The 72,089-nt window shown below is 43.9% G+C and overlaps 1 protein-coding gene and 1 long non-coding RNA gene across 2 annotated transcripts; both read left to right on the top strand.

Moving 5' to 3' along the window:
* Positions 1 to 12,910: 12,910 nt before the first annotated feature.
* LOC141182671 (uncharacterized) lies at positions 12,911 to 22,965 on the top strand. The gene is made up of 3 exons (XR_012257938.1): positions 12,911 to 12,992; positions 16,556 to 16,631; positions 22,866 to 22,965. It is a non-coding gene; the product is annotated as an uncharacterized lncRNA (long non-coding RNA).
* A 19,247-nt stretch (positions 22,966 to 42,212) lies between these two features.
* On the top strand, positions 42,213 to 56,955 carry LOC141182700 (uncharacterized). The gene is made up of 5 exons (XM_073660845.1): positions 42,213 to 42,467; positions 42,558 to 42,681; positions 42,765 to 42,862; positions 50,736 to 50,826; positions 54,528 to 56,955. Exons 1-5 carry the CDS (start codon positions 42,213 to 42,215, stop codon positions 56,135 to 56,137), a joined length of 2,178 nt encoding a protein of 725 aa, XP_073516946.1. The 3' UTR covers positions 56,138 to 56,955.
* The last annotated feature ends 15,134 nt before the right edge of the window (positions 56,956 to 72,089 follow it).

Raw genomic sequence — 72,089 nt, 5'->3', positions numbered from 1 at the left:
CTCTCTCATCTCAGTCTATTGTCCTACACGTGCCCTCCATTCCACAAACGACCTAAGACTAACATCCTCCATAATCTGAACCTCGCACCTCCGTCTCCAAGACTTCTCTCGTGCTGCGCCAATTCTCTGGAATGCTCTACCCCAGATGATCCGATTGATGCCTAGCCCCCATATCTTCAAGCACGCTTTAAAAACCCATTTCTTTAAACAGGCCTACCACCTCAAATACCCAGTAAATGAACTTCCCTGTTCCCTCCTAAATACTATTCAGAATCTGCTCCCTACTGTTTCTGTCTCTACACCCTCCATGCACACAATAACTGCACCCGATACTTGATTATTGCACTTAAACATATGGGTTGATGACCTGATCATGCAGCTATATATGAAAATCCCGATTTACTATAATTGCCAGATCTGAAAGAACAAGCACTTTTCACCTATTGTGTCCCCCCTTTTCCTTGTAGAATGTAAGCTTGCGAGCAGGGACCTCACTCCTGATGTAACTGTTTTAACTGTCTCACCTTGTATTGAATTTATTGTCTGTACATGTCCCCGCTTAATTGTGAAGCGCTGCGGAATATGTTGGCGCTATATAAATAAAAAATATTATAATTATTATTATTATTATTATTATTATTATTAAAAACCACCATGTACTTTGTGTTTAAAGTTATTGTGCGGTTTTTCTTACCCTGACAAAATATGTTTTGTACCAGGTAGAAAATGCTGAGATTTCTGTGGTGTTCATACTTGGTAAATGCTTTTTCTATCTCGCAGTTTTCGCTAGCGCTCTCCATGAGATCATCAACAATAGTCAAATTTACCTTGTCAGGAGGGAATAAACCATCATCGACAAATGTATGTGGCAGACCCTCTACAAATCTGATGTGGGGAAAAGAGAGAGAGATTTCATCATATAGTTTTTGCCAGCACGAATAAAACCAAACAATATTATTGGGTTTGTGAGAAAAATGAGTTTCAATATTATCTAACAGCTGTTTTACAAAATGGCTCTTTCCAGAATTAGACGGGCCTGCTAGAATACAGGAGAATGGGTGTTGTAGCCGTGGATCCATCACAATCCTCAACTAATAGCCAAATGACAGGGTTGTGAAATCGTCTAATAGGCGTCGCTTTGTGTAAACGCACTCTTGTGTTTTGCGCAATGGTCTTGTTTCAATGTTCCAGTACTTTTTATTTTTCACAATGCCGGGCTGTTCTACGACAATACGCTTCTGTGTTTCTGTGTCAGAATTACGCGGGTAGTCCAGAATTAAATCTTTCAGACTGCTAAAATTAATAGATTGAGTGTTACCGACATTTAGTGTTATGCCCTTAACTTTTAAGACTGTTTTACCAGTGTTGAGTTTGTATCCGTAAGTTTTGGGACCCGCAGATACAAACTCTGTGATGTGAGTGTCATCGAGTATATCACTGGTCAGTTCCCCCAGGTAATCGCCTAAAGTCGGCTGCCACTCACCTTCTCTATGCACAAAAATAACTGAATCTGTGTCGTTATAAAGGCACCTCTCCTGCAGCCGGTCCAGCAGAGAATAGAGCTCTAGCCGGGCATACGCGGTTGTAAAACACGCTATAAAAATGTTTGTGTTTTTGTTGACGGTGTGATGGCCTTTTGCATATTTCCAGTTAATGGTCGCAGTTTCATCATCAATGTAATGTAACATTGAAATGTCGTAGTAAGGTAGAAACACATACTTAAAAAGCTCATCGGGGTCACTAACAATGCTGGTACATGATAAATTAGATCGCTGACCAAACTTTCCCCATAAAGAATTTAAGAAAAGTTTAGAGATCTGTCTCTTAGCCGGATTCACACCTATATTTTCAGGTTGTAATTGTACACCTTCTTTTTCAAGAAAGACGTCAATGTATAGCTTTTTCTTGACTTCATCAGTGCACCAGCTAGGATAACCTGAGGCCTCCTGCTTATCATAAAGATGTAATTTAATGTAGAGAGCATACAGATCATCAGTTGTGTTAGGAAAATGCATATTTCATAGATGTGGGCAATCCTGTACCCCTTTTCTACAGCCATCTCAAGTTCTATAGTGCACCATGTACCGGTCAGGGCGTGTTCTTCATCACTATGAGTGCAAACCTCAGTCTGCGAACTTACAGCGCATGTGTAGCAAAGGGGAAACAATAATTTTTTGTTGAGTTTTACAGGCAGCACAGGAAAAAACAAATATATTGGCGGGTAGACCTTGACTTTAGCAATACCAAAGTATTTTTTAATGAAGCCGAAATTGTCATAGATGATATCTGGGTGGCCTACAGGGTATGTTTTAGTTTTGTTTACAAAGGGATACAGACTGGTGAAATCGTAGTAATGTAATGTCTCTTCATCCTCCAAGCGGTGATAGAGTTTAGTGGCGTTGGTTCGGCCGTCATAAAGAGCATCTCGTGGGTCTAAAGGTGTTGGGAATTCCATTTGGAGAAGAAATGTTTGAAGGTTAGAATCTTTTTCAACCATTTCATTCCAGTCATGCTTCCACATCACTCTTACTGTGTACCCGCAGCACTGTAAGTAAAGCTTTTTAGCTAAAAATGCAGAATATAACTGCCCATAGGAAGTATTTGTTACCTTGTTTGTGTCATTTTCATTATAACACACGGGGCAGCCATGGTAAAAACACCCCTGAAATTCAAATGCTACGTGTTGTTTGTTAACATAGGCGTACCCGTCTAGAAAATATTTCCCAACTTGTTTTTCGCCACCTCTCAAAGCATGCCGAATGACAATGTTCTCGGGGAGTGCTACATACATGAGCCACTGTATAGCGGGTGATGAGTAGCGCTTTTTTGTCTTGTGATAATTATCACCGGGTAAAATGGTGTCCAGTCCGCCAGCCTGAACACTAGTCTAGCCCGACAGTCTGCTTGCTGCCCAATCCGCTAATGGGCCTGGCCCGTCCGCTTATCCGGAGCCTCTACCTGCTACCTGTCTTCGCCAGCCAGTATACTCTCCAGCCCGACGGTCTGCCTACGGTCTTCCCCGCCAGTCTGTCTATGGGCTAGGCTAAATCTGCCTACCCGGAGAACTTGCCTGTAACCTGCCTGTTAACTGCCGTGCTTACCAGCCAATCTACCTGGAGGCTCCTGTATGTCACCTGCCAGCTACCCGTGGGGTCTGCCAGTCCGTCTACCTGGATCACCCATCAGCCTGCCTGCCATGCTCATCTGCTGTACCAGTCAGTCCCTGCCATCTGACCTGTGGGAGTCACCTGCTCTTATACAAGGTCGGTCCCAGAGTGGCACCTGGTCCCTCTGCTCGGTCCTTCCCTGGTTCACCGAGTCGATTGAGCCGCTGTGTGACCTTGGTCGGTCCGAGTTGATATTTAGTTACGCCCCTCTGGCCCCTCCTTGCTTGCACCATAGCACAGAGGTTCCACCACCCGGATCCGTAACAGTTTGCACGGGCCATGGAACCCGGTGACCCCCAGGCTCCTTTGCTTGCTGACCTGTACCAGGAGGTTTCTCGTCAGAGATCCCAACAGGAAACCATCCTGACCTACCTGCGGAATGTCAACTCCCGCCTGGACTCCCTGTCCATCCCCCCTGTGTCCGCTTTAAGCCGAGCGACACCCACTCAGGCGGCGTCTCAGCCTACCAGTGCCATGGCATCCAGCTCTGGACCCTGGCTTTCTGCACCTCCTCATTTCGGGGGTGACTCCGTTTTATGTCGGCGTTTTCTGAACCAGTGCACACTGCACTTTGAACTTTTGGCGCATCAGTTTCCCTCCGACCGGGCCAAGGTGGCGTTTATCATGTCTCACCTCACCAGGGAAGCATTGGCATGGCTAAACCCTCTATCGGAGAGAGGGGATCCCCTGATGTCTGATCTTCCGGCTTTCCTCACTGCCTTCCTAAAGATCTTCGATGAGCCCGGACATAGGACGTCTACTGCCTCCTCACTGCTCCGTCTCCGCCAAGGGAGTCTCATCGTGGGCCACTATGCCATACAGTTCCGTACCCTCGCCTCTGAGCTCGCCTGGAACGAAGAGGCCCTGGTGTCCACCTTCTGGGAGGGTCTTTCCGGACGAATCAAGGACGAGCTAGCCGACCGGGACATTCCTACCACCCTGGATGACCTGGTGTCACTAGCTACCCAGATTGACATCCGTTTCCTGGAACGAGTTAAGGAGACTAGGAGACTACCCGGGAGAAAAGATTTCCTCTTCTTGCTCCCATTTTCCAGAAACCGGCCTCCCAACCAGCAACTCCCCGGGCACGCTCGCCCGAACCCATGCAGATTTACCAGACCAAGATGGTTAAGTCCCGCCAAGAGACATGCCGAGCCGAGGGGAGCTGTTTCTACTGTGGTAGTAAGGAGCACCTGATCCGCTCCTGTCTGGTGAAGCCGGGAAACTCCAGTGTCTAGGACGGCTTGGAGGGGTCGTCCTAGACAAGAGTAAAACCTCTCCGTCATTGACTCTATCTGTTTGTACATTTCCAGTGGCAAGATATACTTCTTTGAGACAGCCTTCCTGGATTCTGGATCCGCCGGGAATCTCATCTCACAGGCGGTAGTGGAGCAGTATCAGATTCCTACTATACGTGTGGCTGAACCATTGTCGGTCGCCGCTGTGGACGGGAGACTTCTTCCAGTAAACATCCTACTCGTCACAGAGCCTGTAATCCTTCAGGTGGGAATGCTGCACTCAGAGAAGATCTCCTTTCACGTGCTGTCCAGTCTCTCTCACGCTCTCCAGCTCGGTCTGCCTTGGCTTCAGAAACATGGGCCCGTCCTGAATTGGAGATCCGGTGAAGTGCTTCGTTGGGGTCAGAAATGCCATGAGTCCTGCCTGGTTCCGGTTCGTCCAGCTCTACCTCTGTCTACCCCGGCTAATGTACCTGGTCTACCGTCACCTTACTGGTCCTATGCAGACGTCTTCGACAAGTAGGAAGCAGAGACACTGCCACCTCATAGACCATATGACTGCCCTATTGACCTGGTACCCAGCACCTCTCCACCCCGTGGGCGTGTCTACCCCTTGTCGCTGGCCAAAACTCAGGCCATGTCGGAGTACATCGAAGAAAATCTTACTAGAGGATTCATCCAGAAATCTACCTTCCCGGCTGGAGCAGGATTTTTCTTCGTAAAGAAAAAGGATGGCTCTGTGCGTCCCTGTATTGATCATAGGGGACTCAACCAGATTACCATTAAAAATAAGTACCCCCTGCCGCTCATCTCTGAACTGTTCGATCGCCTTAAAGGTGCGAAGATCTTCACCAAGCTCGATCTTCGCGGGGCGTACAACTTGGTTCGGATCCGCCAGGGAGACGAGTGGAAGACGGCATTCAATACCCGGGACGGCCACTACGAGTACCGTGTGATGCCCTTCGGTCTCTGTAACGCTCCAGCTGTCTTCCAAGAGCTAGTTAATGACATCTTCCGTGATCTCTTATACTCATGCATGGTGGTATACTTGGACGACATCTTGGTCTTCTCTCCGGACCTATCCACACACCGGAGGGATGTTCGTCAGGTTCTGCTTAGGCTCAGGCAGAACCACTTATACGCAAAATTTGAGAAATGCCTCTTCGAGCAAACCTCTCTTCCGTTCCTGGGCTATATTACCCCTAAGACTGGTCTACGGATGGACCCCGAGAAGGTCTCTGCCGTCTTAAAGTGGCCCCGGCCGGAGGGGTTGAAGGCGATTCAGCGATTCCTGGGCTTCGCTAACTATTACCGCCTCTTCATCCCACATTTCTCCTCCCGGACTGCTCCCATCTCAGCGCTCACCCATAACGGAGCAAATCCTAAGGAATGGACGTCCGAAGCGGAGGAGGCCTTCCTCTCTTTAAAACAAGCCTTCTCTTCTGCCCCAGTGCTGCACCGTCCGGATTGCAACAAAGTTCTTTCTGGAGGTTGATGCTTCCTCTTCCGGAGCAGGAGCGGTGCTCACCCAGAAGTCTCCATCCGGCAGAATGGTAACCTGCGGCTTCTTCTCCAAGCTCTTCTCCTCGTCCGAGCGCAACTACTGCATGGGAGACCGAGAACTGCTGGCCATCAAATTGGCACTGGAGGAGTGGCGTCACCAGCTAGAGGGGGCTCTGCCCCTGGTGGTCATCTACACTGACCACAAAAACCTGGCATATCTACAAAATGCGCAGACTCAATCCGCGTCAGGCTCGATGGTCTTTGGTCCCGTTTCAACTTCACTCTACATTACCGCCCTGCTGACAAGAACATTAAAGCCGATGCTTTGTCCCGATCCTTCCTGTCCTCCAACCAAGAGGAGGAGCATATGCATATTATCGATCCCTCCAAAGTGATGAATGTGGCTCCGTTGGGCTTCTGAACTCTCTCGTCCATTGAATTTGTCAGGTTTTGGATGGTTTCTGCTTCAATTGTTTTGCATGAGGACAGAATACCCTCCCGGAGCTGTTGCTTAGATGTGAACTGCCTCCCGCCATCATAGACACTCCTTTTAATGATGCTCCAAAGGTTCTGAATGGGGTACAGGTCAGGGGAGCATGGGGGTCACACCATAAGTTTGTCCCCTTTTATGCCCATATCAGCCAGAGATGCAGATGTTTTATGTGCAGCATGAGATGGTGCATTATCATGCAGAAAAATGATCTTGCTGTGAAATACACGGTTCTTCTTCTTGAACCATGGCAGGAAGTGCTGTTTGAGAAAATCCACATACATTATGGAGTTCATCTTTAGCGCCTTCAGGGATCCTAAAGGGGCCGACAATCTCTCTCCCCATGATTCCAGCCCAAAACATTACTCCACCTCCTCCTTGTTGGCGCTGTAGCCGTGTTTGCGTGGGGTGTCCATCAACCAGCCATCCTCCACTCCATCCATCTGGACCATCGAGCGCTGCACGGCACTCATCCGTGAACAAAACAGTTTTGAAATCAGTCTTCATGTAATGTTTGGCCCACTGGAGCCGTTTCTGCTTGTGTGAAGTGGATAGAGGAGGTCGACAGGATGGCGTATGCACAGCTGCAAACCTCTGAAGGACCCTGCATCTTGTTGTTCGGGGGACGTTGGAGGCACAAGCAGCTTCAAAAACTTGTCTGCTGCTATGACAAGGCTTTTTTGCCGCTGCTCTTTCAACCTGACGTAATTGCCTGTAGGAAAGAGTCCTCAATTTGCCCTTATCAGCACGCACACGTGTGTACTGTGAATCAGCTACATACTTCTTGATTGCCAAGACACTTCATCCTGATCATCGCACAATGTTGATTGTAGTCATGCCTTGACCTAAACACTCCACAATTTGTTGCTTCTCAGCAGCCGACACATCCTTTTTCTTTCCCATTTTGGCAGAAAATGTAGGCTGCTTAATAATGTGAGACAGCCTTCTTAAGTAGTCTTGCCTTTCATTGGACACACCTGCCAAACTAATTAGCACAGGTGTCTGCAATTGCTTACAGTGATATAAAGAGCCCTGACACACATCACCATCAATGAGTTTAACTGACAAACAAACAAATTCTTCCCTTATCACTCCTAAACACTTTTTGCATAATAATTTGGAACGCAGTGTACATGTGCTTTTCCACAAAACACCAGTGGTTCACGTAGTGAATCTTACAGTTCTAACTTGCCAACCGTGGTCTGTATGGAGTTGTGCAATAAAGGGCCCAAAATTAAGATAACATAGATGGGAGAGGTCTCTATGAATAGGAATTCCTAAGTATTTGATACCCTGTGAGGGCCAGGCAAAGGGAAAGTTGGACTGGATGGAATCCTATATGGATTTGGGGAGGGAGACATCGAGGGCCTCAGACTTCGCTGCATTGATTTTAAAATTTGACCACGTAACAAAGTGATCTATTTCAGCCATAACAACATGGATGGATATATGTGATTGAGTGATATATACTAGGACATCATCAGCAAATAGAGAGCACTTGTACTCGGTGCCTCCCACCTCAATCCACCTAATATTGGGGTTATGGCGAATTGATGAGAGCAGGTGCTCCGTCACTAGGATGTATAAGAGAGGGGACAGAGGACATCCCTGCCTTGTCCCATTGGTGATTGTGAAAGGTGATGAAAATATTCTGATGCACCCCCTGGGCCTTGGGACACCCGGAGCCGGACCCTTTTTGGTGGATGCTGGTGGTTGTAGTCTTTGTGGCGGCGACCCGGTTCCGTGGCTCAGGGCGGTCAAACCAGTGGCGGAACTATTTATGTGGTTTTGATGTTTAAATGTCCGACTACGCCACCCGTGGATTGCGGTCAGAGTGAACCGCCGCTGCAGGGCAGACCGCTGAGGCTGGTGTTGTGGGTGCAGCAGAGCGTAGCATAACTCCCCACGGGAGGAGTATAGCCTCAGGGCAGTGTATGCGGAGGATGGGGGTGATGGTGCAGGGCAGCAGCAGTAACGACACGGAGTCAGTGATGCAGTCCAGGGCCTTTACTCACAGTTCTTATTATCCAGACCACGTCTGCAGGTAACGGCTGCCCACGTCGTACTGTGCTCACCAGGTGAGGGGCTCAGACAACTCCCAGATAACTTTGGAGCGCTTCACAGGACCCCCTTTGTGTGTCCTTTGTCTGGCCTTTCTTACCAACCCTTCTGTCCGGCTGCCTCGGGCCTCCTCTTGGTAAACTTGGCGCCAGTTTCCCTGACCCTATGTGGTGCCTTCCTAGCGGGTGTAGCGAGGGGCTGCGCCACATAAAATGTCACAGCCTCCGGTTTCTAGCTGAGGGTCGTTTCCTGCCTCCACTAGTTTCGGGGACCGGTCTCCCCCTTTGGCCTGACCCCTCCACGCAGGTGGATTCGGGCGTGCGGTGGCGACTCGCCCGTCCGCACCCCTGGGATCCCTTCGTTCCTCGTTCCTGGAGCCTTCTCCGCTCCTCTTCCTTCCTTCTCCCTCTTCCAGGCCTGGGCCTCTGTTACTAGGCCCGCCTCCGGAGCAGAGCTCATGCAGAGCCCCTGCTCCCTGCCACTTCTGCTCAGACTTCTCTGCACTGAACTAAGATGGTGCCCACCTTTTATACTCCCTTCTCAATGCACCCAGGAACTGCTTCCTCCCTGCTCCTGCACTACAGGGTTCCCCTTCCTCAGTGTTCCCTCCCCCCACTCCAGCCAGGGACAGGGACTGTCGTGCCCATCTCAGAGGCATATTGGTCGCCCTGCCCCACGGCAATGTGGTGTAATGCATGCAGGTGTCGGGTCCTGATCCACACTCCATCCTTACCTGAGAGTGAGATATCACACCTCTGGGTGAGGTGCAATACCTCTGTAGCAACCGAGCCCTCAGGGTGCTACAGTTCCATTTATCTTCAGCCTAGGTGACGTATTGTGATACAGGGCCGTGATTTTGGCTATAAAAGGGTCCCCTAGACCCCTACCCCAAGCTTTTTAAGAGAATCATATATGGCGTGCCAGGAGACTCTATGGAATGCTTTCTCAGCATCCAACGAGAGTATCTAATTACAAATTTTTAACTGCATCTAGCCCAGGAAATACTTTGTGCCTAGTAGCAGTGTCTGCTAGTCAGCGGATTATCCCGGCTGTTAAGCAAGCTACACCACCTGTAGTTTAGACACTTAATTTTTTCAAAGGAAATGCTTCGGGACCATGGGATACTCAGTGAAGAGCATCAGGAGGCACCCCAAGGCATAGGGGCTGGGACTGGCAGTAGGATGCCTTGCGGTGGACAGCCGAGCTCGATCCTTATAAAAGCTTTTTAACTGCAGCAGCTTTAGTGGACACTACTGGAGCTGGAATTACGCGGCTGCTGGCATGAGACTTGCCCTCCAGTAGATCCTTGTAAATGGATTTAAAGTGTATTCATTCAAATTAGAGAGACAATTTAAATTAAAAAGCTTAGAGCTGCCTCCACCACAGGGGGGCTCGCTCGACCCACCAGCGGACAGGCACCAGTATTGGGAGAGGGGGGCTTGCCATCAGGGTTCACCGCGGCTCTGGCACAAACCCGGCGACACGGAGGTGGCACGGGCAGGAGCGGACTGGCCGTGTCGGCTTCTCACTTTTTGGATTTTAGAAGGGCATGACATGCCTATATCTGTGTCCCCCCCTCCTTTTACTCCTCCACCTCTTTTATTTTCGCATGACTATATGTACTTGTCACTTTTCCATGTGTTAGTTATGTCTTCTGAGCAGTTTGTCAGCTTTTGGACACCTTTGAAGGTGTTTTCTATGTGTTTCTATGTGTTTTTGTTTGCCTGCCATTGGTTTTAACGGTGTTCGAAGGTGTTCGACGAACAGTTCGACGAACAGTTCGGCGAACACACGGGTGTTCGACGAACCGAACCGAACTCGAACACTACGGGGGTGGCTCAACACTAATCCTGAGTCTTCTTTTTATGTGCTATGAAATATTTTCTTCATTTTTGTAACCACTTTTGAATGAACATTAAATAAGCTTTTGTTTTATCCACACAATTCAAGATTGTTTTCCTCTCTATTCTCACCGTACCCTTACCTAAAGTAAGGAAGTGTTAGTTTTTCTAACACCAACCAGCAACCTTTTCACACTGCTCTGGCTTCAAGAGTGGTATTACGCGGCCCCCTAGAAATTGGGACAGGAAAGTAGTTCGACATGATGTGGGTGCCTGTTGTGCTCCCTCAGAAGGCACAGTTTCATGTTGCCCACGGCATCGGCGTGCATATCCACTTCCCCCTCCTTTGCCACTCGCCTTGCCCATTTAAATGGCGTTTAATATTTGTCACGTTGCCAAAAATGTCTGTATTATTACCGCAGTAATATAGGATCACGTCTGATGACTATGGTTTTACGCAGTGACCTGGGAGTCAGAAATGCTTCCAGAGGTCTTCCCCATGCTGTACCCATATCTTTTCAGCACTGTATGCATGTGTCTGATGATGTGTCACACACCACATGGCCAGATAAGGTTGTAAAATGTTAAAATGACATTTCCCAGTGAATGCATTTGTCTTGGTTGAAAGCAATGCAAAAGTGCAAAAACGCATCAAAAACGCTACATGTTAACATAGCCCAAGGTGTGGAGGAGTATTTTTGTTTTTGCTTATTTATTTTGCCTTATATACAAGTCATTACCCTGGAAAGGATGTTCCTTAACATATTTCCCAGGAAAATCAATTTTGGTTTCGTTTTTGTATGTTTTATTGTGAGTCCGTAAAAGTGGTGTAATACCTTTGACAACGATGTTGACAGCAGTGACCTGGGAGTCAGAAATTCTTCCAGGGGTCTTCCCCATGCTGTTCCCAAGTCATTTGAGCACTGTTCCATCGATTTGGGCAATTTTTAGGCCCCCTGCAGACCACCGGAGGGAGCTGCCTGAAAAATGCTTTAGTTTCCCATAGACTTACATTGGGCTCATTGCTCGGGTCCAGCATAAAAGCACTGCAATTTGCTCGACCCGAGCATCCAAGCATTTTAGTGCTTGCTCATCACTATTGTTTCACTTTAAATCCAGATTAGTGGCCTGCAGAGCTGAAATCACAAAGATTCACTGTCCAAATATTTCTGGATCTAACTGTATTCATATATGTACACTATATGGACAAATATTGCATCTCTTGCCCCCACCCCCCAAAACAAATCCCAAAATGTTCTCCTGCCCCTTTTCCTAACTCCCAATCCCAAAATAGACAAGGACATTTGGCGTTGATAATCCTCCCTCTTTTGTAGACTTCTGGAGCTAAAGCATCTTTAGCCTCGGCTCTCGACTTCTCCTACAAATAACATGGTGGGAAAACAAACCACTTTCTATAATCAGTTATTTTTTTATTACATTTTTTTAAAGGGAAATTACAATAAAATGTCCCCAATCCCTTTTTCCCTTCTCCCAATCCATAATGCTGGGGTAAGATTATCTCTACAGAGACCCCTGTACAGGAATATTAGGGCTCCAGCGACATCACATCTATTATACAGAGAATAGCGCCATCTCCATAGCTCTGTACACAAGGACATAGAGATCAGACAAGGTCCTCATATTCAGGCAGCTTCTATTCTACTCCAACCCTCTTTATAAGGACAAGATCAGAGTCTCGTTATACCGAGCAGAGAAGCTCCAGGGACAAAGACCCCGTCTGCTCCTAACACGCTGGGGGTCCGGAGTATCCAGCCACGGAGCCCGGATTCTCTCATTTGTGGCCCCAGCGTTTCTTGTAGAATAAATCCCTTTCTCATCCAGTCCTGTAGTAATGACTTTGTTATCAGGTTTTGTAGGAGGGTTCGTCTGACTCCATCTTATGTTATCAATATCTGTGCGAGAAACGAGAGACGTCCGAGTGCAGTTTTACCAAGTGTCCAGAGTCAGTTCTTCTACAGTCTGATAAAGAGCCGCGGTGTCTCCGACCGAACCTGGGGGTATACAGCTGTATATAGCGTACACACACTGCTCCGTACATACACAGCTCCGCTCCGTACACACAGGGCTCCATATATACACTGCTCTGCACGCCTTGTACACGCGCGGCTCCGCTCCGTAAGCCTCGTACACACGCGGCTCCGCTCCGTACGCCTCGTACACGCGCGGCTCCGCTCCGTACGCCTCGTACACACGCGGCTCCGCTCCGTACGCCTCGTACACGCGCGGCTCCGCTCCGTACACCTCGTACACACGCGGCTCCGCTCCGTACACCTCGTACACATGCGGCTCCGCTCCGTACACCTCGTACACACGCGGCTCCGCTCCGTACACCTCGTACACACGCGGCTCCGCTCCGTACACCTGGTACACACGCGGCTCCGCTCCGTACACCTCGTACACACGCGGCTCCGCTCCGTACACCTCGTACACACGCGGCTCTGCTCCGTACACCTCGTACACACGCGGCTCTGCTACATCCACACTGTAAACCCCTCCTGACCCCACACATAAACTTCAGCTCATCCAGCACCATGACAACCAGCACAGCAGAGTCCTGCATCCACTGAGGCCCCTGATCATGTGACCCCTGACTCCTCCCCTCCTGTGACCTCATCACAGCTCCTGTGCGCACAGAGCAGCCATATATGTGGTGGCGGCTCTGCAGGTGGAGGTATGTGGAGACCCCCATTACTGGGCGCAGGGGGCATTAACCCCTTCAGCACGGAGACTCTTTTGGGGTCTTGTGTTGCCCCTTTATAAGAATCATAAGGTTTTTGTTCTGTTTCCTGTAATAGATACATACGACCCAACTATGGAGACAGGAAGGGAGGAAACGTATTGTTCTCATAGTACAGGACCCCTTTACTGCCCCACAGTGTAATGCCCCCATTATGCCCCTTATGCAGGATGTATGATGCCCCCACACAGTGTAATGCCCCCATGATGCCCCTTATGCAGGATGTATGATGCCCCCACACAGTGTAATGCCCACATTATGCCCCTTATGCAGGATGTATGATGCCCCCACACAGTGTAATGCCCCTTATGCAGGATGTATGATGCCCCCACACAGTGTAATGCCCCCATTATGCCCCTTATGCAGGATGTATGATGCCCCCACACAGTGTAATGCCCCCATTATGCCCCTTATGCAGGATGTATGATGCCCCCACACAGTGTAATGCCCCTTATGCAGGATGTATGATGCCCCCACACAGTGTAATGCCCCCATTATGCCCCTTATGCAGTATGTATGATGCCCCCACACAGTGTAATGCCCCCATTATACCCCTTATGCAGGATGTATGATGCCCCCACACAGTGTAATGCCCCCATTATGCCCCTTATGCAGTATGTATGATGCCCCCACACAGTGTAATGCCCCCATTATGCCCCTTATGCAGGATGTATGATGCCCCATACAGTGTAATGCCCCCATTATGCCCCTTATGCAGGATGTATGATGCCCCCACACAGTGTAATGCCCCCATTATGCCCCTTATGCAGGATGTATGATGCCCCCATTATGCCCCTTATGCTGGATGTATGATGCCCCCACATAGTGTAATGCCCCCATTATGCCCCTTATGCAGGATGTATGATGCCCCCACACAGTTTAATTCCCCCATTATGCCCCTTATACAGTATGTATGATGCTCCCACGCAGTGTAATGCCCCCATGATGCCCCCACACAGTATAATGCCCCCATTATGCCCCTTATGCAGGATGTATGATGCCCCATACAGTGTAATGCCCCCATTATGCCCCTTATGCAGGATGTATGATGCCCCCACACAGTGTAATGCCCCCATTATGCCCCTTATGCAGGATGTATGATGCCCCCACACAGTGTAATGCCCCCATTATGCCCCTTATGCAGGATGTATGATGCCCCATACAGTGTAATGCCCCCATTATGCCCCTTATGCAGGATGTATGATGCCCCCACACAGTGTAATGCCCCCATTATGCCCCTTATGCAGGATGTATGATGCCCCCCACACAGTGTAATGCCCCCATTATGCCCCTTATGCAGGATGTATGATGCCCCCCACACAGTGTAATGCCCCCATTATGCCCCTTATGCAGGATGTATGATGCCCCCCACACAGTGTAATGCCCCCATTATGCCCCTTATGCAGGATGTATGATGCCCCCACAGTGTAATGCCCCCATTATGCCCCTTATGCAGGATGTATGATGCCCCCACACAGTGTAATACCCCCATTATGCCCCTTATGCAGTATGTATGATGCCCCCACACAGTGTAATGCCCCCATTATGCCCCTTATGCAGGATGTATGATGCCCCCACACAGTGTAATGCCCCCATTATGCCCCTTATGCAGTATGTATAATGCCCCCATTATGCTCCTTATGTAGTACCTCTTGAAGCTCATCAAGAGAATGCCAAGAGTGTGCAAAGCAGTCATCAAAGCAAAAGGTGGCTACTTTGAAGAACCTAGAATATAAGACATATTTTCAGTTGTTTCACACTTTTTTGTTAAGTATATAATTCCACATGTGGTAATTCATAGTTTTGATGCCTTCAGTGTGAATGTACAATTTTCATAGTCATGAAAATACAGAAAAATCTTTAAATGAGAAGGTGTGTCCAAACTTTTGGTCTGTAAAATATATATATATATATATATATATATATATATATATATAATGATAATTTTTTGCCCTTTTGAGGTTGGGGGCCCAAGTACAGCTATTCCTGTGGGACCTGTGATTTCTATCTACGTTGCTGTGTATAGGATAATAGCGTATAATAAAGTTGTTATGGATGTGATTTAACTAAAATTGTGCAGTCAGCTCATTAACAACATTATGACAGCTGACACCCTGCAGTATCGGCCCCAGACGTTTTTGCGACCGATGAACCCCTTAAATACCGCTGTTAATCGCGACAGCACTATTTAAGTTGTTACAAGGGGGTCACAAGACCCCCTTTGTAACCACCGGACCCCCGCAATGAGAATTGCTGGTCCCAATGCTTACTATGGTACCCTGACTTCACGTGATGACCCCAGGGTACAGTGGTCTGTGAGATCTAGCTATAAGCTGACTATTCTCATACACTGCAGTTTATGAGAGCAGTGATAAAAAAAATAAAATTATACATGTCCCACAGTGAAATTAAGTATGTAAAAGACACAAAAAACCGCACACATCACGAAAAGCCGTTTCGCCATTTAAAACGCAGCGATTGTGATGCAACAAAAATAAACAACAACAACAAAAAAAGTACACACAGTTGGTATCACTGGATCCGGAATGACCCGCTCTATAAAACTGGCATGTTATTTATTCTGTTTCGTGGACACCGTAAAAAAAATAAAAATAAATGCACACCAAAACATCGCTTATTCATCATACTGATTAGTGATCAAAAAGTTGTGTTAAAAAAAAAATGGTAAAAATGAAACCACCAAACCGCAAAAAACAAGCCCTAATATAGCTAATAGCCCTAATATAGCTCATTCGGCAAAAAAAAATAAAAAAGTTTCAACTCTCAGAAAATGGCAATGCTAAAACAAATTCATTTTTGTAAAATATTATTTTTAGTCTGTAAAAATAGCAAAGCACAAAAATTATAAATCTGGTATTGCTGTAATCGCACCGACCCGATGAACAAATCGGTCTGATCACTTTTACTGCGCAGCGAATGGCGCAAAAAATATAGAAAAAATTACTGTATTGCTGGTTTTTGTTCATTTTATGTCTGAAAAATCTGCATAAAAAGCGATCAAAAAAATATATGCAAAATGGTACCAAAAAAATCTGCCACTCGACCTGCAAACAATAATCGATCTTACAGCTCTGTTTGCCAAAAAATAAAAAAGTTACGTGTGTTTTAGTCTAATGTGTTTGGAGGCGTTAAAAGGTAACTTATTGGACGCTGCCTCTGGCCTGGCCTAATAGACTTTTGTACATTGCAGGCCCAGACACCATTATTAGGCATTTAAGTATCGGAATAACTAGGCAGCCACATAATATCGAGTACTTGGGGAGGAGGGGCATTGACCGAACTCTGTCAAACCTTCTTAGATGCCATGTTTGCATTTGACAGCAGTAAGTGGTTAAACTGCCAGGGTGGGTGTAGCAGCCGTACCTGTGCCATCCCTGCAGGGTACATCTGTTCTGGTGCTCAAAAGACTTAATTTCTTTTAAAACAAATGTTTAACTTGTTAAAAAGTAACAAAATGTGTCTTGTGCTTTTTGCAGGTTTTTTTTTTCTTATTACAAGAATTGTTGGTGCCAATTTTCTTTTGAAACATTTTAATATCTGAGAAAAAAAAAGGTCAGTAAAGTCCGCTCAGTCTCAGCCTCGCTCAGATCCAGCCAGAGCAGCCTGGTTCATGAATAATAAAATAGGAGGAATGACCCATCGTATCAGGCTTTGAACTTGAATAAAACATAGCTTTTATTGAGCCATTAAAAAAATGCTGCTACCACCATAATAAGTCTTAGTGCACACAAGGATCACAGCTGTCTCGACCTACATTTCGACGTGCAGTCTTAATCATGGTCTGTCTGAACTGTGGACTAGTGAGCATATAAAGGTAGGTTGTAATTAAAGATAATAGTTATCATGTGCTCACTAGTCTCTGAGGTCAGTATGATTACCATAGACAAAAGGGAAATAAAAAGGTTAGTGACACATATATTATTATCCTCTAAAATGAATATCATTGACATGTAGAAAAAATAAAAATATTTGTGATACAAATATAGAATAAATATAGAAACTAGCAATATACCATGTCCAAGGTGTAAAGAAAACTGTCATTAATATTGTAGTATTAGATCCTGCCTGAGATTTAAAAATCTCAAGAATTAATAATCTGCTGGGATTTTACAACTCTGGAAATGTATGTGAAAAAGGAGATGATACCAAGGGGATTAAGGCTAAAATAAGTGGCCACAGCCCTGTATGATGAGACATTTCACACAGAGTGGAACTGCAGCCTTAGCGATTGTTCATTGAAGTTGATGGGTTAATCCTGAAATATGAGGAGCTGGAACTTTTTATTTCTGTTTTAGTTTTTGTATCCAATTCTCATTGGACAAATTTGTGCACAACAAGGATTTCACTAGCCATAATGACAAACTGAAAGCTAATTTAGCGAAGATAGAAGATTTTATTATGAACATTTAAAAAAACGAAATTCAAACATGATAGTGAGGATTACTCACAGAACAAAGTGTATGATTGGAATAAAGGTCCATTTTCTATTCTAAAAAAACGTCCCTACTAACGTACAACAAAACCTGCCAAAGTAAGTTTGAAGGGTATGGCTGTTTCTACAGATTTTTCTTCTACCTTTCCTACATCAAATCAGATGAACATTCAGATTCCTCAGTAAGCTCGGCAAGTGAAAATCAGCAATTTATGACCAGCAGAAGTATCCAGCAAAATACATCTACTAGCATGCCAAAAAACGGAGGAAAGGGGGGCCGCAAACACAAGCGGAAACACATATACCACCCGGAACAGAAACCACCGCTATTAGAGCTACCGATTTGGAATTTGTCCAATTTTGTGTTATCAGAGGAACAATTATCACTTTTAAGTTTTCCCCCTACCAACGAGTTTGCTGTATTAGAACAATTTTGAATGTTAATAGACTGGCGCGGACCCTTACTGTGAAATGTCATTTTGATAGCTCTGATATTGATGTTGAAAATATTACTGATGTTGCAACAGTTAATTCTGATATTACTCCTAACAAATCTTTTTCAGAACAAAAGGTGTTATTACAATTGAAATCATTGGAGAGGGAATCTATGAAGTCTGATACCTCTCTGAATAGTCTGTTTCATAGGGGAAATCCATCCTTTAATCCACTTCAATCACGTCCCATGGTTTTAGACCAGTTCAGGATCTTATTGAAAAGGATTTGGTTTCTCTAAACAAATGAAATCACTCATAATGGAAATAAAAATAACAATCTAACTAGAAAAGAAAAAATTGCCCTGAGGGAAATCAAAACTAATATGGATTTGACAGCAGACAAGCAGACAAGTGGGGCACAATAGTGGTATTACATTCGATTTAGCTCAAGCTCAATTTGATTAATTTAAGAAACAAGAAATACTGATGTGTATTTGGAACTAATCAGAGACCTCACCAATGATTTCAATATGGAATTATATATATTGCTACAAGAAGGTTTGAGTACAGGAGCCTTGGATAAAAAAAACCTTGCGGAACAGCTCTATGTGGAACAACCTTTCATACCTATATATCATTAATTTCCTAAGGACCACAAAAACATATTTCCACCACCACTCAGACCAATAGTAGCGGGCTTAGGTTCTATGGGAGAGAGACTGGGTGTGTGGATAGATTTCTATCTTCAACCACTAGTGCAAGAAATTCCCAGCTACATTAGGGACTCTAAATTTGTGGCTACTGTATTTGAAGATTTTTCTATAGCAAGAGAATTATCACTGGCTATTATGCGATGTTATACACACGTGGTCAAAATTGTTGGTACCCCTCGTTTAATGAAAGAAAAACTCACAATGTCACAGAAATAACTTGAATTTGACAAAAGTAATGATAAATTAAAAACCCATGAAAATGAACAAATGAAAATCAGACATTACTTTTCAACCCTGCTTCCACAGATTTTTGAAAAAAAATAAACTCATGAAATAGGCCTGGACAGAAAATATGGTACCCCTGAAAATAATGTGACAAAAGGGACATGTTAAATCAAGTTGTGTCCACTAATTAGCATCACAGGTGTCTACAATCTTGTAATCAGTCAGTGGGCCTGTATATAGGGCTACAGATACTCACTGTGCTGTTTGGTGACATGGTGTGTACCACACTCAACATGGACTAGAGGAAGCAAAGGAAAAAGTAGTCTCAGGAGATTAGAAAGAGAAAATTATAGACAAGCATGTTAAAGGTAAAGGTTATAAGACCATCTCCAAGCAGCTTGATGTTTCTGTGACTACAGTTGCACATATTATTCAGAAATTTAAGATCCATGGGACTGTAGCCAACCTCCCTGGACGTGGCCGCAGGAGGAAAATTGATGACAAATCAAAGAGACGGATAATACGAATGGTAACAAAAGAGCCCAGGATAACTTCTAAAGAGATTAAAGGTGAACTTCAATCTCAAGGAACATCAGTGTCAGATCGCACCATCCGTCGTTGTTTGATCCAAAGTGGACTTCATGGGAGACAACCAAGGAGAACACCATTGTTGGAAAAAAAATCATAAAAAATCCAGACTGGAATTTGCCAAACTACATGTTGACAAGCCACAACACTTCTAGGAGAATGTCCTATGGACAGATGAGACAAAAATGGAAGTTGTTGGCAAGGCACATCAGCTCTATGTTGACAGACGGAAAAATGAAGCATATCAAGAAAAGAACACTGTCCCTACTGTGAAACATGGTTGAGGCTCTGTTATGTTCTAGGGATCCTTTGCTGCATCTGGCACAGGGTGTCTTGAATCTGTGCAGGGTACAATGAAATTTCAAGACTATCAAGGGATTTTAGAGAGAAATGTGCTGCCCAGTGTCAAAAAGCTTGGTCTCAGTCGCAGGTCATGGGTCTTGCAACAAGATAATGACCCAAAACACACAGCTAAAAACACCCAAGAATGGCTAAGAGGAAACATTGGACTATTCTGAAGTGGCCTTCTATGAGCCCTGACCTAAATCCTGTTGAGCATCTTTGTAAAGAGCTGAAAAATGCCGTCTGGGAAAGGCAACCTTCAAACGCGAGACAACTGGAGCAGTTTGCTCATGAGAAGTCGGCCAGAATACCTGTCGAGAGGTGCAGGAGTCTCATTTACAGTTACAGAAATTGTTTGATTGCAGTGATTGCCTCAAAAGGTTGTTCAACAAAATATTAAGTTAAGAGTACCATCATTTCTGTCCAGGCCTATTTTATGAGTTTTCATTTTTTTAAAAATTCTGTGGAAGCTGAAAAGCAATGTCTGACTTTCATTTGTTCATTTTCCAAGGTTTTTAATTTATTACTTTTGTCAGATTCAAGTTATTTCTGTGACCATTGTGGGGTTTTCTTTCATTAAACGAGGGGTACCAACAATTTTGATCACATGTGTAGGTCTATATCCATCCATACCACAGAGTGTAGCATTAACTAGCCTGAACTATCACTTGGATACCTATAGCACATATACAGTAGAAATAAAATAATTCATTATCATGTCGAATTTCTTCTAGATCATAATTATTTCTGCTTTGACAATCATTTTTTTTTTTTTTTACGAAGAAGAGGAGTAAGTATGGTTAGCAAATTTTCACTGTCATTGGATTAATGTCCAAATGGGAGGAGCAAGACATTTACAATGAGAGCAATATTTACAGCCCAAAAATCACATGGTACGGTCGATTTATCGACGACCTCCTCCTGATGTGGGGAGGCACACAGGAGGAGGCGTTGAAATTTGCAGAAAATCTCAACAACAATGATTTCAATTTGAGATTCACACATTGTTTTGATTCTAGAGAAATGCATTTTTTGGATCTTAAATTGAACGGTGACAAATATCTCAATACAGTAAAAATAGCACCCTATAGAAAAGAGACTGCCAGTAACAGTATTCTGCAGGCCAATTCTTACCACCCGCTGCATATCACGCGCAATATTCCATATGGGGAATTAATTAGGGCGAAACAAAATTGTACTGATAATACTGCGTTTGATATGGAAGCCAGAGAAGTTTGTGACAGATTGGCAAAAAAATGTTATCTTGATTGGAATCTTATAAAATCATACAAAATGGCATCGAGCCTAGAACGTAAGGATCTTCCCAAAAATAAGGAGCGAAAAAAAGATTTGGGATGTGAAACTTCTCTACAACTTATAGTCCGCAGTATAACAAAGTGGTGTCCATTATAAAGAAATACATAGAATGTTACACCAGGATCTGGGGCTTAATAATATTCTTACCAAGGATATTCGGTTTGTGGCTGTGGTACCACCCTGTCCCCCAGTCTTTTCCTGAGTGAAGAGCATAGGCTTTCTGAATCTACTACCTGGTTAAACCTTAGTGTTTTTTTCAAATGCGGAGCGAGCCGCTGTAAAGCGTGTTCACACACAGTGACAAAGGATATGTTTACCTCACTGCATAATAATCGTATATACAAAATACATGACCTTATTAATTGCTGCACACTCTGGCTTATATACCTTGTTGAATGTATTACATGTAAGATCCAATACATTGGTTGTACTACCGGCCCTTTAAAACTACGGATTAGAGGACACATATCTGATGTGGTTAATCCTTTGGCCACAAATATTTCAGCAGCGTCAACACACTTCCGAACGTTCCATAAATGGGAAGTTTCAGCACTGAAATTTCAAGGCATAGAAAGAGTGTATAGACCTATCCGGGGGGGAGACCATAGACGCAAACTGCTAAATAGGGAACCATATTGGATTTTTATGTTAGAAACCCGAGTACCCTTTGGATTGAATCTCAGGCAGGATCTAATGCTACAATATTAATGACTGTTTTGTTTACACCTTGGACATGGTATATCGCTAGTTTTTATATTCATTCTATATTTGAATCACAAATATTTTTGTTTTTTCTACATGTCAATGATATTAATTTTAGAGGGTAATAATAATGTGTCACTAACCTTTTTATTTCCCTTTTGTCTATGGTAATCATACTGACCTCAGAGACTAGTGAGCACATAACTATTATCTTTAATTACAACCTACCTTTATATGCTCACTAGTCCACAGTTCAGACAGACCATGATTAAGACTGCACGTCGAAACGCATAGGTCGAGACAGCTGTGATCCTTGTGTGCACTAAGACTTATTATGGTGGTAGCAGCATTTTTTAATGGCTCAATAAAAGCTATGTTTTATTTAAGTTTATAGCCTGATACACTGGATCATTCCTCTTATTTTCTGATTTTAATATCTGCTTTTTTATGGAGTTTTTCTTGTAATATAGGAAAGCCTAAGGCCAGAAATAAACCCCATAAACACTGTACATGGAAACTTTGGTATCAAATAACTCCTGTCTTTGTGGTCTTACAAACAATCTTTTATAAATGCCTCAAACTTCTGAGTGTGAATCAGACCTGAGATCTAACGTGATAGAAAATGAAAGTCCGGTGAAGACGGGAAACATTCATATAGACGGCCTGTGGAGATGTAGTCAGTGACGGACTCTGGCCAAATACGTTTATAGAGCCATAGTTATTTCTCATGTCACGTGTAATGAATATCTCCTGCAGTATTGCTAATGCCGATTCCAGTGTCGGTAAATGAGACGAGAATTAGCAATAAGGAAGATGAGTCTATGAGAAAGGTATTCACTTGCTGACTCGAAGGAAGGAACTGCTTGTTGTCTGTGGCCTAAAACATATAGATTTTATTACTACAGTAGATGTAAAGAAGAAAGCTAAATACTGTAAAACTTAAATCTCCTCAAATGTTTCCCTTATTATCTCCAGTAATTGTATTATTACACAGGATTTTTATGACTTTACATCTGCTCAACTTCTCATTCAGGTCTCTACAATATCGGATCCTCTTAGTGAAGATCTTCTATATAAGAGAATTTTCCTTAATTACACATCAAAGATGGATATGGACACAGACAAGATGACGGAGATGATATTCCACCTCACCCTAGAGATCCTCTTCCGGCTTACTGGAGAGGTGAGAGATTCTGATGACGTCACATTACATCATTCTTATCTATGGGAATAACAGATGGACAGAACTGGAGAGGTGAGCACTCTGGAAATGTCTGTAGTGAGATTTATTAATGTGTCTCTCTATAATCAGGATTACACAGTAGTAAAGAAGACCTCTAGTGAGTGCTGTCAGGACCCTGTGTCTGAGGGATGGGGAAGACCCCTGAGCCCAATCATGGAGCTTCCACCTCACCCCCTGATACATGAGGACATCAATGACCAGAAGATCCTAGAACTCACCTACAAGATGATTGAGCTGCTGACTGGAGAGGTGACACTGCTGGGAATGCTGGGACATTTTATAGTAAAGCTATGAAGGGATCAGGGGGATGACTGTATCATTGTATGTGTCAGGTTCCTATAAGGTGTCAGGATGTCGCTGTCTATTTCTCCATGGAGGAGTGGGAGTATTTAGAAGGACACAAAGATCTGTACAAGGACATCATGATGGCGGTTCCCCAGCCCCTCACATCACCAGGTAATAGACAGGACTGAATACACACGGCCTATAATTATCTGTATGTAAAGAATGAATTCAGTCCCTGTATGCGTTTCCTCCAGATCTATCCAGTAAGAAGACAACACCAGAGAGATGTCCACATCCTCTTCTTCCACAGGACTGTAAACAAGAAGATCCCAATGTTCCTCAGGATCATCAGGTAGATGGAGAGAAGGTGTCATGAGATCTCCCCTATGATGTGTATACGGCTGTGAAGGTCTTGTGTTCGGTCTTGATTTATCCACCAGAATTATATGGTTTATACTTGTATAATGAGAATGGTGAAGATGGCTGGATTAGAGCTGATCGTTAGTGATGAGCGAGTGTAGTCGTTACTATTCGCTATACCCACGGATAGTACGGTATTCGGGTTGCTAGTTATATTGCGAGTATTTGTGTACTCGCTTCGCTATATTCGGATGTCCCGCCCTGCAGTTTTGGTGCCTCCTTTGCAGCCACTAAACATGCTGGGCTTCATAACCAATCACAGTAATGCCGCAGACATCTTGGTTGTGGCATTACTGTGATTGGCTGGCCACCCAGCTTCATAGGGTCTATTTAAACCCTGCTTCCGCCGCCATTTTGTGCACATTGTGTCTGGAGCCTGCATTCTATAAGCATAGGGAGAGATTGCTGAGCTGTTAGGGAGAGTGTTTAGGCCTTTTGATAAAACAAAAGCCCTTTTAAGGGCTACCTGCAATGTAAACTAGTTCTGTGTTTAAAGGAGCTGCTCACTAGCTCCATAATACCACCAAAAAATAGCTCTTTTCAGAGCTGAAGGCACACAGCAAAGTCAGAGTACAAGGAGGGAGAGATTATGTGTTCTTCCAGTGTCAATTTTAAAACAGCTCTTGTCAGAGGCAAAGCAATATTTTCCAGCACACACAGAAGTAGCATTTTGTGCTGCCTTTTTTTTTAGCACCGGTCTATTTTCCCTGCTGTTTTAGGGGTCAGAGCCTACCTTCTGTCCATATTAGTCCACTTAAAAAAGCGTTCCCTACACAAAGCAGTAGTCCAAACATTTCCTACTGCCTGCTACAAAGCATGCACCAGGCCATTTTACCCACTATTTTGGCTGTGACAGCTAGCTTGGCTTGTGCCATCAACATCTGAAAATCTGTCAACAAAACCCAAAATGCCAAAAAAGCCTGTTATGGGACGTGGACGTGGTGTTTTCAGTGGTGCGCGAGAAGGCACTCTGTCTGTGTCAGGTTAGAAGAAGCTTGATGCATCCACTATGTTCTTGGAAAAATTTCCCGGTTTGGAACGTAAACGTGTGTGGAAGCCAGAAGAGCAAGAGCAGATTCTGTCATGGATAGCAGACAAGGCCTCTACACATTTGTCAAGTAGCAACAAATCTTCCACGACCACACAGTCTACTGTGGATACACAGAAGACAGGCCCATCCAGTCCTGAAGCTGGTTCTCCTTCCTCCAACCATTATCAGTCACAGGATACATATGACCCCAAACTTGGCCACTCCGAGGATCTGTTTGGTACGTATCCTTTGGTTGGCTCTGGACTATCACCGTGCAGCATTGAAGAGGGACAAGAGAAGGTGGCGTGCGTTGATGCTCAAATATTTGAGGACCTATGGCCAGAAGAAAGCCACTTGGCGGAACGTCATTTTTAGTCTCCAGAGGTGGAGGCTAATGATGAGACACAGTTGCTATCAAGTCAGCCTACAATGTCAACTGGGAAGGAGGATTAGATGGAAGACGAGGTAGTCGATGATGAGTCCACTGATCCGACCTGGACCGTTGGCATGCATAGCCTTGACAGCAGCACAGAGGAAGATGGATAAGTAGCACCAACACAGGCACCAAGGGGTCGTGATTTGCCCAGAGTGAGAACTGGGTCAACTGTTCCCAAGAGCACCCTTGCTGTGCGCCAAGTCAGGGCAAGGGGGCGTTCAGCTGCTGTGTGGAATTTTTTTTTCTGAAAGTCCTTCAGAGAAAAACATTGTAGTCTGTAGCATCTGCCATACCAAGTTGAGCAGAGGCCAGGGCAAAGGCAACCTACATACTCACTCACCATCCAAGGCTCAAGTTCGATGCTTGAAAACCTTCTATTCAGGAGACATAAATACAAAACAAAAATCTAGGGTGAGAAGACATCAGCCCACCACCAGGATATAGCAGTACTACCGGACTAAGGCACCCTGAAGGAAAAGCCCCTCCAGAGACGGGCCGCCCTCCGGGCACCCAGTCTTTCATACTCCAGAAAACGTACCTTCACCAGGTCACCTAGGATGTTCCTCCAAACTTCATCTACACTGAGGATTTTACTCTGCATCGAAACTAAGACTTGTGTGTTCCACGTGAAATACCTGGCCACTACACTTTCTATGAATGAAATGGTTCGGTCCCTTCTCCCAAGGTCTCCGAACGCTCCATAGGCCCACTCGGCATAGAACAGAGTAGCCAGCCACGGCCAACCAATGTTAACTCCCACCCTGTTGTACACCTCTGTATTAAAGGGACAATGAAGTATGAATTGATTCATGCTTTCCAGTATGTTAGCACAAGCCTCACGGGAGTAGCGCCAAGTCAAGTCCCAGTACTTCTTGGGGATCCTGCTAGAATTTAACAAACTCAACCCAACCTCCAGATCCTGACTTGGGCAGTCCTTGAGGACCAATGGACTCTGAAAATGAGAAGGCAAGACCCTCCTATCGAGGAGTTTCCTCGGGAGGGACCTCACCTCCCACATTCCCAGACCTTACCGGTGGATCATTTTCAGAACCAGGGTAACAAAAGCGGGGAGATGCCCATGCGGTGTGCGAAGATCCATCAATCTTCCCCCTGTCTCCCATTCCTGGAAGAAAGGCTGAAACCATCCTTTGCAGGATAATACCCACGGAGGAGCCCTCTCTTTCCAGAGGTTTGCCATGTTAACTTTCAAGAAGGTGTTCACTAGGAACACCACGGAGCTCACCATATCCAACCACCCTAGTCTCCTTGTGCGGTAAGTGACCTCCCGCTTGACTAGGTTCAGTCTATTCCCCCATAACATCTGGAAGAACAGACTGTAGACCCGTGTCCAAAGAGGCTCTGGCAAGACACAGATGCTGCCTAGGTAGATTATCAAGGGGAGCAGGAAAGCTTTGCACAGGCCAACCTTTTCCCTCAGGGTCAAAGACCAACCCTTCCATTGGTCCACTCTTTGGGCGACACCTTTTGATTCTGCCTTCCCAGTTTTTCATGGGGTAATCACCCTGGCTGAATTCGGTGCCCAGAACTTTGGCGTGTTCTTGGTGTTCGGGGAGGTTGTCCGGAAGATCAAACCCCGGTTCTCTGCCTCCCAGCCAGAGACTTTCACACTTATCCTGGTTGACCTTTGACCCGGATGCCTCAGAGTAGCGCTCCACTTCTGGCATCACCACTATTGCATCCTCTTGCGAAGAAACAAAGACGGTGACATCGTCCGCATAGGCCACCCCTCAGGATAGCCTCCGGCGCCGCCCTGCCCATCCGCACCCCTGCCAACGATCCACAATCGAACCTTCTGAGAATGGGATCAACTGCAAAGGCGTAAAGCAAAGGGCTAAGAGGACAGCCCTGACGGACACCAGATCCTACCCTGAAAGGTTGTCCAATCCACCCATTTACCAGAGGGAAAGTCTCAGCCTTTGCATACAAGGTCTTAAGCCAGTCCACAAACCCTCCAGGCAGACCATACCTCAAGAGTGGACCAGAGGTACTCATGGTTAACCCTATCAAAGGCTTTTGCCTGATCCAGGGTCAGCAAGAACCCCTTCCAAAGGCCTGCCCTGCCTTGCTCCATGGCCTCTTGGACAACAAGAACAGCAGTAAAAGTGCTACTGCCAGGAACGCAACAGTGCTGAGCCTTCGAAAGGAGCCGGGGTGCAAACTTCACCTGCCTGTTGAAAAGTATCTTAGCCAAAATCTTCCTGTTCACATTGAGAAGTGCTATGGGATGCCAATTATCAATGCGTGACGGATCCTCAGCCTTCGACAAAATGATCAAAGCTGACCTCCTTAATGATCTCGGCAGAGTGCCTGAGGAGAGACACTCATTAAACACCCGAGTCAAGAGAGGGACTAAATAGTCCCTAAAGGTCCTAAAGAACTCGGATGTTAAGCCATCCAGACCTGGTGACTTTTTGGGTCTAAGCCCATCAATCACCAGTCTCGTTTCCTCTTCAACTTTGAGTACTGCACACACCTCGTGAGCAGTGATCAGGCTATTATTAGCATAACCATCCCGCAGCTGTGTCTCTTGAAACAATCACTGCATAATCTCAGAGAGGAAGCTTTGAGTGCCCAGCATGTTGGTATGGAGCCAGATTTTCCAATGGGTGTTACTACCCAGCCCACTCAATATTCTGAGGTAACAATGGGTGATGAGGGGACTTGTAATGCTATAGAGGGGACACCCAACCCAAGCTTCATGTCTGTCCAGGCTGGATGGGCTGGAGAGGAGAACGAGGAGGTGGAGGAGAAGGCAAGTCAGCGTGAGGAGAGGATGGGTACTTTTGGGGACACAGAACATTTGCCTTTTTGCATCTTGGCCCACATGGCACAGTTCATGTGTAAGTGTCTGTGGCAAGACCCTCGCGTGATTCACATTTTATCCAACAACCTATACTGCTTGGCCACCTTTCTCGATCCACGGTACAAGGAGAAATTTCCTTCTTTCCTTTTGGAGTCACCAAAGAGTTTTACAATGGAATCGTTCAAGAGGGCCGTTGTAGATCAGTTGCTGAAAACGTCACCCTCAGACAATGCTGGTGACAGAGGTACCAGCTCTTTTCTACACTAAGGGATAATGGGGAGAGACACGAACATCAGCTCCAATGGAGGTGGAGGAAAATGTGCACAAATTGGGCTATTTTCAGTAAACCAGCACAACAGCAAGGGCTATCTGTGCCTGTAATAATGCCAAGGAGGGATAAGTTGCAGAACATGGTCAAGGGTTACTTAAGTGACCATACGTGCGTCCTTTCTGACGCTTCAGTTCCCTTTAATTATTGGGTGTCTAAACTGAACACTTGGCCCAACCTCTCCTTATATGCCTTGGAGGTGCTGGCCTGCCTGGCTGCTAGTGTGGTGTCTGAGCGTGATTTCAGTTCCACTGGGGCAATCATCACTGGTAGGCGCACACGCCTCTCCACGGAAAATGCAGAGTGGATTTACTCTTGCTTAGGACAACCTCTCCTCCGAGCGGTCCTAGACGCTGGAGTTTCCTGGCTTCACCGGACAGGAACGGATCAGATGCTCCTTACTACCACAGTAAAAATAGCTCCCCTCGGCTCTGCGTGTTTCTTGGCGAGACTTGACCATCTTGGTCTGGTCGATCTGCATGGGTTCGGGCGAGCGTGCCCGGGGAGTTGCTGGTTGGGAGGCAGGTTTCTGGAAAACAGAAGCAAGATGAGGAAATCTTCTCTCCCGGGTAGTCTCCTTAGCTCATTCCAAGAAACTGATGTCAATCTGGGTAGCTTGTGACACCAGGTCATCCAGGGTGGTAGGAATGTCCTGGCCGGCTAGCTCGTCCTTGCTCCGTCCAGAAAGACCCTCCCAGAAGGTGGACACCAGGGCCTCGTTGTTCTAGGCAAGCTCAGATGCGAGGATACGGAACTGTATGGCATACTGGCCCACGGTGAGACTCCCTTGGCGGAGACTGAGCAATGAGGAGGCAGTAGAAGTCCTTCGTCCAGGCTCATCGAAGACCTTCCGGAAGGCAGTGAGGAAAGCCGGAAGATCTGACACCAGGGGATCCCCTCTCTCCCATAAAGGGTTTAGCCATGCCAATGCTTCCCCGGTGAGGTGAGACATGATGAATGCCACCTTGGCCCGGTCAGAGGGAAACTGATGTGCCAGGAGTTCAAAGTGCAGCGTGCACTGGTTCAGAAAACCCCGACATAAGGCGGGGTCACCCCAAAAACGAGGAGGCGCAGAGAGCCGTGGTCCAGAGCTGGATGCCATGGCACCAGTAGGCTGAGGCGCCGCCAGAGCGGGTGCCGCTCAGCTTGAGGCGGACACAGGTGGGACAGACAGCGTGTCCAGGCGGGAGTTGACAGACCACAGGTAGGTCAGGATGGTTTCCTGTTGGGATCTCTGACGATAAACCTCCTGGTACAAGTCAGCAAGCGAAGGAGCCTGGGGGCCACCGGGTTCCATGGCCCGTGCAAACTGTTACGGATCCGAGTAGTGGAACCTCTGTGCTGCGGTGCAAGGAGGGGCGTGAGTAAGTATCAACTCTCACGGCGAGGTCGCACGGCGGCTCAGTGGAGGGAGGAACCGAGCAGAGGGACCAGGTGCCACTCTGGGACCGACCATGTATGAGCAGGTGACTCCCACGGGTCAGAAGGCAGGAACTGACCGGTACAGCGGATAAGCTTCGGCTGGCAGGCTGACGGGTGGTCCGGGTAGACAAGCAGGCTGATTAGGCAGATAGTCAGGCGAGTGTTCTGGGTAGGCAAGCTGGCGGCACAACAGGTAGCTGGCTGGTTCTTCTAGGTAAGCGGGCAGGCAGGCACGGCAGGTGCTTCCAGGTAAGCGTGCTGGCAGGTAACAGGCAGGTGCTTCCAGGTAAGCGGGCAGGCAGGCACGGCAGGTAACAGGCAGGTGCTTCCAGGTAAGCAGGCGGGCAGAGCCCATAGACAGACTGGCGGACTGGACTGTAGACAGACTGTCAGGCAGAAGAGAAGTCAGGCTAGCGGACTGAGCAGAAGATCAGACTGGCAAACAGGACTGACTTGCAGAGGACCTGGGGGCTGAAGCAAAGTAAGAATCACAAAGCAACAACCTTGCACGGGCACCTCCATATTGGAGGAGGTGCCTCTTATAGGGAAAGCCCTCCGGTGATTGGCCGGGGACTTTTTAGGACGGTGCGCGCGGCCCCTTTAAGAGGGAGGGAGCGCGCGCGCGCCCTAAGCACAGAGCCAGGGAAGCTGCGTGCACCAGCAGCAGCTGCAGGGAGGCCGGAAGACGCTGGAGCAGGATCGAGGCGGTAAGGGGGACGGCGTCTCTGCCTGGCAGGGGGGAGAGACGCCGATGCTACATGAGGGCGCTACAATATATGGGGGAACTACACTGTATGGGGGCACAATGTGTGGGCATTAAACTGACAGATTTGCAATTCTCCAGAAAAAGCCTGACGTGGATGTTACAAAATAGTCACTGCAGCCGTCTACAATGGGGTTACTTTTGGGGGTTTTCTGCTGTTCTGACACATTCAGGGCTCCGCAAATGTCGCCCGCAAACTATTCTAGCAAAATCTGTGCTCCAAAAGCCAAATAGCGCTCCTTCCTTCTCAGCCCTGACATGTGGCCTAAAAGACATATGGAGCTCACCGTGTTCGGAAGAAATTGTGCGATAAATTATGGGGTCCATTTTCACCTATTGACCCTTGTGTACCTGAAAATTTGCAGCAAATACTATAATTATAGTTTTACCACTAAAATGTCATTTCCATGTTTCAGTGTTCTAAAATTCTGTGAGGCACCTATGACTTCAAAACACTCACTACACCCCTAGATTAATTCCTTAGGCAGTAAATTTTCAAATACGTGGTCACCTCAGGGGGTTTCTGCTGCTTTCGCATGTCAGGGACTCTCCAAATGCGACGTGGCATTCACAATTTATTCCAGATAAATAGCACTCTTTCCTTTCCTAGCCCTGCCATGTCCCCAAACAGAAGTTTTTGACCACATATGCGGTATCATCGCGTTCGGAATAAATTATGTAACAAATTATGGGATCCATTTTCAACTATATTATCCATCGTGAAAATTACAGATTTGGGGCTAAAACAATATTTTCGTGAAAAAAAATAAAATTTTCCATATGACGACCTAATGTTATCAAATTATGTGTAGTATCTGTGTGTTCAAAATGCTCACTGTACCCATGGATAAAATCCTTGAGGGGTGTAGTTTCCAAAATGGGGTCACTTGTTGGGCTTTTCCACTGTTTAGGCACATCAGGGGCTCTCCAAACGCAAAATGACACCCGCAGACTATTCCATCAAAGTCTGCGTTCCAAAACGTCACTCCTTCCTTTCTGAGCCCTGCCATGCACCCAAACAATAGTTTTCCTCTATATAGGTAGTATCCGCGTACTCGAGAGATTGAACAACAAATTTTGGGCTTCAATTTCTTCTGTTACCCTTGTGAAAACAAAGAAATTTGGGGCTAAAATTACATTTTTGTTGAAATAGTTGAATTTTTTATCATCACTGCTCTACGCTCTGAACTTGGGGGTTCAATGTGATCATGTGATCACCACATATCTAGATACATTCCATGAGGGGTGTAGTTTCCAAAATGGGGGGACTTATAGGGGGGTTTCCACTATTTTTAGTCACATCAAGGGTTCTCCAAACCCAACATGGTGTCCGGTCTTATTTATAGCCATTTTTGCTTTCAAAAAGTCAAACAATGCTCCTTCCCTTCTGAACCCTGCCGTGCGCCTAAACAGTGGTTTTCCCCCACACATGGGATATCTGCATGCTCAGCAGAAATTGCACAACACATTTTGTGGTCCATTTTCTATTATTAGCCTTGTGAAAATAAAAAAAAAATTGGGTCTGAAGTAAAATTTATGTGAAAAAAGTTAAATGTTTATTTTTTCCTTCCACGTTGCTTCAGTTCCTGTGAAGCATGTGACATAACTCTGATTTAAGGGCATAAGAATTCAAAGTTTGAAAATTGCAAAATTTTCACCAAATTTCCATTTTTTTTTACAAATAAATGTAAGTCATATCGAATAAATTTTACCACTATCGTGAAGTACAATATGTCACTAAAAACAATCTTTGAATTAGTAGGATCCGTTGAAGCGTTCCAGAGATATTGCCTCATAAAGTGACACTGGTCAGAATTGTAAAATTTGGCTTGGTCAATAAGGTCAAAATTGGCTCTAAGGGGTTAAACAACTCTCTTTAGTGCGATCATACAACATACAAGCCTCTGCTTGCTCAGATAGTACACAGCACTACAGTAGTACAGTGCATTATCACTGCTTGTCATGTAATACTAACGGCCCCATACACATGAGTTAAGTGTTGGCTGAACGGTCATTGGCAGACGGCTATGTCTCCTGACTCCCCCATACACACAAATATTCCAGCTTTCCTGTGATCTGTATGAGGGTCGCCTCCAGACTTCTCTAGCGGAGGATTATCTACAGGAAGAACAAACTGATTAGCCTCTGAAATTCAAGATGCCAGATCCTACTCTGCCCTGACATTATCTGTCGGGAGGCCTCCAAATTCATTATATAGTCAACCAAACCCCCGAAATCAGTGCTTTCATTCAACCTCAGTCTAATGTGCTTATATTTGACCACATACATTAAATGAGTACTGCCAAATTACATAGACATCCAAAAAAGACAGAGCGTATACAGTGCTGGCCAAAAGTATTAGCACCCCTGCAATTCTGTCAGATAATACTCCGTTTCTTCCTGAAAGTGATTGCAATCACAAATTCTTTGGTATTATTCTCTTCATTTAATTTGCTTGCAAGGAAAAAACACAAAAGAGAATGAAGCAAAAATCAAATCATTGATCATTTCACACAAAACTCCAAAAAAGGGCCGGACAAAAGCACTGGCACCCTCAGCCTAATACTTGGTTGCACAACCTTTAGCCAAAATAACTGCGAACAACCGCTTCCGGTAACCATCAATGAGTTTCTTACAATGCTCTGCTGGAATTGTAGACCATTCTTCTTTGGCAAACTGCTCCAGGTCCCTGATATTTGAAGGGTGCCTTCTCCAAACTGCCATTTTGAGATCTCTCCACAGGTGTTCTATGGGTTTTAGGTCTGGACTCATTGCTAGCCACCTTAGAAGTCTCCAGTGCTTTCTCTCAAACCATTTTATAGTGCTTTTGGAAGTGTGTTTTGGGTCATTGTCCTGCTGGAAGACCCATGACCTCTGAGGGAGACCCAGCTTTCTCACACTGGGCCCTACATTATGCTGCAAAATTTTTGGTAGTCTTCAGACTTCATAATGCCATGCACACGGTCAAGCAGTCCAGTGCCAGAGGCAGCAAAGCAACCCCAAAACATCAGGGAACCTCCGCCATGTTTGACTGTAGGGACCGTGTTCTTTTCTTTGAATGCCTCTTTTTTTTTTTTTCCTGTATACTCTATGTTGATGCTTTTTCCTAAAAAGCTCTACTTTTGTCTCATCTGACCAGAGAATATTCTTCCAAAACGTTTTAGGCTTTCTCAGGTAAGTTTTGGCAAACTCCAGCCTGGCTTTTTTATGTCTCGGGGTAAGAAATGGGGTCTTCCTGGGTATCCTACCATACAGTCCCTTTTCATTCAGATTTCGACGGATAGTACGGGTTGACACTGTTGTACCCTCGGACTGCAGGGCAGCTTGAACTTGTTTGGATGTTAGTCGAGGTTCTTTATCCACCATCCGCACAATCTTGCGTTGAAATCTCTCGTCAATTTTTCTTTTCCGTCCACATCTAGGGAGGTTAGCCACAGCGCCATGGGCTTTAAACTTCTTGATGACACTGCGCACGGAAGACACAGGAACATTCAGGTCTTTGGAGATGGACTTGTAGCCTTGACATTGCTCATGCTTCCTCACAAGTTAGTTTCTCAAGTCCTCAGACAGTCCTTTGGTCTTCTTTCTTTTCTCCATGCTCAATGTGGTACACACAAGGACACAGGACAGAGGTTGAGTCAACTTTAATCCATGTTAACTGGCTGCAAGTGTGATTTAGTTATTACCAACACCTGTTAAGTGCCACAGGTAAGTTACAGATGCTGTTAATTACACGAATTAGAGAAGCATCACATGATTTTTCAAAGGGTGCCAATACTTTTATCCACCCCCCTTTTTTAGGTTTGGTGTGGAATTATATCCAATTTGGCTTTAGGACAATTCTTTTTGTTTTTTTTTTCATTGAAGACAAATTAAATGAAGAGAATAATACCAAAAAATTTGTGATTGCAATCATTTTCAGGAAGAAACTGAGTATTATCTGACCGAATTGCAGGGGTGCCAATACTTTTGGCCAGCACTGTATAAACCCAATAGAGTAAAACGTAAATTTTTATTAATAGAATTTTACAAAGACAAAAATATATTAAAATTCAAGAGGAGGGGATACAAGACAGAGTGACACCTCACCCAGTATAAATTAGAAATGGTACCCCTGTGTATGTCACAATTACAAAAATTTATGTGATATAAAAATAATAAAAAATTATATTGTAGCCACCAAGTGGATAGTATATAACATGTGGTTCTATTACAACATACTCCTAGTGCAATGAAATATATAAAAATTAATCAGACCCACAATGGTACCAGTTCAATAGATCATGCACTACTAGAGTAGTTTAAGTAACAAAAAATCAGAATTAAATCTATAAGGAATATGTATATATTAATAAGTAAATGCTTATAATACAGCGTATAAATAAATGCATAAACTGCCTTGCGTGCAATAGACATACCAGCTAAAAAGCTGAAGGGGTTAAAAGAACTACCATATAAAAATATAAGAGCATAGATACATGTATAGGATTAGTACCTAGGATAGTTGCAGCCACTGGCTAGGCGGAAGCCCCCACGCGCGTTTTGCACCTGCTTCTTCCTGTGGGCGTGTGTTTTAGTCTGTGTTTGGAGTCGTGTTAATAGACTTTTGTATATTGCAGGCCCAGACACCATTATTAGGCATTTAAGTATCGTAGTAACTAGGCAGCCCCATACTATTGAGTACTTGGGGAGGAGGGGCATTGAGCTGAACTCTGTCAAACATTCTTAGATGCCATGTTTGCATTTGACAGCAGCAAGTGGTTAAACTGCCAGGGTTGGTGTAGCAGCCGTACCTGTGCCATCCCTGCAGGGTACATCTGTTCTGGTGCTCAAAAGACTTAATTTCTTTTAAAACAAATGTTTAACATGTGTCTTGTGCTTTTTGCATGTTTTTTTCTTATTACAAGAATTGGAAATGTATGTGAAAACGAGATGATACCAAGGGGATTAAGGCTAAAAAAATGGCCACAGCCCTGTATGATGAGACAGATTGTTCATTGAAGTTGATGGGTTAATCCTGAAACATGAGGAGCTGGAACTTACTTTTTATTTCTGTTTTTGTATCCAATCCTCATTGGAAAAATTTGTGCACAACGAGGATTTCACTAGCAATAATGACAAACTGAAAGCTAATTTAGCGAAGATGGAAGATTTTATTATGAACATCCACAAAATACATCTACTAGCATGGCAAAAAACGGAGGAAGGGGGGCCACAAACACAAGTGGAAACATATATACCACCCGGAACAGAAACCACCTTTATTAGAGCTACTGATTTGGAATTTGTCCAGTTTTGTGTTATCAGAGGAACAATTATCACTTTTAGCGAAAGGCCTAAGTTTTGCCCCTACCAATGATTTTGATGTATTTAGAGCAATTTTGGATGTTAATAGACTGGCGCGGAAATGTCATTGTGATAGCTCTGATAATGATGATGAAAATATTAGGCTATGTGGCCACGATGCAGAAATGCTCAGGATTTTTTCCTGAGCGTTTCTGCATCTCCCTGGCAGAAAAAAACGCATGCAGATTGCAAAAGTGGATTGTACATGCGGATTGTTCATGCGTTTTTCCTGCCAGGGACATGCGGAAATGAAGCGTACTTCACATGCATTTCCGCATGCGGATTGACAAGCTCTTCCCTGGCGATTTTAGCATCACTTGGAAAGTGCTTGACAACTAGGTCACACTATATAAATCCTTGCAAACAGCATGGATTTATATAGTGTGACCTTTAGAATGGTTAAAAATAAAAAAATAAACCTATACTTGCCTTCCGATGGCACGGGGTGTGTAGCTGCGCTCGTTCCTGGCTGCCGGCACATCGCGATTCCCTGTACTGAAAGACCTGCCGTCACATGACTGTGATGTCAGCGCAGGTCCTACAGTCCAACACGATCTGTCGGCAAAGGGGAAGGAGCGTAGCGCGGGCCGCCATAAGGTAAATATAATTTTTATTTTTTATTTTATTCTTTTTTTTTTACAGTTTCTATGGTAGCTAGGTGTGGAGGAGACTCTCCTCTCCTCTACACCCGGGTACCATACGCACATTAGAACGTGCCAATTACGCAAATACAGATGCAGTCTTGTGGAATTGGCGCGTTCTAATGCAAGTCAATGGCGGCGAAAACGCAGCGCTTCCCAAAATAATTGGTAGGGCTGCGTTTTTTTCCACACTGATAATCCGCAGCGGAAATTTCCGCAGCATGTACACAGCACATGCGGATTATCATTGGGGAACATTGATGCCCTTCTACCATGCGTTTTTAATGCGTTTCCGCAGCTGCAAAAACGCTGCGGAAATGCATTAAAAACGCATCGTGGGCACACAGCCTTACTGATGTTGCAACAGTTAATTCTGATATTACTCCTAACAAATCTTTTTCAGAACAAAAGGTGTTATTACAATTGAAATCATTGGAGAGGGAATCTATGAAGTCTGATTCCTCTCTGAATAGTCTGTTTCATAGGGGAAATCCATCCTTTAATCCACTTCAATCATGTTCCATGGTTTTAGACCAGTTCAGGATCTTATTGAAAAGGATTTGGTTTCTCTAAACAAATGAAATCACTCATAAAGGAAATAAAAATAACAATCTAACTAGAAAAGAAAAAATTGCCCTGAGGGAACTCAAAACTAATATGAATTTGACAGTGCGACAAGCAGACAAGTGGGGCACAATAGTGGTATTACATTCTATTTAGCTCAAGCTCAATTTGATTGATTGAAGAAACAAGAAACACTGATGTGTATTTGGAACTAACCAGAGACCCCACCAATGATTTCAATATGGAATTATATAGATTACTACAAGAAGGTTTGAGTACAGGAGCCTTGGATAAAAAAACTGGCGGAACAGCTTTATGTGGAACAACCTTTCATACCTATATATCATTAATTTCCTAAGATCCACAAAAACATATTTCCACCACCACTCAGACCAATAGTAGCGGGCTTAGGTTCTACGGGACTCGGGAGAGAGACTGGGTGTGTGGATAGATTTCTATCTTCAACCACTAGTGCAAGAAATTCCCAGCTACATTAGGGACTCTAAATTTGTGGTTACTGTATTTGAACATTTTTTTATAGCAAGAAAATTGGCTATCATGCGATGTTATACACACGTGGTCAAAATTGTTGGTACCCCTCGTTTAATGAAAGAAAACCCACAATGGTCACAGAAATAACTTGAATTTGACAAAAGTAATAATAAATTGAAAATCTATGAAAATGAAGCCTGGAGGCCTGGACAGAAATGATGGTACCTCTGAAAATATTGTGACAAAAGAGACATGTTAAATTAAGTTGTGTCCACTAATTAGCATCACGGGTGTCTACAATCTTGTAATCAGTTAGTGGGCCTGTATATAGGGCTACAGATACTCACTGTGCTGTTTGGTGACATGCTGTGCACCACACTCAACATGGACTAGAGGAAGCAAAGGAAAGAGTTGACAAGCAAAGGAAAATTGATGACAAATCAAAGAGACGGATTATACAAATGGTAACAAAAGAGCCCAGGATAACTTTTAAAAAGAGATTAAAGGTGAACTTCAAACTCAAAGAACATCAGTGTCAGATCGGACCATCCGTCGTTGTTTTATCCAAAGTGGACTTCATGGGAGACGACCAAGGAGAACACCATTGTTGAAAAAAAAATCATAAAAAAGCCAGACTGGAATTTGCCAAACTACATGTTGACAAGTCACAAAGCTTCTGGGAGAATGTCCTATGGACAGATGAGACAAAAATGGAAGTTTTTGGCAAGGCACATCAGCTCTATGTTCACAGATGTAAAAATGAAGCATATCAAGAAAAGAACACTGTCCCTACTGTGAAACATGTAGGAGGCTCTGTTATGTTCTGGGGCTGCTTTGCTGCATCTGGCACAGGGTGTCTTGAATCTGTGCAGGGTACAATGAAATCTCAAGACTATGAAAAATATTTAGATTTGAGAGTACTCAGTGGTTGATACCATCTTTTCAGTTAGCCATTAAAAGGTAACAAATTGCAAGCTTTCGAGACTACTCCGGTCTCTTCATCAGGCATATTATACCACAAAATCTGAAAAGTCACATATTTATACACAATAAGACATACAAAAAATGCAATAGGTAAGACAGGTGATGAAAAGCAGAGTTATTATGGAAGATATAAACAGTTCTGGCTATAAATATTTTAGCAGTTAATAGATAAGGAGTGTGAAGGTTTTATTGTCCTGTGACTAGGTCCAGTGTAGTGATGGCCTCACTTTCAGATCAGCAATGAATGTGTCGCATGGATTTATGTCTTTCTACATCAACTAAGGAATTTGCTCCTCAGACTTGTGAGGTCATCGCTACACTGGACCTAGTCACAGGACAATAAAACCTTCACACTCCTTATCTATTAACTGCTAACATATTTATAGCCAGAACTGTTTATCTCTTCCATAATAACTATGCTTTTCATCACCTGCCTTACCTATTGCATTTTTTGTATGTCTTATTGTGTATAAATATGTGACTTTTCAGATTTTGTGGTATACTATGCCTGATGAAGAGACCCGAGTAGTCTCAAAAGCTTGCAATTTGTTACCATCTTTTCAGTTAGCCATTAAAAGGTATCAACCATTGAGGACTCTCAAATCTAAATATTTTTCTATCTACTGGCCAACACGGTACAAGAATATATATTTTCCCTATATCAAGACTATGAAGGGATTTTAGAGAGAAATGTGCTGCCCAGTGTCAGAAAGCTTGTTCTCAGTTGCAAGTCATCGGTCTTGCAACAGGATAATGACCCATATCACACAGCTAAAAACACCCAGGAATGGCTAAGAGGAAAACAGTGGACTATTCTGAAGTGGCCTTCTATGAGCCCTGACCTTAATCCTATTGCGCATCTTTGGAAAGAACTGAAACATGCTGCCTGGAAAAGGCAACCTTCAAACATGAGACAACTGGAGCAGTTTGCTCATAAGGAGTGGCCAAAATACCTGTCGAGAGGTGCAGGAGTCTCATTGACAGTTACAGGAATCGTTTGATTGCAGTGATTGCCTCAAAAGGTTGTTCAACAAAATATTAAGTTAAGAAGAACCATCATTTCTGTCCAGGCCTATTTCATCAGTTTATTTTTTTTTAAATTCTGTGGAAACAGTGTTGAAAAGAAAATCCTGACTTTAATTTGTTCATTTTCAGAGAGTTTTAATTTATTACTTTTGTCAGATTCAAGGTATTTCTGTGACAATTGTGGGTTTTTCTTTCATTAACCCCTTCATGACCAGTCCATAAGGTCATGTGAGTGCTTATTTTTTGGGGGACGAGTTTTACTTTTAAACGTCATTACTAGTTTGACCCTATCGTGTACTGGAAAACGGGGAAAAAAATTCCAAGTGCGGTGAAATTGCAAAAAAATGCAATTCCACTGTTGTTTTTTTTCTTTCCACGTTCATTGAGTGCTAAAACTGACCTGCCATTATTATTCCCCAGGTCATTATGAGTTCGTAGACACCAAACATGTACAGGTTCTTTTTTGTTTAAGTGGTGAAAAAAAATTCCAGAAAAAAATGGCGCAATTTTCCGAGACCCTCAGCGTCTCCATTTTTTGGGGATCTGGGGCCGGGCGAGGGCTTATTTTTTGCCTGATGTTTTTATTGATACCATTTTGGGGTAAATCCGATGTTTTGATCGCCCATAATTGCATTTTATTGCAATGTTGCGGCGACCAAAAAAATGTAATTCTGGCATTTGGAATTTTTTTCTTGTTACGCCATTTACTGATCGGATTAATTATTTTTTTGGTAACTTCTGAACGGGCGATACCAAATATGTGTGTGGGGGGGGTTATTTTTTATTTTATTTTGTATGGGGCAAAAGGGGGTGATTTAAAGTTTTATATTTTTTACATTTTTTAATATTTTTAAAAACATTTTTTTCACACTTTTTGCTTGCTTCTATAGTCTCCATAGGAGACTAGAAGCAGCCACTGTCTGATTGCCTTTGCTACATAGAGGCGATGAGCAGATCACCTCTATGTAGCAGAAATGCTCCTGTGCTATTAGCGCTGACCACTAGGTGGCGCCCATAGCAATCTTTTCATGACAACCACTGGGGTCTGCTGCAGATCCCGGATTGCCATGCCCACCCATCAGTGACCCGCGATCACATGACGGGGTCACCTATGGGCGGGGTAAGTGGCACACTTCCGGTGCGGCCCTCTTCAATGCTGCTGTCAGAGATTGACAGCGGCATTTAAGTGGTTAACAGCCGTGGGTGGATCGCGATTCCACCCGAGGCTGTTGCGGGCACATGTCAGCTGTAAGAATCAGCTGAAATGTGCCCGGTTCAGTGCGAGCTCAGCGCCGAAGCCTGTGCTGAACCGGGGGTGATGGCCTGGGGCGTACTAATATGCTCCAGGCCAGTAAAGGGTTAAACGAGGGGTATTAACAATTTTGACCACATGTGTACCTCTATATTCAACCACACAGTGTAGCATTAACTAGCCTGAGCTATCACTTGGATACCTATAGCACGTATACAGTAGAAATAAAAGATTTCATTATCATGTCAGATAAATTTCTTCTGGATCATAATTATTTCCGCTTTGACAATATATATATATATTTTTTTTTTACAAAGGAGGGGAGTAAGTATGGGCAGCAAATTTTCATAGTCATTGGATTAATGTCCAAATGGGAGGAGCAATACATTTACCATGAGAGCAATATTTACAGACCAAAAAATCATATGGTACGGTCGATTTATCGACGACCTCCTCCTGATGTTGGGTGGCACACAGGAGGAGGCGTTGAGATTTGCAGAAAATCTCAACAACAATGATTTCAATTTGAGATTCACACTTTGTTTTGAAACCCCATAAAACACTGTACATGGAAATTGTGGTATCAAATAACTCCTGTCTTTGTGGTCTTACAAACAAGCTTTTATAAATGCCTCAAACTTCTAAGTGTGAATCAGACCTGAGATCTAACGTGATAGAGGATGACAGTCCGGTGAAGACGGGAAACATATAGATGGCCGGTGGTGATGTAGTCAGTGACGGACTCTAGCCAAATACGTTTATAGAGCCGTAGTGGAAGATGAAGATTTCGTCTTCATCATAAAGTAGTTATTTCTCATGTCACGTGTAATGAATATCTCCTGCAGTATTACTAATGCCGATTCCAGTGTCTGTAAATGAGACGAGAATTAGCTTTATGGAAGATGAGTCTATGAGAAAGGTATTCACTGGCAGATTCTGAGGAAGAAACTGCTTGTTGTCTGTGGCCTAAAATATATAGGTTTTATTACTAGATGTAAAGAAGAAAACTAAATACTGTAAAACCTAAATCTCCTCAAATGTTTCCCTTATTATCTCCAGTAATTGTATTATTACACAAGATTTTTATGATGTTACATCGGCTCATCATCTTCTCATTCAGGTCTCTACAATATCGGATCCTCTCAGTGAAGATCTTCTATATAAGAGAATTTTCCTGAATTACGCATCAAAGATGGATATGGACACAGACAAGATGGTGGAGAGGATATTACACCTCACCCTAGAGATCCTCTTCCGGCTTACTGGAGAGGTGAGAGATTCTGATGACGTCACATTACATCATTCTTATCTATGGAAATAACAGATGGACAGAACTGGAGAGGTGAGGACTCTGGAAATGTCTGTAGTGAGATTTATTAATGTGTCTCTCCATAACCAGGATTACACAGTAGTGAAGAAGACCTCTAGTGAGCGCTGTCAGGACCCTGTGTCTGAGGGATGTGGAAGACCCCTGAGCCTAATCACGGGGCCTCCACCTCACCCCCTGATACATGAGGACATCAATGACCAGAAGATCCTAGATCTCACCTACAAGATGATTGAGCTGCTGACTGGAGAGGTGACACTGCTAGGAATGAGGAATGCTGGGACATTTTAAAGTAAAGCTATGAAGGGATTGGAGGGATAACTCTATCATTGTATGTGTCAGGTTCCTATAAGGTGTCAGGATGTCGCTGTCTATTTCTCCATGGAGGAGTGGGAGTATTTAGAAGGACACAAAGATCTGTATAAGGACGTTATGATGGAGGTTCCCCAGCCCCTCACATCACCAGGTAACAGACAGGACTGAATACACACGACCTATAATTATCTGTATGTAAAGAATGAATTCAGTCCCTGTATGTGCTTCCTTTAGATCTATCCAGTAAGAGGACAACACCAGAGAGATGTCCCCGTCCTCTTCTTCCACAGGACTGTAAACAAGAAGACCCCAATGTTCCTCAGGATCATCAGGTAGATGGAGAGAAGGTGTCATGAGATCTCTCCTGTGATGTGTAGACGACTGTGAAGGTCTTGTGTTCGGTCTTATTTTATCCACTAGAATTATATGGTTTATACTTGTATAATGAGAATGGTGGCGATGGCAGGATTAGAGCTGATCATTAGTGATGAGTGAGTGTATCGTTGCCATTCGCTATTCGCACGGATAGTACGGTATTCGGGTTTCTCATTATATTGCTAGTATTTGTGTACTCGCTTCGCTATATTCGAATGTCCCGCCCTGCAGTTTTGGCGCCTCCTTTGCAGCCACTAAACATGCTGGGCTTCATAACCAATCACAGTAATGCCGCAGACATCTTGATTGTGGCATTACTGTGATTGGCTGGCCGCCCAGCAACATAGGGTCTATTTAAGCCCTGCCGCCGCCATTTTGTGCACATTGCGTCTGGAGCCTGCATTCTATAAGCATAGGAAGAGATCGCTGAGCTGCTAGGGAGAGTGTTTAGGCCTCTTGATAAAACAAAAGCCCTTTTAAGGGCTACCTGCAATGTAAACTAGTTCTGTGTTTAAAGGAGCCGCTCACTAGCTCCATAATACCACCAAAAATAGCTCTTTTCAGAGCTGAAGGCACACAACGAAGTCAGAGTACAAGGAGGGAGAGATTGTGTATTAGGTAGGGAGTGTATTAGGTAGTGTTCTTCCAGCGTCCATATTAAAACAGCTCTTGTCAGAGGAAAGCAATATTTTTCCAGTACACACAGAAGTAGCTTTTTGTGCTGCCTTTCTTTTTTTTTTTTTTTTACCACCGGTCTATTTTTCCCTGCTGTTTTAGGGGTCAGAGCCTGCCTTCTGTCCATATTGGTCCACTTAAAAAAGTGTTTTGTGCCCTACACTAAGCAGTAGTCCAAACATTTCCTACTGCCTGCTACAAAGCACGCACCAGGCCATTTTAACCACTATTTTGGCTGTGACAGCTAGCTTGACTTGTGCCATCAACATCTGAAAATCTGTCAACAAAGCCCAAAATGCCAAAAAAGACTGTTGTTAAGGGACGTGTCAGTGGTGCGCAAGAAGGCACTCAGTCTTTGTCAGGTCAGAAGAATCTTGATGCATCCACTATGTTCCTGGAAAAATTTCCCGGTCTGGAACGTAAACGTGTGTGGAAGCCAGAAGAGCGAGAGCAGATTCTGTCTTGGATAGAAGACAAGGCCTCTACGCATTTGTCAAGCAGCAACAAATCTTCCACGACCACACAGTCTACTGTGGATACACAGAAGGCTGGCCCATCCAATCCTGAAGCTGGTTCTCCTTCCTCCAACAATTTTCAGTCACAGGAGACATATGACCCCAAGCTTGGCCACTCTGAGGATCTGTTTAGTACGTATCCTTTGGTTGGCTCTGGACTATCACTGTGCAGCATTGAAGAGGGACAAGAGGAGGTGGCGTGCGTTTATGCTTATGTATTTGAGGACCTATGGCCAGAAGAAAGACTCTTGGCGGAACATCATTTTTTTTCTCCAGAGGTGGAGGCTGATGATGATGAGACACAGTTGCTGTCAGGTCAGCCTACAATGTCAACTGGGAAGGAGGATGAGATGGAAGACGAGGTAGTCGATTATGAGTCCACTGATCCGACCTGGACCGTTGGCATGCATAGCCATGACAGCAACACAGAGGAAGATGGATATGTAGCACCAAAACAGGCACCAAGGAGTTGTGGTTTGCCCAGAGTGAGAACTGGGTCAACTGTTCCCAAGAGCACCGCCGCTGTGCGCCAAGTCAGGGCGAGGGGGCGTTCAGCTGCTGTGTGGAATTTTTTTTTATGAAAGTCCTTCAGAGAAAAACATTGTAGTCTGTAGCATCTGCCATGCCAAGTTAAGCAGAGGCCAGGGCAAAGGCAACCTACATGCTCACCGTCCAAGGCTCAAGTTCGATGCTTGCAAACCTATTCAGGAGACATAAATACAAAACAAAAGACATCAGCCCACCACCTGGATATAGGAGTACTACCAGACTAAGGCACCCTGAAGGAAAAGCCCCTCCAGAGACGGGCCACCCTCCCGTCAGCCAGTCTTTCATACTCCAGAGAACGTGCCTTCACCAGGTCACCTAGGATGTTCCTACAAACTTCATTTGCACTTAGGATTTTACTCTGCGTCAAAACTAAAACTCGTGCTTTCCACGTGAAATACCTGACCACTACACTTAGTATGAATAAAGTGGTTCGGTCCCTTCTCCCAAGGTCTCCGAACGCTCCATAGGCCCACCTGGCATAGGATAGAGTAGCCAGCCATGGCCAACCAATGGAAGCTCCCACCCTGTTGTACACCTCTGTATTAAAGGGACAATGAAGAAGGAAGTGCTCCATGCTTTCAGCATGTTAGCACAAGCTGCACGGGGGCAATTCCTGTCCTCTGAGCTCCTGTACTTCAAATTGCCCCTTACACACAGCTTACCTTGGAAGCAGCGCCAAGTCAAGTCCCAGTACTTCTTGGGGATCCTGCTAGAATTTAACAAACTCAACCCAACCTCCAGATCCCAACGGTGGGAAATGAGAAAGCAAGACCCTCCTATCGAGGAGTTTCCTCGGGAGGGACCTCACCTCCCACATTCCCAGATCCCACCGGTGGATCATTTTCAGAACCGGGGTAACATAAGCTGGGAGATGCCCATGCAGTGTGTGAAGATCTTTCAATCTTCCCCCTGAAGATTGATGGCTGAAACCATCCCTTGCAGGATAATACCCATGGAGGAGCCCTCTCTTTCCAGAGGTTTGCCACGTTAACTTTCAAGAAGGTGTTCACTAGGAACACGACGGGTTCACCATATCCAACCACCCTAGTCTCCTCGTGCGGTAAGTGACCTCCCGCTTGACTAGGTTCAGTCTATTCCCCTATATCATCTGGAAGAACAGACTGTAGACCCGTGTCCAGAGAGGCTCTGGCAAGACACAGACGCTGCCCAGGTAGATTAGCAAGGGGAGCAGGAAAGCTTTGCACAGGCCAACCCTTTCCCTCAGGCTCAAAGACCAACCCTTCCATTGGTCCACTCTTTGGGCGACACTTTTGATTCTGCCTTCCCAGTTTTTCATGGGGTAATCACCCTGGCCGAATTCAGTGCCCAGGACTTTGGCGTGTTCTTGGGGTTCGGGGAGGGTGTCCGGAAGATCAAACCCGGGATCTCCGCCTCCCAGCCATAGACTTTCACACTTATCCTGGTTAACCTTGGACCCGGATGCCTCCGAGTAGCGCTCCTCTTCTGACATCACCACCATTGCCTCATCTTGCGAAGAAACAAAGACGGTGACATCGTCTGCTTAGGCCACTACCCTCAAGATGGGAAGGGATCAATTGCAAAGGCATAAAGCAAAGGGCTAAGAGGACAGCCCTGACGGACACCAGATCCTACCCTGAAAGGTTGTCCAATCCACCCATTTGTTTCAATTGACATCTCTCATGTTGGAGCCATGATTCATGTCAGTTCACTTGGTGCAACAGCTCTCCAAGGTGTGATCACTCCTTTTTAGATGCAGACTAACGAGCAGATCTAATTTGATGCAGTTGTTAGTTTTGGAAATTTTAATTTACAGGGTGATTCCATATTTTTTTCCTCAGAATTGAGTGATTTCATAATTTTTTCCCTCTGCTTGGTCTGAAAAAAATTACTCTTACTGGGTACCACATTTTTAATCTTGATTTCTTTTAGTGTTTCTTAAAGCCCTAAAGTTGCCATTTGAAATTACTTTAGTTTTGTGCCATGTCTGTGATCTCCTTTTTTTCAACAACATTAAACAACTGAATGAACATCCTCCGAGCCCGGTGATTCCATAATTTTTGCCAGGGCTTGTACAATGGAATCGTTTAAGAGGGCCGTTGTAGATCAGTTGCTGAAAACATCACCCTCAGATAATGCTGGTAGCAGAGGTACCAGCTCTTTTCAACACCAAAGGATAATGGGGAGAGACACGAACACCAGCTCCAACGGAGGAGGGGGGAAAATGTGCCCAAATTGGGCAATTTTCAATATACCAGCAAAACAGCAAGGGCTATCTGCCTATAAAAATGCCTAGGAGGGATAAGTTGCAGAACATGGTCAAGGGTTACTTTAAGTGACCATACGTGTGTCCTTTCTGACGCTTCAGTTCCCTTTAATTATTGGGTGTCTAAGCTGAACACTTGGCCCGACCTCTCTTTATATGCCTTGGAGGTGCTGGCCTGCCCGGCTGCTAGTGTGGTGTCTCAGCATGTTTTCAGTTCCACTGGGGCAATCATCACTGATAGGCGCACACGCCTCTCCACGGAAAATGCAGACAGACTTGCTCTGATTAAATTCAGTAAGGACTGGATATCTCCACAGTTTGTAATCCCTCCAGATGACAGCAAGCCAACCTAAATTCACCAAACATGCAGATTCATGCTACTGCTGTTAACGTCACCCCCTTCCCATAAAACAAGATTCCTTCCATCGTCAATCATGACTCAGCCCATAGGGCTAATTTTTACATACTATGCACATTGTACAGTGGACAAACCAGGACAGTATTCCTACTCCAGCCTAACTACTATTTGTGATTGGAGACCCTTGGGATGGTGGCTTCTTGTGTCAACCATTACTCAGCCCATTGGGCTAATTTTTACAAACCCTATGCACATTGTGCAGTGGACAAATCTGTAATGTACAGTGGTCCTACCAAACTAATATTTGTCATTGGAGGATGGAGGCCCTTGTCACAGGTTGTGCCACATTGTGACTGAGATTTGGAATACATATTCAATACCAAATACCAGAAAATAACCAACATACGTTGGAAGGAGGGTAAGTAAAGATTATCTACCAAAAAAGACCATTACCCATTAAAAATTAACTTTTAATTTAAACACACTAAAATAATGTACTCAATAGTACAGTTGGGACAAACTAACATATAAGAAAGGAGACATAGAGGGATATAAAGGTGAAAAAGGAATAGAAATAGTGTCAGCTAGGCCGTAAATAATACGCTATAAGGGATAATAGACTAATCCCTTTCTGGCAGTGGAGTATATCAGCCCCCAATATTCAAATAGTGCCCCCACTGTACCCACGGCTATCCTTCACCTAGTCCCCAAGGAACCTTACTAATGCAATTCAACGAGTACACATATGAATTTGACAAACAGCGTCCTCAGTAGCGTATTCAGCAAATATCCAATAATGACATCAATGGCATATAGAAAGCTAAATGTCCACAGTAATACTGTGACTGCATTCCGGTTTGGTAGCATCTATTATCGATGCACCCTATCCCTCATTTAAACTTTCTTTTTTTCCCCTGATGAGCCCCACATTCAAGGAGGGGGGGCGAAACGCGTAGAGATTATGGGAACATTTGATCCATTGGTATATTTTCATATTGAAGTGAAGCCTGATGTCTTTTTGGATATATGTTAACTCTTTCCTCTGGTGATCGCATCGTTGAATTTGATCTCTACAAACTGAATATTTTTGGATCAACAAGTGGAACTTGACTTTACACCAGCCTAAACGCTTCTTGGATGCAACAAGATAAGTCATTGATTTTTATTACATGTATACGTGTTTTTTTCTGACTAGCAGCGTTTTTTTCTCATTGGATTTTCTTTATTTGGGACATTGTCATCTTTGTATCCATCAGCACCTCTAATATCGTTTAGATTTCCTGTAACTGTTTTGGTGATTACTGGACTATTATTTTGCTTTACACTGGTCATCTGATATGGCTTTTTGAAAAATCTCTGGACTTTATATTTTTTTTCAAGATTTAATTGGCCTTTTTTTTTTTTTTTTGTTGGGTCTTGCATGACTCTGCATGCTGGTGGACTACATTTCCATACGCCTCAATTTTTTTTTGACTTTTTGGGGTGTTAGTATTACTGTGGACATTTAGCTTTCTATATGCCATTGATGTCATTATTGAATATTTGCTGAATACGCTACTGAGGACGCTGTTTGCAAAATTCATATGTGTACTCGTTGAATAGCATTATTAAGGTTCCTTGGGGACTAGGTGAAGGATAGCCGTGGTACAGTGGGGGCACTATTTGAATATTGGGGGCTGATATACTCCACTGCCAGAAAGGGATTAGTTTATTATCCCTTATAGCGTATTATTTACGGCCTAGCTGACACTATTTCTATTCCTTTTTCATCTTTATATCCCTCTATGTCTCCTTTCTTATATGTTAGTTTGTCCCAACTGTACTATTGAGTACATTATTTTAGTGTGTTTAAATTAAAAGTAAATTTTTAATGGGTAATTGTCTTTTTTCGTAGATAATACATATTCAATAGAAATGTACTGTCAGTCAACCTATTTGGCAAAAAACATGCCTGGCTTGTGCCACATTGTGACTGAGACAGGGGATACATATTCAATAGAAATTTACACTGACTGTTGATGACCGACTGATGGCCCTCTGAAAATTTGAATTGAGGGCCACAACTACTACAGTACTCCATCGTAGATAATGTTTGACAAGGGAGGCCCTTGTCAAGGAATCTCCCTGCACTTATGACACAGCCGCCAGGAGTAATTTTTGGAAATACAATGCACATTCTGCACTGGACCAAGTAGTACAATATCAAGAAGTCTTCTCTGCCTATATAATCTGGGAAATATTGACCATCAAAATCTCGGAGCCATTTGGAGAAGCTTCTCCAACCCATCCTGGAGTTGGGGCACTATATATCCTTTGTCCATTGACTTGCACAAGTGATATATTTGAGCTCGTCATCCAGTTGACTAATGCAGCTTTATTTTTCCAGTTCACTGAGTTCAGCCATACCTGAGGATCGCAGGCCGTACTCACTGCTACCTTCTAGTACTCCATGTCTATTGACTTTTTCTCTGTAGTTTCTGCCCCTAAATGAGTTAAATAATACAGTGAGGGCCTTACAATATGAGTAAGTGAGGGCACTCTCAGATGTACACGAGGGACCTCCAAAATCTCTACAGGAGGGCACTTCAAAATGTATGTTACAGGGCCACACGAGGGCTCTCACAAAATTCCTGCCTCCTGCAGGGCCTCTGAACATTTGAATTTAGGGCCACAGTATCACATGCTGGTGGTGGAGGAGGAGGAGGGTCAAGCCCAACGCTACAATGGGCACATTGTAAACTGCTATTGAATATGTATTCCACTATCTGAGTGTCAATGATGGAGGGACCGCCCAAGTGTCTAAGGAACAGCTGTCCCTCCAAAACGCATGTTACAGAGCCACCTGAGGCCTCTCGGGTCAAAGATCAACATACCTACTAGTACGTTCTTGCTGTGCTTGTAAAGTGCTGGGGAATAGTGAACTAAAAATGATGTATGACAGAGGGACCTACAAAATGTATCAGGACCCTCTCAATTGTAAAAGGTGAAAAAAAGCCGCAACAGTATGTGTGAACAAAGGCTAAAAGGGATATTTTTTGGTTTCTCTGGTTTATTTAGCCTTATATACAAGTGATTGTGCAGGAAAACTGTTTCTTAACCTTTTTGGCCTGTTAAATGCAATTTAGGTTAGGTTTGCTAGTTGTTCTTGTGTGTCTGTAAAAGTGGCGTAACACTGCAACAAACTTATTCCCAGAAACCATATGTGAGTCAGAAATGCATGCAGGCACATTCTCCAGGCTCTTCTCATTCTGTTTCATCACTTTCCCATCCATCAGCCTTTTCCTCAGGCCCCCAGACCACTTTTTAGGGTCTATCAGAAAATTACTCACATTTCCCATTGACTTACCTTGTACTCGCTATTCGGAGCGATTATTACAAAGTGCTCGTTACGATTATAGCGATTACGAATATTACGGTACTCGCTCTTCACTACTGATCATAGATGTGACTTCTCCATCTGTCTGTGACTTTTACAACATTTGTTTCAGGGTGAAGATCTGACCCATATTAATACTACAGAGACATATGTGAGGGGCGATGAGCGGTGTAAAGAGGAGATTCCTACATATGGCTACCCAGGTGAGTAGTAACTACTAAATGCAGAGAAGTCACTGATTCTTCTCCGTCACCGGCTGTGGCTGGTTTACCGGTCAAAGAGTCCAGCTGGATCACAATTGTGTAATCACCATTTTGCATCTAGACCAAAACATTGTCCTCCACCTAAAACTGTTCAAATGACTTTGGACATTGAAACTCCTCAAATGACTTTGGACATTGAAACTCCTCAAATGACTTTGGACATTGAAACTCCTCAAATGACTTTGGATATTGAATCTCCTTTTCTATAGAGCTTACAACCTGGAAGATCCACCTACCAACTGAAATTGGAAGATCCTGACTCTTACCTGCCCAGATTTGTAAGCTACCAATCCAAATAACAGTGTACGTAGAATGTGCTGACAAGTTACAAAAATCACTTGAAGAAAAATATTATGATGGGCCTGTAAGAGAAAGCGGAGGGTAATGATGCTGTTGGCTTCCTAGATTCCTGTTATCTTATTGGATGAATCTACCTTCTCTCCCTTCTGTGCTGCTGAATGTGCTCATATGGTCCCTACAAGACCAGGTCCAGTCTTTATGACCAAACCTCACTTTTATGATCGACAACATTAAATGTGCAGTGAGGCCAAGTGTGAATTTCTGTATAATAACAGAGTTTCCCGTTACCCTTACTTTTCTATTTCTTTTTAAACCAAATTACTTCCAATAGATAAAGTATACAAAAACATTACACCTGTGCCATGATATATCTCTAAGCTGTGCGTGGCTGATGGCTGTAATATACATATATTCACGCCTGCAGGAGATGTGTTGGCATGACTCGAGCCCTGGTTTCATGGATTCACTCCACGTCATAAATAATATTATCAATCCTAAAGAATTTAGATACAATTTATCCTAAAATGGGGGCACTAATACTTTCTCTACTCTTCTGGTCAGGACTCATAGTAGCTCCAACGGTCTACCATAAATAAGTGCAACTCCGGTTTAGTGTTGGAGTCCCCCCCTCCCCCACAAACATGCATTCCTGTTGGGGATGTAATGTGTTTTTTTTTATTCTGTCTTTTTTTTTTACAGGTTCATTCTGTATGATAGTTTGATTGTGGTGGGATCGGCCTGCCTCACTTAACTCTGTAATTCCCTGATAGTCTTTCAAAAAAGGTCTCTATTGTCTCTTCCAAATGCCTGAGATCTAAATTTAAGACACCTCAGCTCTGCACTATTATAAAAAGTTCTCATTAAATGTATATTTCTTTTTGAGACTCATTTGACATAAAATATTGGCCCTTACTATAGTTTAAATTGCCAGGAGCTATCAAGAAGCATACTCTAATTATCCCGGAGAGGTTTCACCACTAGTTACTCTTTTTTTTGATCTTCTCATTAGATGTGTTATTGTCTATAGTCAAAGTTTTGCCCATCACCCTTTAACCCCTCTACACCGTGTGCAGAATTATTAAGCAAATGCGTATTTTGATCACATGATACTTTTTATACATGTTGTCCTACTACAAGCTGCATAGGCTTGAGAGCCAACTACTAATTAAGTAAATCTGGTGATGTGCATCTCTGTAATGAAGAGGGGTGTTGTCTAATGACATCAACACCCTATATATAAGGTGTGCTTAATTATTAGGCAACTTCCTTTCCTTTGGCAAAATGGATCAGAAGAGAGATTTGACGGGCTCTAAAAAGTCCAAAATTGTGAGATGTCTTGCAGAGGGATGCAGCAGTCTTGAAATTTCAAAACTTTTGAAGCGTGATCACCGAACAATCAAGCGTTTCATGGCAAATAGCCAACAGGGTCGCAAGAAGTGTGTTGGCCAAAAAAGGCGCAAAATAACTGCCCATGAATTGAGGAAAATCAAGCGTGAAGCTGCCAAGATGCCATTCTCCACCAGTTTTGCCATATATCAGAGCTGCAATGTTACTGGAGTATCAAAAAGCACAAGGTTTGCGATACTCGGGGACATGGCCAAGATAAGGAAGGCTGAAAAATGACCACCTTTGAACAAGAAACATAAGATAAAATGTCAAGAATGGGCCAAGAAATATCTTAAGACTGATTTTTCAAAGGTTTTATGGACTGATGAAATGAGGGTGACTCTTGATGGGCCAGATGGATGGGCCAGAGGGTTGACCAATAAAGGGCAGAGAGCTCCACTCCGACTCAGATGCCAGCAAGGTGGAGGTGGGGTACTGGTATGGGCTAGTATTAAAGATGAACTTGTGGGACCTTTTCGGGTTGAGGATGGAGTGAAGCTCACCTCCCAGACCTACTGCCAGCTTCTGGAAGACAACTTCTTCAAGCAGTGGTACAGGAAGAAGTCGGTATTGTTCAAGAAAAACATGATTTTCATGCAGGACAATGCTCCATCACATGCATCCAACTACTCCACAGCGTGGCTGGCCAGTAAAGGTCTAAAAGAAGAAAAAATAATGACATGGCCCCCTTGTTCACCTGATCTGAACCCCATAGAGAACCTGTGGTCCATCATAAAATGTGAGATCTACAGGGAGGGAAAACAGTACATCTCTCAGTACAGTGTCTGGGAGGCTGTGGTGGCTGCTGCACGCAATGTTGATCGAAAACAGATCAAGCAACTGACAGAATCTGTGGATGGAAGGCTGTTGAGTGTCATCATAAAGAAAAGTGGCTATACTGATCACTAATTTTTTTGGTTTTTGTTTTTGCATGTCAGAAATGTTTATTTCTAAATTTTGTGCACTGATATTGGTTTACCTGGTGAAAATAAACAAGTGAGATGGGATTAGATTTGGTTTTTATTAAGTTGCCTAATAATTCTGCACAGTAATGGTTACCTGCACAAACAGATATTCTCCTAAGATAGCCAAATCTAAAAAAAAAAAACACTCCAACTTCCAAAAATATTAAGCTTGGATATTTATGAGTCTTTTGGGTTGATTGAGAACATAGTTGTTGATCAATAATAAAAATAATCCTCTAAAATACAACTTGCCTAATAATTCTGCACACAGTGTACATGGATCTGTACTTACACAAAGACCCCTAGGCTTGGACTTGGTGTTGCCTGCTGTTCTGTGGTGTGAGATGACAAGAAGAATAGTCAGGTGGCCTGATCAGAACCAGGAGGGCAGAGAAAATACAAAATCAGAAGACTCAATAGTAGTCAGTAAATGGGCTGGGATCACAAGAAGAAACGAAGAAGAAAATACACAACACGGGAGCTGAACACAGAAGACTTAACCAGCGGAGAACAAGGCTGTATCAGGCAGCTTCCGGCATTATGCATGAGCTTTAGTAGGGTGTGGTGCTTTCCATTTGAGTTAAGTAGGAAGCATACTTGACTTTGGAAGAGCGGATTTTGCTGGATTGGTTTATGGAAGCCATGTTGCTTTTCAAGAGTTTTTGAGCCACTAATGATGTGGAAACCTCTGTTTTTCCGTTGATAGATGATGGACCTGAGTGGAGGCTTGTTTTTTGTGATATGAGTAGAAATTTTTATTGGTATAATTTTCGCATATTTGATATTTGGGAGGCAGAATGAACAAACAGTTGAACACCAAACTCTACTGGATCATGCTATGAGGTTTTCTATTAGACTGTGAACTATCATTGTCTTGGTGAATAATTCAATATTTTTACATAACTTGCCATTTGTACCAACAGTTTAGAAATGTTCAAAAATATAAATTTCAAGAATATTTTATTCAAATATATTTTTTTTACTTGGCAGATGACTGTACTAGGAGATCAGAGGGACAGCTGACATCTTCAATTTTCAAATCAGATGAGCTGGAGATCTCACAGGATACAATTGAAGGGAATGCTATTACTCCAAATATACCATCATCCCTTTACAGCAAAGATGTGTCATCTGATCCTTTGAAACAGGTCCTATCTTCTGATTCATTACCGACTACTAAGGAAAATCAAAGTCACAAACTAAGCATTAAAAAACGAACTGCTCCTAAAGCTAAGAAGCCATTTGCATGGTCAGAATATGGAAATAGTTTTCCCCTCAAAAAGCTTTTTCTTAAACATCAAAAAATTCACACAGCAAAGAATAGATTTTCTTGTTTCAAGTGTATGAAATGTTTTAACATGAAAGCAAGTCTTCTTAGTCACCAGAGAACTCACACAGGGAAGATGCGTTTTTCATGTTCAGAATGTGGGAAATGTTTTAACAAGAAATCACATCTTGTTACACATCAAAGAACTCACACAGGGGAAAAACCTTTTTCATGTTCAGAATGTGGGAAATGTTTTACAGTGAAATCAAGTCTTGTTAATCACCGGAGAACTCACACAGGAGAGAAGCCTTTTTCATGTTCAGAATGTGGGAAATGTTTTACAGTGAAATCAAATCTCGTTAAGCACTGGAGAATTCACACAGGGGAGAAGGCTTTTTCCTGTTCAGAATGTGGGAAATGTTTTTTCCAGAAAGCGACACTTGATATACATCAGAGAACTCACACAGGGAAGATGCCTTTTTCATGTTCAGAATGTGGGAAATCTTTTATCAAGAAATCAGATCTTGTTACACATCAGAGAACTCACACAGGGGAGAAGCCTTTTTTCTGTTCAGAATGTGGGAAATGTTTTACAGTGAAATCAAGTCTTGTTAAGCACAAGAGAGCTCACACAGGAGAGAAGCCTTTTTCATGTTCAGATTGTGGGAAATATTTTACAGAGAAATCAAGTCTTGTTAAGCACAAGAGAATTCACACAGGGGAGAAGCCTTTTTCATGTTCAGAATGTGGGAAATGTTTTAACCAGAACTTAGGTCTTGTTACACATCAAAGAACTCACACAGGGGAAAAACCTTTTTCATGTTCAGAATGTGGGAAATGTTTTACGGGGAAATCAAGTCTTGTTACGCACCAGAGAACTCACACAGGAGAGAAGCCTTTTTCCTGTTCAGAATGTGGGAAATGTTTTAACCAGAAATCACATCTTGTTACACATCAGAGAACTCACACAGGGGAGAAGCCTTTTTCATGTTCAGAATGTGGGAAATGTTTTACAATGAAATCATATCTTGTTACACATCAGAGAACTCACACAGGGGAGAAGCCTTTTTCATGTTCAGAATGTGGGAAATGTTTTAACCAGAAATTAGATTTTGTTACACATCAAAGAACTCACAGAGGGGAAAATCCTTTTTCATGTTCAGAATGTGGGAAATATTTTACAAGGAAATCAAGTCTTGTTAAGCACCAGAGAATTCACACAGGGGAGAAGCCTTTTTCCTGTTCAGAATGTGGGAAATGTTTTCACCGGAAAGCTTATCTTGATAGACATCAGAGAAGTCACATCGGGGAGAAGTCTTTTTTATATCCTTAATGTGGAAAATGTTTTACTTGAAAAGACACACTTTTAGCAAGAAAAAATTGTGCTAATATGTGAGTGTGTCCTATAGACTGAAGGTAGCTTCCTGTGACTGAGAACAATGAGACAGTGTCCTTCCTGATCAGTGAGAGAACTGCTCTCTTCTCAAGCCCCACACTTATCTAACTGATTGGTGCAGAAGAGGAGAGGAAGGTACTGGGACCTGTACAGAGGCTGGACGTCCTGACTGAGCAGCTGAAGAACCTAGCTTATGGACCTTTCAGATCATGTAACACTGTTTTACATATTTTTAAAAGTTGTCAGGTTCCGTTATGAACTGTGCCATTTCTTAATGAGTTTGACCTCCTGAATTCAAATTGGACAACGAGTTTTCCTTTTACTGCTACATATAATTTAATGACTAAAGGTTCCAGTACTTTGAAACATTATTATTCTTGTAAATATACAGATGCAGAATATTTTGTTATGCCAATTTTCTGATATTTATTTAGAGAAAACTTAGAAACAATTCAAATAACTAAAACCTGTGTAAACCCTATTGCGAATTTTAAACAGTTACAGAAATTGCACTACAAAATTAGTCCTTATTCAGTGACAACTGTTTTTTGCTTGTTTCTTGTACTCCTGTATCAGATCATCTCTTAAAATTATGCAACAGTAATCTGCAAGCATTGATGGATTTAATTTCCCTTTATATCTTTTCTCCATAGCTGCAATATCTTGGTTACATTTCTCACCATCCTCGTCTCTCACTACTCCACAGTTTGGTAGAAGAAAAGTCTAGAATATAAGAAATGAATCATTAAGGACATGTTAAAGCCAAGATTCTTACATGTTTTGAGTAGAAATAACACCAACTCTTCATAGTTACTGTATCTACTCTTGAGTTTCTCAAAAAGTTAGTTACTGCAAATGTAAACCATACAGCCTTTTTCTTGCCCTGGAACAAATGAAGAAACTCCTCATCTTGAAGAAGCTTACGAATCTGAAGTCCAGTAAAGACTCCTTCTTTTATATTTGCTTCACTTAACCTTGGAAAGTTATCAATCAGATGCATTAATGCTTTTACATTTTTATCCATAGCCTTTACAAAGTTCTTCATTAGGCCCAACTTGATAAGATTTTGTTACCACCATTGCCTAGGTGGATCCTCAACTTCTGAATGCAGGACAGTTTACTCCCTTGCAGAAGTGAATGTTGGAGAGGCCAGTCCCTTTTTTTGTAGCAATATTTTCTTGCACGACTATCCCACTCACACAGAAAGTAGCAGTACTTTTGGGCAACAACCCTGACGACATATGTAAACAAGCAGATGTAGGAACTCCTGCCGAGCATCTAGCTATTTATCCAATATAATACTTGACGACCATCCTAAAAATCGGCATACATCTACTAGTTAACTGTCTGAGTGTGGAAGTACTTTGCTCCAAGGGAAAAAAATGACCAGGAAAAGCCACATAAAGACTTCGGGAGAAGCAGGCTCTCCGCTCCAAGATGACACCATGGTTGTCACGCTAGAGACAGATTGAGCAGGGGAGACTAGGAGGAGGGAAGTGGTGGCTAGGCTGTAGCAATTTGCCTGCACAGAAACACAGGTGTCAGCAGGTGACAGTGGCCTTCTTATAACCGCTACCCCACACCTGTGCATGGGCTCCAAGTGAAGGAGTTGGGTGTGCAGGAGATGGGAGAGGCAGCTGCTTTGAAGGGGATGAAAAGACCACAAATTTGCATGTAGCACAATACTCACTGCCCCACGGCCTAATCTGCGCCAATGGGACATACAGGTACCTGAGGAACCTACTTTAAAAGATGTTTTCATTGCAGTGGTACATTGTAAATTCTCTCTCTGCTTTCAATGTACATTTTGGTGGTCTTAAAGATGAGATAGTAGGTATATGACAGAAACTGCAGAAAATAGAGCCGGGGCAGTGGAAGGCTAAGTCGGTGCCATTGAGGACCAGATAGCTGATGCAAGCAATGAGAACAGGCTTGCAGAACAGAAAATATCAGCACTGCTGGCAGAAACAGATGATCTTGAAAATAGGTCAAGGCTCAATGATATACCATTTATTGGTGTGACTGAAAAAAATAGAAGGCTCCTTTCCTACTGAATTCTTTGAAAACTGGCTGAAATTAATAATCAGGCTGGAAACCTTAACCCTCTATAAGCTGTAGAACGAGCTCATAGAGTGCTCATCTTCCTCCTGGGCTTCCACGAAGACCTGTGCTGGCTAAAGTTTTACACTACCGGGACAAAGATATTATCCTGCGACAGGCAAGGCATCACCCAGATGTAACAATCAGTGGGTCCAAAATCTAGATCTTTACAGATTATTCTATAGAAGTGCAGAAACATAGAGCCAGATTCATTGATATCAAAAACATCTGAGAGATCTGCACGTTCCATATTCAATAATTATATTTAATAAACCTTTCTGAATTGACGTCTTCAATAAACCAGCAGCACTAATTATCCACAAATTTCTCTATTATCAAGGGAACGGCTCATGTTACAAATAATTAGACAAACAGGAGGATCCATTATGGACATGGACAGTTCTACAAACATTTCCTAATGACAATAAGTTTACACTTGAATGGGACTCTAATTTAAATAATTGTCTGCACATTATGTTAACATGTTTACATAAAAAGAGAACACAATTGTATGAAACTGCAACTGAAAAAGTTTTATATCTTTAGCTAAGGACTGAAGACCTGGGGTCTTCCGTTGGCATAATACTACTCAGACAACACAGTGTGAGGGTAAATCAGCGTGGCAATATTTTATTGAACCACCAAACGGACATTAACCAGAACAGTCAAAGCAAATACCCAAGGTGGTACAACATTACACAGTCTTTCCTTCCGCTGACCCGTCGTGGATAGAACTGTAATTTTGGGACTTCCAGGGTCAACTACCTCAACCAGTGGCCACCACTTTTGGTGGGCGCCCACAGAAAGGAGGTAGCAGCAAGCCTAGGAAGCTGACAGTCCATTGAGGTACAAGTCCAGGAGACCCAAGAGTCCCACTCTGGCCTCTCCGAGAGTTTCCATGGGTTCCAGGCGACCAGAAGGTCCCACCTGGCAACCCCAAATAACATATCAATGGGGCCAGGTGACTTCATTGTCCCAACCTGGTCTCCCCAAATGTATTCATGGGTTCTCTGATGGTCAATGGAGCAGATCCGTATCCTTCCAGTCAGGGCTGTACATCCTTAGGCCAGAATCGTGTAGAATCCAAATCTGTGTCTCTCTGGATTGAGCCGTGCTACCAAGCTGATGCCCAGAAGACTGTGACTGATTTTTGATTCTCTCTTTCAATTCTCACTGCTACAGAGGCATATGTCCCCTAAATAGTTACAGTTGTAACTATTCACGTACGCATCCACAGGTCAAGGATTAGGGAGGGTATTATTCCACAGGGCTCATGTCTCATTGTTTGAGCATTTAATCAATTTATATAGTTGGTATAGCAGGGGGCTCTTGTAAATCAACATCTAGATGGCTTTAGTACAATATGCAATTAGCATAGTAACAAACATCATTGTTTAAAAAAAAAAAGACATTAACATTCAGCTTTATACTAATAATCGTATGTCCTTCTTGACCAGCCACAGAAATACACATACATTGACAAGTCAACACAAACAGAATAGTGGATTTTTCTTGGCTTAACAAATGTAGACTTCTGGCTGATTAAGATAAAAAGCTGTTTTTTCACAAGGACCTGTTAAGGTTTGAATCTCATCCATAATATAAAAAAAATTCTAACACTATCACATCCATATTACAATTGGAACATGAGCCAATAATGAATAAATCAAAAAATGAATAAATCTACTTATGCAACTAAAGGACAAGGCTAATGAATGTATTGATACAAATAAAAAAAAATATTTTAAAAAAATGAAAATAATAAGATCGAACCGAAGATAACAAATAACAAAATAATTGAGAAAGGCCTACCAAATAGAATTGAACCTCTATCAATTGCAACAGTTGAATCTAAAAAAAGTACTATGAATAGGAGAACAAATTTGACAAACACTCCTCCTATACAAAATTCAAATACAATACTTCCATCTTCTGAATGGAAAACCTCTACCTTCATTTTGGTTCTTAATGCAACAAAACATCTAGACAACATTAGACTACAAATAGAATAAATGAAGAAAGGGAAAGTGCTTGTGTAAGTAAAAATAAAACTGAGACAAGGGCAATAAATTAAATAAAAGTCTAATTCCACCTAATGAAATTGAATCTCTTGCTCTAATCAAATTCTCAGATCCCATTTCTACTCCACTTCTTGACCTCTCAATACATTGTTTCCTCTACTAAAAAAGCAAGCAATACTATTATAGTGGACAATACCACAACTGGGACTAAAGGTCTGGTACCTTTTTTACCCCGGCTGTGTTTCCCAAGAAAGGGCAATTAACCAATACTTCTCCCCCAAACCTGGGGAAAGAAAAAACCTACTAGAGGAACACGAGGAGGAAGAAAAGAGGGAAAATAAACCTACCCCAAGCCCCAAACAATAATAACCACAAATATTTTAATCTGTTGGACTACCTTTTATCAAATGATGTTATCAAAATAAATTTCCTTTTATCCCACAAACAAACCCAAAGACTTTGATCTTTTTTTAAATCTTCAGGTATTTATGAGGAAAATGACTGATTAAAAAAACATTTTACAATAAATAAAGTGAGAGAACTGCCTGTTTTATCTTCATTACAAACTGATTTACAATTTCAAGTGAACGTAAAAACAAAATCCCATTTTTATCCGATCGAGAGTAAGGAACATCACATTAGCACCTTCCATGATATAATTCTTGATAAATTAAAAGAACTTACAATTAGAAGAGGCCCACCACAAAAAAAAAATTTCAATATCTGAGAAAAAAAGCCCTACAATCCTTATGTAATAATGACTGCACAGATTATTGCAGAGAAGCATACACAATGATATCAGATGTGGAATCCTATCAGACAATTCCTTCAGGCCCTTTACCTAAAGTGATGCCAATAAATAATAGTTTGATCAACAGAGCAATGGAGGAAAATATATTAAATCTAAAAGAAAAAACGTTTCTCTTAATCAAAAATCCCTCTACTCCCTTCTTTTATCACCTTCCAAAAATCCATTAGAGTCTTACCAATCCCCCTGGAAGACCTATAATATCAGGCATTGGATCTCTGACTATCAATCTGTCAGAATATATTGACAAAATAATGCAGATTCATGTGTCAAAATTACCTAACGATCTAAAAGATTCTACACATCTAATTCAACTTCTACAAGAGATACAATGGGAGCCGAATTATGGTTTTCTCACATTTAGATGTATCATCTTTATATTCAAATATATTAAATATCGGATTGACATGTTTCAAAAAATATTTGACGGATGTCAGATTGTCCAGTAGACAAATCCTTCATCTACACAGGGCTATCCTTTATTTAAAAAAATAATTATTTTACATTTGAAGGTGAACATTACCATCAGACGCGAGGCACTGCGATGGGTTCAAAGGTCGCACCAACCTACGCAAATCTATTCATAGGGGTATTTGAGGAGATTTTTATTCAAAATAATAAATGGAAAAAGTATATAACTTTATATAAAAGGTTCATTGATGACCCGTTCTTTATATGGGACAATTGTAACAATAACATGCAATCCTTTATTAGGGACATAAATTCTAATAATTGGGGTATTTCCTTCTCACCTCTATATGATTTTGTAAATATTAATTTTTTGGATATAAATGTGTTTATTAAGGAATATTCCATATGTACGAAAACCTTTTTTAAAAAAGTTGACACAAACAGTTATATCCATTATAAAAGCGGACATTATGTGAAGTGGCTGTGAATTGTAGGGTTGACATTGATTTTATCCATACACTAACAAAATCTGTTCAGAGGTCAGCTTAGGGTTTACTTAATACACACACAGATTGCCAAAGGCAAAGAGAGATCCCGAATATAGACCTAAAAATAAAACAGAACTTTTATTTCACTTACTAGATATAACGGAAGGATACATACACTAAAAACACACAGTACTGGATAGTGGAATTCTTTCAGGGAAGGGTTACATAACCCATAACTACTAAAGTGCTTGTGTTTCTATATTGATGGTTGTATAACAATTAATTATTATAATTCTTGGGGACCAATCCTCAGTCCAATCTTATTCAGTGCGTTCTAGGATATAAGAATATAGGGAATTATGCAGTACATAACTAGGATATAGGGACTAGGATATAGGGAATTATGCTGTACATAACTAGGATATAGGGACTAGGATATAGGGAATTATGCTGTACATAACTAGGAAATAGGGACTAGGATATAGGGAATTATGCTGTACATAACTGGGATATAGGAACTAGGATATAGGGAATTATGCTGTACATAACTGGGATATAGGGACTAGGATATAGGGAATTATGCAGTACATAACTGGGATATAGGGACTAGGATATAGGGAATTATGCTCTACATAACTAGGATATAGGGAATTATGCTGTACATAACTGGGATATAGGGACTAGGATATAGGGAATTATGCTCTACATAACTAGGATATAGGGAATTATGCTGTACATAACTGGGATATAGGGACTAGGATATAGGGAATTATGCTGTACATAACTAGGATATAGGGACTAGGATATAGGGAATTATGCTGTACATAACTAGGATATAGAGACTAGGATATAGGGAATTATGCTGTACATAACTGGGATATAGGGATTAGGATATAGGGAATTATGCTGTACATAACTAGGATATAGGGACTAGGATATAGGGAATTATGCAGTACATAACTGGGATATAGGAACTAGGATATAGGGAATTATGCAGTACATAACTGGGATATAGGGACTAGGATATAGGGAATTATGCTGTACATAACTGGGATATAGGGACTAGGATATAGGGAATTATGCAGTACATAACTGGGATATAGGGACTAGGATATAGGGAATTATGCTGTACATAACTGGGATATAGGGACTAGGATATAGGGAATTATGCTGTACATAACTGGGATACAGGGACTAGGATATAGAGAATTATGTTGTACATAACTGGGATACAGGGACTAGGATATAGGGAATTATGCTGTACATAACTAGGATATAGGGACTAGGATATAAGGAATTATGCTGTACATAACTAGGATATAGGGACTAGGATATAGGGAATTATGCTCTACATAACTAGGATATAGAGAATTATGTTGTACATAACTGGGATACAGGGACTAGGATATAGGGAATTATGCTGTACATAACTAGGATATAGGGACTAGGATATAGGGAATTATGTTGTACATAACTGGGATATAGGGACTAGGATATAGGGAATTATGCTGTACATAACTGGGATATAGGGACTAGGATATAGGGAATTATGTTGTACATAACTGGGATATAGGGACTAGGATATAGGGAATTATGTTGTACATAACTGGGATATAGGGACTAGGATATAGGGAATTATGCTGTACATAACTGGGATATAGGGACTAGGATATAGGGAATTATGCAGTACATAACTGGGATATAGGGACTAGGATATAGGGAATTATGCTGTACATAACTAGGATATAGGGACTAGGATATAGGGAATTATGCTGTACATAACTAGGATATAGAGACTAGGATATAGGGAATTATGCTGTACATAACTGGGATATAGGGATTAGGATATAGGGAATTATGCTGTACATAACTAGGATATAGGGACTAGGATATAGGGAATTATGCAGTACATAACTGGGATATAGGAACTAGGATATAGGGAATTATGCAGTACATAACTGGGATATAGGGACTAGGATATAGGGAATTATGCTGTACATAACTGGGATATAGGGACTAGGATATAGGGAATTATGCAGTACATAACTGGGATATAGGGACTAGGATATAGGGAATTATGCTCTACATAACTAGGATATAGGGAATTATGCTGTACATAACTGGGATACAGGGACTAGGATATAGAGAATTATGTTGTACATAACTGGGATACAGGGACTAGGATATAGGGAATTATGCTGTACATAACTAGGATATAGGGACTAGGATATAAGGAATTATGCTGTACATAACTAGGATATAGGGACTAGGATATAGGGAATTATGCTCTACATAACTAGGATATAGAGAATTATGTTGTACATAACTGGGATACAGGGACTAGGATATAGGGAATTATGCTGTACATAACTAGGATATAGGGACTAGGATATAGGGAATTATGTTGTACATAACTGGGATATAGGGACTAGGATATAGGGAATTATGCTGTACATAACTGGGATATAGGGACTAGGATATAGGGAATTATGTTGTACATAACTGGGATATAGGGACTAGGATATAGGGAATTATGTTGTACATAACTGGGATATAGGGACTAGGATATAGGGAATTATGCTGTACATAACTGGGATATAGGGACTAGGATATAGGGAATTATGCAGTACATAACTGGGATATAGGGACTAGGATATAGGGAATTATGCTGTACATAACTGGGATATAGGGATTAGGATATAGGGAATTATGCTGTACATAACTGGGATATAGGGACTAGGATATAGGGAATTATGCAGTACATAACTGGGATATAGGGACTAGGATATAGGGAATTATGCAGTACATAACTAGGATATAGGGACTAGGATATAGTGAATTATGCTGTACATAACTGGGATATAGGGACTAGGATATAGGGAATTATGCTGTACATAACTGGGATATAGGGACTAGGATATAGGGAATTATGCTGTACATAACTAGGATATAGGGACTAGGATATAGGGAATTATGCTGTACATAACTGGGATATAGGGACTAGGATATAGGGAATTATGCTGTACATAACAGGGATATAGGGACTAGGATATAGGGAATTATTCTGTACATAACTGGGATATAGGGACTAGGATATAGGGAATTATACTGTACATAACTGGGATATAGGGACTAGGATATAGGGAATTATGCTCTACATAACTAGGATATAGGGAATTATGCTGTACATAACTGGGATACAGGGACTAGGATATAGGGAATTATGCTGTACATAACTGGGATATAGGGACTAGGATATAGGGAATTATGTTGTACATAACTGGGATATAGGGACTAGGATATAGGGAATTATGCTGTACATAACTGGGATATAGGGACTAGGATATAGGGAATTATGCAGTACATAACTAGGATATAGGGACTAGGATATAGGGAATTATGCTGTACATAACTGGGATATAGGGACTAGGATATAGGGAATTATGCTGTACATAACTGGGATATAGGGACTAGGATATAGGGAATTATGCTGTACATAACTAGGATATAGGGACTAGGATATAGGGAATTATGCTGTACATAACTGGGATATAGGGACTAGGATATAGGGAATTATGCTGTACATAACTAGGATATAGGGACTAGGATATAGGGAATTATGCTGTACATAACTGGGATATAGGGACTAGGATATAGGGAATTATGCTGTACATCACTAGGATATAGGGGCTAGGATATAGGGAATTATGCAGTACATAACTGGGATATAGGGACTAGGATATAGGGAATTATGCTGTACATAACTAGGATATAGGGAATTATGCTGTACATAACTGGGATATAGGGACTAGGATATAGGGAATTATGCAGTACATAACTAGGATATAGGGACTAGGATATAGGGAATTATGCTGTACATAACTGGGATATAGGGATTAGGATATAGGGAATTATGCTGTACATAACTGGGATATAGGGACTAGGATATAGGGAATTATGCTGTACATAACTGGGATATAGGGACTAGGATATAGGGAATTATTCTGTACATAACTAGGATATAGGGACTAGGATATAGGGAATTATGCTGTACATAACTGGGATATAGGGACTAGGATATAGGGAATTATGCTGTACATAACTGGGATATAGGGACTAGGATATAGGGAATTATGCTGTACATAACTCGGATATAGGGACTAGGATATAGGGAATTATGCTGTACATAACTGGGATATAGGGACTAGGATATAGGGAATTATTCTGTACATAACTGGGATATAGGGACTAGGATATAGGGAATTATTCTGTACATAACTAGGATATAGGGACTTATGCTGTACATAACTGGGATATAGTGACTAGGATATGGGGAATTATGCAGTACATAACTGGGATATAGGGACTAGGTTATAGGGAATTATTCTGTACATAACTAGGATATAGGGACTAGGATATAGGGAATTATGCTGTACATAACTGGGATATAGTGACTAGGATATGGGGAATTATGCAGTACATAACTGGGATAGAGGGACTAGGATATAGGGAATTATGCTGTACATAACTGGGATATAGGGACTAGGATATAGGGAATTATGCTGTACATAACTGGGATATAGGGACTAGGATATAGGGAATTATGCTGTACATAACTAGGATACAGGGACTAGGATATAGGGAATTATGCTGTACATAACTAGGATACAGGGACTAGGATATAAGGAATTATGCTGTACATAACTGGGATATAGGGACTAGGATATAGGGAATTATGCTGTACATAACTAGGATATAGGGACTAGGATATAGGGAATTATGCTGTACATAACTAGGATATAGGGAATTATGCTGTACATAACTGGGATATAGGGACTAGGATATAGGGAATTATGCAGTACATAACTGGGATATAGGGACTAGGATATAGGGAATTATGCTGTACATAACTGGGATATAGGGACTAGGATATAGGGAATTATGCTGTACATAACTGGGATATAGGGACTAGGATATAGGGAATTATTCTGTACATAACTAGGATATAGGGACTAGGATATAGGGAATTATGCTGTACATAACTGGGATATAGGGACTACAGGGCCGGCGTCAGCACCCGGCGCACCCGGGCAAATGCCGGGTCCCTGAGCAGGCAGAGGGGCCCACTGGCGGTCGCGCACCCCGCCGGGCTATGGGCGGAGGAGAGCGGTGTCAGCGCCCGCCCTTCTCTCCCGCTTGCTCAGTGCCCCGGCAGCTGGATACTTACCTCTCACCGTGCCTCCGCAGATCAGCTGTCTTCCTGCTCTGCGCTCCCTGTGACGTCTCAGGTCAGAGGGTGCGGTGACGTCTTTACACCGCGCCCTCCCCTGAGCCGTCACAGGGAGCGCTGAGCGGGAAGACACCGACAACGCTGGAGTTCGGAGCCGAGCGGCGGGCAGCAGGCAGCGGGCAGCAGGTAGCAGGTGAGGAGAAGGGAGGTGAGTATGACGCGCCCCTGGGCCTTCGTCGCGCGGCATCGCGCGCATGGGGGCTTACCCGGAGCCGGATCCGATGGGAGTAGTAGTCTCGTGGCGGTGACCCGGTCTGTGCCCAGGGAGTCAAGCTGGACGGCAGTGTTTTAAACGGTAGATGTTGGACGACTACGCCACCCGTTGAATGCAGCTATGGAGCTGCCGCTGCAGGACAGTCCGCTGAGGCCGGTGATATGGTTGTGCAGCGTAGATGGTATAACCCCCAACGGGAGGGGTATGGCCTCAGGGCAGCAGACGTGAATGATGGTGGTACTGATGGTGCGGCAAGGAAGCTCAGAGACGTGTGATGCAGTTTCAGGGTTTTTACTCACAGGTGTTGCTCCGGTCGCTTCGGCCAAGGGTGACCACCCGGGCCGTGCTGCGTCCACCAGGTGCGGGACTCGGTCAACTCCCGGGCGGTTCCAGAGCGTGGTCCTGAGCTCCCCTCTCTCTTTCTTCCTACTGGCCGTCCCCACCAGGGACCCACCTTTGTCCGGCTCCCTCGGGCCTCTTGGTGGCAAAACCTTTCCTGGCTTTCCTGACCCTATTCGTGGTATGCCTTCCTGGTGGATGTGGTGAGGGTCGTGCCAAAGCTTGACCACGACCTCCGGTTCCTGGCTAAGGATATTTTGCCTCTGCCAGTTTGGGATCCGGTACCCTTTTCTGCCAACCCTTCACCCTTCTGGTTTACTTCTGGGATCTCAGGGTTCCCTCTCTCCTTGTGTCTCTGGGCCTCTCTTCCTCCTTCTCTCTGCTTCAGGCCTGGCCCTGGAGCTGGGCCCAGCCGGAGCCACAGCTCCCTGTCAGCCCTCTTGGCTGAGCTCCTCTCTGAACTCTCTCTTTCACTCTCTCCCTGTCTCAAGATGGTGCCCACCATATATACTCCCTCTATGTGTGAGCCCAGGTGACTAGCACCCAATGGGCTCCTACCTCTATGCCCAGAGTCCCTCCCCTATCTGCCCCTACACTACTGGGATGTTCCTCCCCCCCTCCCACTCCAGCCAGGGACAGACGCTGTCGTACCTGCACATCTAACTGGTGGGAGTACCGTAGTTCTGTCCCCCGGAAATGGGATGAGTGTAGTGCATGCAGCTATCTGAGCTCAGTCCCACACGCCATCCTTACCCGGGAGTGGAATACCACACCTCTGGTTCGAGGTGCAATACCCCTGTAGCAGCCGAGTCCTCGGGGTGCTACATTCCCCCCTGGTAAACCACAGCACGTCCTCGGGCTGGAAAAGAGTAAAACATACCAAAACATACAAACTTTTTAAAACATACACTAACAGGTAAGACATCATAAACATTATCAGCAAATATAACATGACAGGTAACTTCTTATATATTATTCTAGCAGTATAAACTTTTGATATAAAACTTTTTCATATAAAATGTTCTTGATCTTCTGGCCACGGTGCAACTTGTGACCAGGTAACGTGCCACAGTCACTAGAAGAAAAACAGCAGTTCTCCTATAAAACCGGTAGGGGGCGCCTTAGGAAGCGCAACTATTTACAGCGTATGGCCGCTCTCAGTCCTCGGCCAGTGGGGATAAGGGATGGCTGCTCACAGTCCTCAGCCTGATTAGGGATAGGGACACACGGGGAACAATTCACACTAGTCCCAACGGGGAACACACTTAAATTGGCAGCATGACAAGTACCCCTACGGGTAACTATAGACAGTTTCAGTTTATGCTACTTCCCTTCAGCAGCGGTGTCCTCTCCTTGTCTCCTCCTGAGGGTAATCTTCAGACCCGTCCGGGTCCTCTTGATCTTCCTCATACCGCAGCTCTTCCTCCGTCAGCCGGTGCACATGAAGGGCGTATGGTCCTTTTGCACACTGATGCCGGGTGAAGGTGACCTCGTCACCCAGGTAAAGGTCACGTCCACGGTGTCCCTCTGGCAGGTGGGACTCGACATCCCTGCGGGTAACAAAGACGTCGCCGGGGGTTCTGTGATCCCTGATAAAGCCCCAGCCGTGCTCCATTTGAAATTTTATTACAGTCCCGGTGGCGCGGGGACCGTGGGCCGCACGGCGGTTTCGTCGGGTCCGGCTTTTCTGCTCCGCACTTTGGACCTGCAGCCGCTCCTTGCGGACCCGCCTCTCTCGCCGTTCTTTGTTGAAGACCTCTAGTTGTTGTCGGCAGCACTCCGCACGCTGGGCTGCAGCCGCCCGGGTCTCTTGGGTGAACCCCATGAGGTTTTCACCGGTGGGGTCCCATGCGAACTGCGCCTCCTCCAACGGGAGTGGGGTGATCTTGGCGGGCGCCGGAGCCGGGATCAGGGGCTCACACAGGGGCCTTTCCTTCCGGAGTCGGGGACTGAGGTACTCCGGTGGCCACTCAAAGGGCTGCCCATCCGGGCAAGTATGCTGTGCGAACAGGTCTTCACCTAAGGGCAGCACGGTGGAGGTTGAGGGCGCGGTGGTGATAGCTGCGCCCGGATTCACCAAGCCTTGCGACCAGGCCGGTGGCACTCTGAAGGTGAAGGGCACTGTGGAAACGGCGGCGCCCGGGGGTACTCGGCCTTGCGACCAGGCCGGTGGCGTTTCCTGCTTGGCCGCGCTCTGGATTGAGGCGCGTGACGTCACAGGGGGCGCGGCCGCGGCTCCTGCCGCTTGAGGCCTAGTTTGGAGTGGTGGCTTTGCAGCAACGGGCACGGTAAGGGGGATTTCGGGCTCTGCGACGGGGAGCTGGGGCAGGCTCTCAGCTACTTGGCTTGGGGTGGTGACGTCCCCTTTACCTGCTTCCATCTCTTCAGCTCCTTCCACAGCATCATCTCCGGCCTTCGTCCCTCCTGCACCATCCTCAGAGGCAGACAGACTCCTCGTCTCGGGTGGCGTCCTTTTCTGGTGGGTTCCAGCCTGCAGGGCCATTTCTCTGCTCCACTCGGCCAGCACTTCTTGCTGCACTCGGGCCATCTTCCGAGCCAAGCCCTCCAGCGCAGTCTGTGCATGCTCCCGATCTCTGGGGAGCTGTGCCAGGATCTCCACCAGGCCTTCTGGGGTGGCGGCCTGCAACAGGCTCCTGACCACAGGGTCGGTGCTGCCTGACTCTTCCTCCATCTCCGGGTGCGATCTCTCCAGACTCCTTCAGGCTGCACCCATCCTCTCTCTTTTGTTCTTGATCCGCCCATACTGAGGGTGGTCCCGGGGCCACTTAGTGATTGTCAGTTCCAGGGGAAGACCCCTCACTCTGATGGACATTTCTATCATTGCAGTCTCTGCTGGTGGGGGCGGTCTCCGCTTTTGGCGCTCTTCTGGGACCAGGCCCACGATGGGAGGTGGTCTCTTGCCACCCTCTGGCACGCCCACAATGGCGTCCGCTCTGCTAGGGCGGGAAATCGCCTCACATGGCGGGAATCGTCTCCTAATGGCGGGAAACTCCGTGGATGGCGGGAAAAGGCTGCAGATGGCGGGCAAACGGCGGGAAACGATCCGAGACGGTGTCCGCTGGCGGGGACCCTCTGGAACCGGCGGGAGACTTCTTCTTACGGTACATGTAGACTTTTCTTCAGGCACGCAGTACCCGGTAGTTGCGGGCACGTAATCCTGCCGACTACGCCAAAGTTGACGCGCCCCTGGGCCTTCGTCGCGCGGCATCGCGCGCACGGGGGCTTACCCGGAGCCGGATCCGATGGGAGTAGTAGTCTCGTGGCGGTGACCCGGTCCGTGCCCAGGGAGTCAAGCTGGACGGCAGTGTTTTAAACGGTAGATGTTGGACGACTACGCCACCCGTTGAATGCAGCTATGGAGCTGCCGCTGCAGGACAGTCCGCTGAGGCCGGTGATATGGTTGTGCAGCGTAGATGGTATAACCCCCAACGGGAGGGGTATGGCCTCAGGGCAGCAGACGTGAATGATGGTGGTAGTGATGGTGCGGCAAGGAAGCTCAGAGACGTGTGATGCAGTTTCAGGGTTTTTACTCACAGGTGTTGCTCCGGTCGCTTCGGCCAAGGGTGACCACCCGGGCCGTGCTGCGTCCACCAGGTGCGGGACTCGGTCAACTCCCGGGCGGTTCCAGAGCGTGGTCCTGAGCTCCCCTCTCTCTTTCTTCCTACTGGCCGTCCCCACCAGGGACCCACCTTTGTCCGGCTCCCTCGGGCCTCTTGGTGGCAAAACCTTTCCTGGCTTTCCTGACCCTATTCGTGGTATGCCTTCCTGGTGGATGTGGTGAGGGTCGTGCCAAAGCTTGACCACGACCTCCGGTTCCTGGCTAAGGATATTTTGCCTCTGCCAGTTTGGGATCCGGTACCCTTTTCTGCCAACCCTTCACCCTTCTGGTTTACTTCTGGGATCTCAGGGTTCCCTCTCTCCTTGTGTCTCTGGGCCTCTCTTCCTCCTTCTCTCTGCTTCAGGCCTGGCCCTGGAGCTGGGCCCAGCCGGAGCCACAGCTCCCTGTCAGCCCTCTTGGCTGAGCTCCTCTCTGAACTCTCTCTTTCACTCTCTCCCTGTCTCAAGATGGTGCCCACCATATATACTCCCTCTATGTGTGAGCCCAGGTGACTAGCACCCAATGGGCTCCTACCTCTATGCCCAGAGTCCCTCCCCTATCTGCCCCTACACTACTGGGATGTTCCTCCCCCCCTCCCA

Source organism: Phyllobates terribilis, unplaced genomic scaffold (assembly GCF_046119375.1).
Source record: "Phyllobates terribilis strain yellow unplaced genomic scaffold, ASM4611937v1 Scaffold_35__1_contigs__length_13245226, whole genome shotgun sequence".
Classification (NCBI taxonomy): Eukaryota; Metazoa; Chordata; class Amphibia; order Anura; family Dendrobatidae; genus Phyllobates; species Phyllobates terribilis.
This window is presented reverse-complemented; position numbering and strand designations above follow the sequence as displayed.

Coding starts and splice junctions, on each gene's coding strand:
- LOC141182700 (XM_073660845.1), top strand. CDS start 42,213: ATGGACAGAACTGGAGAGGTGAGGACTCTGGAAATGTCTGTAGTGAGA. Junction 42,468..42,557: donor TTGAGCTGCTGACTGGAGAG/GTGACACTGCTA, acceptor TGTATGTGTCAG/GTTCCTATAAGGTGTCAGGA. Junction 42,863..50,735: donor ATGTTCCTCAGGATCATCAG/GTAGATGGAGAG, acceptor CATTTGTTTCAG/GGTGAAGATCTGACCCATAT.